We start from the raw sequence: 72,089 nt of genomic DNA on the forward strand, positions 1-72,089 counted from the left end.
GCTAACACTAACCCACGCCCTCACACTCACGCTCCCCCTAAAGCGTTGCCGTACCCTCACCTGGACCCTAAACCGTCCCCGTCCCCTAATCCTAACCCTAGCCCGAACCCTAACCCTAAACCTTCCCCGAAGCCTGACCCTCACCCGTCCCCTAATCCTAACCCGTACGCTAACACTAACCCGTGCCCTCACACGCACGCTCCCCCTAAAGCGTTGCCGTACCCTCACCTGGACCCTAAACCGTCCCCGTCCCCTAACCCTAACCCTAGCCCGAACCCTAACCCTAACCCTTCCCCGAAGCCTGACCCTCACCCGTCCCCTAATCCTAACCCGTACGCTAACACTAACCCACGCCCTCACACCCACGCTCCCCCTAAACCGTTGCCGTACCCTCACCTGGACCCTAAACCGTCCCCGTGCCCTAACCCTAACCCTAGCCCGAACCCTAACCCTAACCCTTCCCCGAAGCCTGACCCTCACCCGTCCCCTAATCCTAACCCGTACGCTAACACTAACCCACGCCCTCACAGGCACGCTCCCCCTAAAGAGTTGCCGTACCCTAACCTGGACCCTAAACCATCCCCGTCCCCTAACCCTAACCCTAGCCCGAACCCTAACCCTAACCCTTCCCCGAAGCCTGACCCTCACGCGTCCCCTAATCCTAACCCGTAGGCTAACACTAACCCACGCCCTCACACGCACGCTCCCCCTAAAGCGTTGCCGTACCCTCACCTGGACCCTAAACCGTCCCCGTCCCCTAACCCTAACCCTAGCCCGAACCCTAACACTAACACTTCCCCGAAGCCTGACCCTCACCCGTCCCCTAATCCTAACCCGTACGCTAACACTAACCCGCGCCCTCACACGCACGCTCCCCCTAAAGCGTTGCCGTACCCTCACCTGGACCCTAAACCGTCCCCGTCCCCTAACCCTAACCCTAGCCCGAACCCTAACCCTAAACCTTCCCCGAAGCCTGACCGTCACCCGTCCCCTAATCCTAACCCGTACGCTAACACTAACCCGCGCCCTCACACGCACGCTCCCCCTAAAGCGTTGCCGTACCCTCACCTGGACCCTAAACCGTCCCCGTCCCCTAACCCTAACCCTAGCCCGAACCCTAACCCTAACCCTTCCCCGAAGCCTGACCCTCACCCGTCCCCTAATCCTAACCCGTACGCTAAAACTAACCCGCGCCCTCACACGCACGCTCCCCCTAAAGTGTTGCTGTACCCTCACCTGGACCCTAAACCGTCCCCGTCCCCAAACCCTAACCCTAGCCCGAACCCTAACCCTAACCCTTCCCCGAAGCCTGACCCTCACCCGTCCCCTAATCCTAACCCGTACGCTAACACTAACCCGCGCCCTCACACGCACGCTCCCCCTAAAGCGTTGCCGTACCCTCACCTGGACCCGAAACCGTCCCCGTCCCCTAACCCTAACCTTAGCCCGAACCCTAACCCTAACCCTTCCCCGAAGCCTGACCCTCACCCGTCCCCTAATTCTAACCCGTACGCTAACACTAACCCGCGCCCTCACACGCACGCTCCCCCTAAAGCGTTGCCGTACCCTCACCTGGACCCTAATCCGTCCCCGTCCCCTAACCCTAACCCTAGCCCGAACCCTAACCCTAACCCTTCCCCGAAGCCTGAACCTCACCCATCCCCTAATCCTAACCCGTACGCTAACACTAACCCGCGCCCTCACACACACGCTCCCCCTAAAGCGTTGCCGTACCCTCACCTGGACACTAAACCGTCCCCGTCCCCTAACCCTAACCCTAGCCCGAACCCTAACCCTAACCCTTCCCCGAAGCCTGACCCTCACCCGTCACCTAATCCTAACCCGTACGCTAACACTAACCTGCGCCCTCACACCCACGCTCCCCCTAAAGCGTTGCTGTACCCTCACCTGGACCCAAAACCGTCCCCGTCCCCTAACCCTAACCCTAGCCCGAACCCTAACCCTAACCCTTCCCCGAAGCCTGACCCTCACCCGTCCCCTAATCCTAACCCGTACGCTAACACTAACCCGCGCCCTCACACGCACGCTCCCCCTAAAGCGTTGCCGTTCCCTCACCTGGACCCTAAACCGTCCCCGTCCCCTAACCCTAACCCTAGCCCGAACCCTAACCCTAACCCTTCCCCGAAGCCTGACCCTCACCCGTCCCCTAATCCTAACCCGTACGCTAACACTAACCCGCGCCCTCACACCCACGCTCCCCCTAAAGCGTTGCCGTACCCTCACCTGGACCCTAAACCGTCCCCGTCCCCTAATCCTAACCCTAGCCCAAACCCTAACCCTAACCCTTCCCCGAAGCCTGACCGTCACCCGTCCCCTAATCCTAACCCGTACGCTAACAATAACCCGCGCCCTCACACGCACGCTCCCCCTAAAGCGTTGCCGTACCCTCACCTGGACCCTAAACCGTCCCCGTCCCCTAACCCTAACCCTAGCCCGAACCCTAACCCTAACCCTTCCCCAAAGCCTGACCCTCACCCGTCCCCTAATCCTAACCCGTACGCTAACACTAACCCGCGCCCTCACACGCACGCTCCCCCTAAAGCGTTGCCGTACCCTCACCTGGACCCTAAACCGTCCCCGTCCCCTAACCCTAACCCTAGCCCGAACCCTAACCCTAACCCTACCCCGAAGCCTGACCCTCACCCGTCCCCGAATCCTAACCCGTACGCTAACACTAACCCGCACCCTCACACCCACGCACCCCCTAAACCGTTGCCGTACCCTCACCTGGACCCTAAACCGTCCCCGTCCCCTAACCCTAACCCTAGCCCGAACCCTAACCCTAACCCTTCCCCGAAGCCTGACCCTCACCCGTCCCCTAATCCTACCCCGTACGCTAACACTAACCCGCGCCCTCACACGCACGCTCCCCCTAAAGCGTTGCCGTACCCTCACCTGGACCCTAAACCGTCCCCGTCCCCTAACACTAACCCTAGCCCGAACCCTAACCTTAACCCTTCCCCGAAGCCTGACACTCACCCGTCCCCTAATCCTAACCCGTACGCTAACACTAACCCGCTCCCTCACACGCACGCTCCCCCTAAAGCGTTGCCGTACCCTCACCTGGACCCTAAACCGTCCCCGTCCCCTAACCCTAACCCTAGCCCGAACCCTAACCCTAACCCTTCCCCGAAGCCTGACCCTCACCCGTCCCCTAATCCTAACCCGCACGCTAACACTAACCCACGCCCTCACACGCACGCTCCCCCTGAAGCGTTGCCGTACCCTCACCTGGACCCTAAACCGTCCCCGTCCCCTAACCCTAACCCTAGCCCGAACCCTAACCCTAACCATTCCCCGAAGCCTGACCCTCACCCGTCCCATAATTCTAACCCGTACGCTAACACTACCCCGCGCCCTCACATGCACGCTCCCCCTAAAGCGTTGCCGTACCCTCACCTGGACCCTAAACCGTCCCCGTCCCCTAACCCTAAACCTAGCCCGAACCCTAAACCTAACCCTTCCCCGAAGCCTGACCCTCACCCGTCCCCTAATCCTAACCCGTACGCTAACACTAACCCACGCCCTCACACGCACGCTCCCCCAAAAGCGTTGCCGTACCCTCACCTGGACCCTAAACCATCCCCGTCCCCTAATCCTAACCCTAGCCCGAACCCTAACCCTAACCCTTCCCCGAAGCCTGACCCTCACCCGTCCCCTAATCCTAACCCGTACGCTAACACTAACCCGCGCCCTCACACGCACGCTCCCCCTAAAGCGTTGCCATACCCTCACCTGGACCCTAAACCGTCCCCGTCCCCTAACCCTAACCCTAGCCCGAACCCTAACCCTAACCCTTCCCCGAAGCCTGACCCTCACCCGTCCCCTAATCCTAACCCGTACACTAACACTAACCCGCGCCCTCACACCCACGCTCCCCCTAAACCGTTGCCGTACCCTCACCTGGACCCTAAACCGTCCCCGTCCCCTAACCCTAACCCTAGCCCGAACCCTAACCCTAACCCTTCCCCGAAGCCTGACTCTCACCCGTCCCATAATCCTAACCCGTACGCTAACACTAACCCGCGCCCTCACACCCACGCTCCCCCTAAAGCATTGCCGTACCCTCACCTGGACCCTAAACCGTCCCCGTCCCCTAACCCTAACCCTAGCCCGAACCCTAACCCTAACCATTCCCCAAAGCCTGACCCTCACCCGTCCCCTAATCCTAACCCGTACGCTAACACTAACCCACGCCCTCACACTCACGCTCCCCCTAAAGCGTTGCCGTACCCTCACCTGGACCCTAAACCGTCCCCGTCCCCTAATCCTAACCCTAGCCCGAACCCTAACCCTAACCCTTCCCCGAAGCCTGACCCTCACCCGTCCCCTAATCCTAACCCGTACGCTAACACTAACCCGTGCCCTCACACGCACGCTCCCCCTAAAGCGTTGCCGTACCCTCACCTGGACCCTAAACCGTCCCCGTCCCCTAACCCTAACCCTAGCCCGAACCCTAACCCTAACCCTTCCCCGAAGCCTGACCCTCACCCGTCCCCTAATCCTAACCCGTACGCTAACACTAACCCACGCCCTCACACCCACGCTCCCCCTAAACCGTTGCCGTACCCTCACCTGGACCCTAAACCGTCCCCGTGCCCTAACCCTAACCCTAGCCCGAACCCTAACCCTAACCCTTCCCCGAAGCCTGACCCTCACCCGTCCCCTAATCCTAACCCGTACGCTAACACTAACCCACGCCCTCACAGGCACGCTCCCCCTAAAGAGTTGCCGTACCCTAACCTGGACCCTAAACCATCCCCGTCCCCTAACCCTAACCCTAGCCCGAACCCTAACCCTAACCCTTCCCCGAAGCCTGACCCTCACCCGTCCCCTAATCCTAACCCGTAGGCTAACACTAACCCACGCCCTCACACGCACGCTCCCCCTAAAGCGTTGCCGTACCCTCACCTGGACCCTAAACCGTCCCCGTCCCCTAACCCTAACCCTAGCCCGAACCCTAACACTAACACTTCCCCGAAGCCTGACCCTCACCCGTCCCCTAATCCTAACCCGTACGCTAACACTAACCCGCGCCCTCACACGCACGCTCCCCCTAAAGCGTTGCCGTACCCTCACCTGGACCCTAAACCGTCCCCGTCCCCTAACCCTAACCCTAGCCCGAACCCTAACCCTAAACCTTCCCCGAAGCCTGACCGTCACCCGTCCCCTAATCCTAACCCGTACGCTAACACTAACCCGCGCCCTCACACGCACGCTCCCCCTAAAGCGTTGCCGTACCCTCACCTGGACCCTAAACCGTCCCCGTCCCCTAACCCTAACCCTAGCCCGAACCCTAACCCTAACCCTTCCCCGAAGCCTGACCCTCACCCGTCCCCTAATCCTAACCCGTACGCTAAAACTAACCCGCGCCCTCACACGCACGCTCCCCCTAAAGTGTTGCTGTACCCTCACCTGTACCCTAAACCGTCCCCGTCCCCAAACCCTAACCCTAGCCCGAACCCTAACCCTAACCCTTCCCCGAAGCCTGACCCTCACCCGTCCCCTAATCCTAACCCGTACGCTAACACTAACCCGCGCCCTCACACGCACGCTCCCCCTAAAGCGTTGCCGTACCCTCACCTGGACCCGAAACCGTCCCCGTCCCCTAACCCTAACCTTAGCCCGAACCCTAACCCTAACCCTTCCCCGAAGCCTGACCCTCACCCGTCCCCTAATTCTAACCCGTACGCTAACACTAACCCGCGCCCTCACACGCACGCTCCCCCTAAAGCGTTGCCGTACCCTCACCTGGACCCGAAACCGTCCCCGTCCCCTAACCCTAACCCTAGCCCGAACCCTAACCCTAACCCTTCCCCGAAGCCTGACCCTCAACCGTCACCTAATCCTAACCCGTACGCTAACACTAACCCGCCCCTCACACGCACGCTCCCCCTAAAGCGTTGTCGTACGCTCACCTGGACCCTAAACCGTCCCCGTCCCCTAACCCTAACCCTAGCCCGAACCCTAACCCTAACCCTTCCCCGAAGCCTGACCCACACCCGTCCCCTAATCCTAACCCGTATGCTAACACTAACCCGCGCCCTCACACGCACGGTCCCCCTAAAGCGTTGCCGTACCCTCACCTGGACCCTAAACCGTCCCCGTCCCCTAACCCTAACCCTAGCCCGAACCCTAATCCTAACCCTTCCCCGAAGCCTGACCCTCACCCGTCCCCTAATCCTAACCCGTACGCTAACACTAACCCGCGCCCTCACACGCACGCTCCCCCTAAAGCGTTGCCGTACCCTCACCTGGACCCTAAACCATCCCCGTCCCCTAACCCTAACCCTAGCCCGAACCCTAACCCTAAACCTTCCCCGAAGCCTGACCGTCACCCGTCCCCTAATCCTAACCCGTACGCTAACACTAACCCGCGCCCTCACACGCACGCTCCCCCTAAAGCGTTGCCGTACCCTCACCTGGACCCTAAACCGTCCCCGTCCCCTAACCCTAACCCTAGCCCGAACCCTAACCCTAACCCTTCCCCGAAGCCTGACCCTCACCCGTCCCCTAATCCTAACCCGTACGCTAAAACTAACCCGCGCCCTCACACGCACGCTCCCCCTAAAGTGTTGCTGTACCCTCACCTGGACCCTAAACCGTCCCCGTCCCCAAACCCTAACCCTAGCCCGAACCCTAACCCTAACCCTTCCCCGAAGCCTGACCCTCACCCGTCCCCTAATCCTAACCCGTACGCTAACACTAACCCGCGCCCTCACACGCACGCTCCCCCTAAAGCGTTGCCGTACCCTCACCTGGACCCGAAACCGTCCCCGTCCCCTAACCCTAACCTTAGCCCGAACCCTAACCCTAACCCTTCCCCGAAGCCTGACCCTCACCCGTCCCCTAATTCTAACCCGTACGCTAACACTAACCCGCGCCCTCACATGCACGCTCCCCCTAAAGCGTTGCCGTACCCTCACCTGGACCCGAAACCGTCCCCGTCCCCTAACCCTAACCCTAGCCCGAACCCTAACCCTAACCCTTCCCCGAAGCCTGACCCTCAACCGTCACCTAATCCTAACCCGTACGCTAACACTAACCCGCCCCTCACACGCACGCTCCCCCTAAAGCGTTGTCGTACGCTCACCTGGACCCTAAACCGTCCCCGTCCCCTAACCCTAACCCTAGCCCGAACCCTAACCCTAACCCTTCCCCGAAGCCTGACCCACACCCGTCCCCTAATCCTAACCCGTATGCTAACACTAACCCGCGCCCTCACACGCACGGTCCCCCTAAAGCGTTGCCGTACCCTCACCTGGACCCTAAACCGTCCCCGTCCCCTAACCCTAACCCTAGCCCGAACCCTAATCCTAACCCTTCCCCGAAGCCTGACCCTCACCCGTCCCCTAATCCTAACCCGTACGCTAACACTAACCCGCGCCCTCACACGCACGCTCCCCCTAAAGCGTTGCCGTACCCTCACCTGGACCCTAAACCGTCCCCGTCCCCTAACCCTACCCTAGCCCGAACCCTAACCCTAACCCTTCCCCGAAGCCTGACCCTCACCCGTCCCCTAATCCTAACCCGTACGCTAACACTAACCCGCGCCCTCACACGCACGCTCCCCCTAAAGCGTTGCAGTACCCTCACCTGGACCCTAAACCGTACCCGTCCCCAACCCTAGCCCGAACCCTAACCCTAATCCTTCCCCGAAGCCTGACCCTCACCCGTCCCCTAATCCTAACCCGTACGCTAACACTAACCCGCGCCCTCACACGCACGCTCCCCCTAAAGCGTTGCCATACCCTCACCTGGACCCTAAACCGTCCCCGTCCCCTAACCCTAACCCTAGCCCGAACCCTAACCCTAACCCTTCCCCGAAGCCTGACCCTCACCCGTCTCCTAATCCTAAGCCGTACGCTAACACTAACCTGCGCCCTCACACGCACGCTCCCCCTAAAGCGTTGCCGTACCCTCACCTGGACCCTAAACCGTCCCCGTCCCCTAACCCTAACCCTAGCCCGAACCCTAACCCTAACCCTTCCCCGAAGCCTGACCCTCACACGTCCCCTAATCCTAACCCGTACGCTAACACTAACCCGCGCCCTCACACGCACGCTCCCCCTAAAGCGTTGCTGTTCCCTCACCTGGACCCTAAACCGTCCCCGTCCCCTAACCCTAACCCTAGCCCGAACCCTAACCCTAACCCTTCCCCGAAGCCTGACCCTCACCCGTCCCCTAATCCTAACCCGTACGCTAACACTAACCCGCGCCCTCACACGCACGCTCCCCCTAAAGCGTTGCCGTACCCTCACCTGGACCCTAAACCGTCCCCGTCCCCTAACCCTAACCCTAGCCCGAACCCTAACCCTAACCCTTCCCCGAAGCCTGACCCTCACCCGTCCCCTAATCCTAACCCGTACGCTAACACTAACCCGCGCCCTCACACGCACGCTCCCCCTAAAGCGTTGCCGTACCCTCACCTGGACCCTAAACCGTCCCCGTCCCCTAACCCTAACCCTAGCCCGAACCCTAACCCTAACCCTTCCCCGAAGCCTGACCCTCACCCGTCCCCTAATCCTACCCCGTACGCTAACACTAACCCATGCCCTCACACGCACGCTCCCCCTAAAGCGTTGCAGTACCCTCACCTGGACCCTAAACCGTCCCCGGCCCCTAACCCTAACCCTAGCCCGAACCCTAACCCTAACCCTTCCCCGAAGCCTGACCCTCACCCGTCCCCTAATCCTAACCCGTAGGCTAACACTAACCCACGCCCTCACACGCACGCTCCCCCTAAAGCGTTGCCGTACCCTCACCTGGACCCTAAACCGTCCCCGTCCCCTAATCCTAACCCTAGCCCGAACCCTAACCCTAACACTTCCCCGAAGCCTGACCCTCTCCCGTCCCCTAATCCTAACCCGTACGCTAACACTAACCCGCGCCCTCACACGCACGCTCCCCCTAAAGCGTTGCCGTACCCTCACCTGGACCCTAATCCGTCCCCGTCCCCTAACCCTAACCCTAGCCCGAACCCTAACCCTAACCCTTCCCCGAAGCCTGACCCTCACCCGTCCCCTATTCCTAACCCGTACGCTAACACTAACCCGCGCCCTCACACACACGCTCCCCCTAAAGCGTTGCCGTACCCTCACCTGGACACTAAACCGTCCCCGTCCCCTAACCCTAACCCTAGCCCGAACCCTAACCCTAACACTTCCCCGAAGCCTGACCCTAACCCGTCCCCTAATCCTAACCCGTACGCTAACACTAACCCGCGCCCTCACACGCACGCTCCCCCTAAAGCGTTGCCGTACCCTCACCTGGACCCTAAACCGTCCCCGTCCCCTAACCCTAACCCTAGCCCGAACCCTAACCATAACCCTTCCCCGAAGCCTGACCCTCACCCGTCCCCTAATCCTAACCCGTACGCTAACACTAACCCGCGCCCTCACACCCACGCACCCCCTAAACCGTTGCCGTACCCTCACCTGGACCCTAAACCGTCCCCGTCCCCTAACCCTAACCCTAGCCCGAACCCTAACCCTAACCCTTCCCCGAAGCCTGACCCTCACCCGTCCCCTAATCCTACCCCGTACGCTAACACTAACCCGTGCCCTCACACGCACGCTCCCCCTAAAGCGTTGCAGTACCCTCACCTGGACCCTAAACCGTCCCCGGCCCCTAACCCTAACCCTAGCCCGAACCCTAACCCTAACCCTTCCCCGAAGCCTGACCCTCACCCGTCCCCTAATCCTAACCCGTAGGCTAACACTAACCCACGCCCTCACACGCACGCTCCCCCTAAAGCGTTGCCGTACCCTCACCTGGACCCTAAACCGTCCCCGTCCCCTAATCCTAACCCTAGCCCGAACCCTAACCCTAACACTTCCCCGAAGCCTGACCCTCTCCCGTCCCCTAATTCTAACCCGTACGCTAACACTAACCCGCGCCCTCACACACACGCTCCCCCTAAAGCTTTGCCGTACCCTCACCTGGACCCGAAACCGTCCCCGTCACCTAACCCTAACCCTAGCCCGAACCGTAACCCTAACCCTTGCCCGAAGCCTGACCCTCACCCGTCCCCTAATCCTAAGCCGTACGCTAACACTAACCCGCGCCCTCACACGCACGCTCCCCCTAAAGCGTTGCCGTACCCTCACCTGGACCCTAAACCGTCCCCGTCCCCTAACCCTAACCCTAGCCCGAACCCTAACCCTAACCCTTCCCCGAAGCCTGACCCTCACCCGTCACCTAATCCTAACCCGTACGCTAACACTAACCAGCGCCCTCACACCCACGCTCCCCCTAAAGCGTTGCTGTACCCTCACCTGGACCCTAAACCGTCCCCGTCCCCTAACCCTAACCCTAGCCCGAACCCTAACCCTAACCCTTCCCCGAAGCCTGACCCTCACCCGTCCCCTAATCCTAACCCGTACGCTAACACTAACCCGCGCCCTCACACGCACGCTCCCCCTAAAGCGTTGCCGTTCCCTCACCTGGACCCTAAACCGTCCCCGTCCCCTAACCCTAACCCTAGCCCGAACCCTAACCCTAACCCTTCCCCGAAGCCTGACCCTCACCCGTCCCCTAATCCTAACCCGTACGCTAACACTAACCCGCGCCCTCACACCCACGCTCCCCCTAAAGCGTTGCCGTACCCTCACCTGGACCCTAAACCGTCCCCGTCCCCTAATCCTAACCCTAGCCCGAACCCTAACCCTAACCCTTCCCCGAAGCCTGACCGTCACCCGTCCCCTAATCCTAACCCGTACGCTAACACTAACCCGCGCCCTCACACGCACGCTCCCCCTAAAGCGTTGCCGTACCCTCACCTGGACCCTAAACCGTCCCCGTCCCCTAACCCTAACCCTAGCCCGAACCCTAACCCTAACCCTTCCCCGAAGCCTGACCCTCACCCGTCCCCTAATCCTAACCCGTACGCTAACACTAACCCGCGCCCTCACACGCACGCTCCCCCTAAAGCGTTGCCGTACCCTCACCTGGACCCTAAACCGTCCCCGTCCCCTAACCCTAGCCCGAACCGTAACCCTAACCCTTCCCCGAAGCCTGACCCTCACCCGTCACCTAATCCTAACCCGTACGCTAACACTAACCAGCGCCCTCACACCCACGCTCCCCCTAAAGCGTTGCTGTACCCTCACCTGGACCCTAAACCGTCCCCGTCCCCTAACCCTAACCCTAGCCCGAACCCTAACCCTAACACTTCCCCGAAGCCTGACCCTCACCCGTCCCCTAATCCTAACCCGTACGCTAACACTAACCCACGCCCTCACACGCACGCTCCCCCAAAAGCGTTGCCGTACCCTCACCTGGACCCTAAACCGTCCCCGTCCCCTAATCCTAACCCTAGCCCGAACCCTAACCCTAACCCTTCCCCGAAGCCTGACCCTCACCCGTCCCCTAATCCTAACCCGTACGCTAACACTAACCCGCGCCCTCACACGCACGCTCCCCCTAAAGCGTTGCCATACCCTCACCTGGACCCTAAACCGTCCCCGTCCCCTAACCCTAACCCTAGCCCGAACCCTAACCCTAACTCTTCCCCGAAGCCTGACCCTCACCCGTCCCCTAATCCTAACCCGTACGCTAACACTAACCCGCGCCCTCACACCCATGCTCCCCCTAAACCGTTGCCGTACCCTCACCTGGACCCTAAACCGTCCCCGTCCCCTAACCCTAACCCTAGCCCGAACCCTAACCCTAACCCTTCCCCGAAGCCTGACCCTCACCCGTCCCATAATCCTAACCCGTACGCTAACACTAACCCGCGCCCTCACACCCACGCTCCCCCTAAAGCATTGCCGTACCCTCACCTAGACCCTAAACCGTCCCCGTCCCCTAACCCTAACCCTAGCCCGAACCCTAACCCTAACCATTCCCCGAAGCCTGACCCTCACCCGTCCCCTAATCCTAACCCGTACGCTAACACTAACCCACGCCCTCACACGCACGCTCCCCCTAAAGCGTTGCCGTACCCTCACCTGGACCCTAAACCGTCCCCGTCCCCTAATCCTAACCCTAGCCCGAACCCTAACCCTAACCCTTCCCCGAAGCCTGACCCTCACCCGTCCCCTAATCCTAACCCGTACGCTAACACTAACCCGCGCCCTCACACGCACGCTCCCCCTAAAGCGTTGCCGTACCCTCACCTGGACCCTAAACCGTCCCCGTCCCCTAACCCTAACCCTAGCCCGAACCCTAACCCTAACCCTTCCCCGAAGCCTGACCCTCACCCGTCCCCTAATCCTAACCCGTACGCTAACACTAACCCGCGCCCTCACACCCACGCTCCCCCTAAACCGTTGCTGTACCCTCACCTGGACCCTAAACCGTCCCCGTGCCCTAACCCTAACCCTAGCCCGAACCCTAACCCAACCCTTCCCCGAAGCCTGACCCTCACCCGTCCCCTAATCCTAACCCGTACGCTAACACTAACCCACGCCCTCACAGGCACACTCCCCCTAAAGAGTTGCCGTACCCTAACCTGGACCCTAAACCGTCCCCGTCCCCTAACCCTAACCCTAGCCCGAACCCTAACCCTAACCCTTCCCCGAAGCCTGACCCTCACCCGTCCCCTAATCCTAACCCGTAGGCTAACACTAACCCACGCCCTCAAACGCACGCTCCCCCCTAAAGCGTTGCCGTACCCTCACCTGGACCCTAAACCGTCCCCGTCCCCTAACCCTAACCCTAGCCCGAACCCTAAACCTAACACTTCCCCGAAGCCTGACCCTCTCCCGTCCCCTAATCCTAACCCGTACGCTAACACTAACCCGCGCCCTCACATGCACGCTCCCCCTAAAGCGTTGCCGTACCCTCACCTGGACCCTAAACCGTCCCCGTCTCCTAACCCTAACCCTAGCCCGAACCCTAACACTAACACTTCCCCGAAGCCTGACCCTCACCCGTCCCCTAATCCTAACCCGTACGCTAACACTAACCCGCGCCCTCACACGCACGCTCCCCCTAAAGCGTTGCCGTACCCTCACCTGGACCCTAAACCGTCCCCGTCCCCTAACCCTAACCCTAGCCCGAACCCTAACCCTAACCCTTCCCCGAAGCCTGACCGTCACCCGTCCCCTAATCCTAACCCGTACGCTAACACTAACCCGCGCCCTCACACGCACGCTCCACCTAAAGCGTTGCCGTACCCTCACCTGGACCCTAAACCGTCCCCGTCCCCTAACCCTAACCCTAGCCCGAACCCTAACTCTAACCCTTCCCCGAAGCCTGACCCTCACCCGTCCCCTAATCCTAACCCGTACGCTAACACTAACCCACGCGCTCACACGCACGCTCCCCCTAAAGCGTTGCCGTACCCTCACCTGGACCCTAAACCGTCCCCGTCCCCTAACCCTAACCCTAGCCCGAACCCTAACCCTAACCCTTCCCCGAAGCCTGACCCTCACCCGTCCCCTAATCCTAAACCGCACGCTAACACTAACCCACGCCCTCACACGCACGCTCCCCCTAAAACGTTGCCGTACCCTCACCTGGACCCTAAACCGTCCCCGTCCCCTAACCCTAACCCTAGCCCGAACCCTAACCCTAACCCTTCCCCGAAGCTTGACCCACACCCGTCCCCTAATCCTAACCCGTACGCTAACACTACCCCACACCCTCACATGCACGCTCCCCCTAAAGCGTTGCCGTACCCTCACCTGGACCCTAAACATTCCCCGTCCCCTAACCCTAACCCTAGCCACAACCCTAACTCTAACCCTTCCCCGAAGCCTGACCCTCACCCGTCCCCTAATCCTAACCCGTACGCTAACACTAACCCGCGCCCTCACATGCACGCTCCCACTAAAGCGTTGCCGTACCCTCACCTGGACCCTAAACCGTCCCCGTCCCCTAACCCTAACCCTAGCCCGAACCCTAACCCTAAACCTTCCCCGAAACCTGACCCTCACCCGTCCCCTAATCCTAACCCGTACGCTAACACTAACCCGCGCCCTCACACGCACGCTCCCCCTAAAGCGTTGCCGTACCCTCACCTGGACCCTAAACCGTCCCCTAACCCTAACCCTAACCCTAGCACGAACCCTAACCCTAACCCTTCCCCGAAGCCTGACCCTCACCCGTCCCCTACTCCTAACCCGTACGCTAACACTAACCCGCGACCTCACACGCACGCTCCCCCTAAAGCGCTGCCGTACCCTCACCTGGACCCTAAACCGTCCCCGTCCCCTAACCCTAACCCTAGCCCGAACCCTAACCCTAACACTTCCCCGAAGCCTGACCCTCACCCGTCCCATAATCCTAACCCGTACGCTAACACTAACCTGCGCCCTCACACGCACACTCCCCCTAAAGCGTTGCCGTACCCTCACCTGGACCCTAAACCGTCCCAGTCCCCTAACCCTAACCCTAGCCCGAACCCTAACCCTAACCCTTCCCCGAAGCCTGACCCTCACCCGTCCCCTAATCCTAACCCGTACGCTAACACTAACCCGCACCCTCACACGCTCGCTCCCCCTAAAGCGTTGGCGTAACCTCACCTGGACCCTAAATCGTCCCCGTCCCCTAACCCTAACCCTAGCCCGAACCCTAACCCTAACCCTTCCCCGAAACCTGACCCTCACCTGTCCCCTAATCCTAACCCGTACGCTAACACTAACCCGCGCCCTCACACGCATGCTCCCCCTAAAGCGTTGCCGTACCCTCACCTGGACCCTAAACCGTCCCCGTCCCCTAACCCTAACCCTAGCCCGAACCCTAACCCTAACCCTTCCCCGAAGCCTGACCCTCACCCGTCCCCTAATCCTAAGACGTACGCTAACACTAACCCGCGCCCTCACACGCACGCTCCCCCTAAAGCGTTGCCGTACCCTCACCTGGACCCTAAACCGTCCCCGTCCCCTAACCCTAGCCCGAAACCTAACCCTAATCCTTCCCCGAAGCCTGACCCTCACCCGTCCCCTAATCCTAACCCGTACGCTAACACTGACCCGCGCCCTCACACGCACGCTCCCCCTAAAGCGTTGCCGTACCCTCACCTGGACCCTAAACCGTCCCCGTCTCCTAACCGGAACCCTAGCCCGAACCCTAACCCTAACCCTTCCCCGAAGCCTGACCCTCACCCGTCCCCTAATCCTAACCCGTACGCTAACACTAACCCGCGCCCTCACACGCACGCTCCCCCTAAAGCGTTGCCATACCCTCACCTGGACCCTAAACCGTCCCCGTCCCCTAACCCTAACCCTAGCCCGAACCCTAACCCTAACCCTTCACCGAAGCCTGACCCTCACCTGTCCCCTAATCCTAACCCGTACGCTAACACTAACCCGTGCCCTCACACGCATGCTCCCCCTAAAGCGTTGCCGTACCCTCACCTGGACCCTAAACCGTCCCCGGCCCCTAACCCTAACCCTAGCCCGAACCCTAACCCTAACCCTTCCCCGAAGCCTGACCCTCACCCGTCCCCTAATCCTAACCCGTACGCTAACACTAACCCGCGCCCTCACACGCACGCTCCCCCTAAAGCGTTGCCGTACCCTCACCTGGACCCTAAACCGTCCCCGTCCCCTAACCCTAGCCCGAACCCTAACCCTAACCCTTCCCTGAAGCCTGACCCTCACCCGTCCCCTAATCCTAACCCGTACGCTAACACTAACCCGCGCCCTCACACGCACGCTCCCCCTAAAGCGTTGCCGTACCCTCACCTGGACCCTAAACCGTCCCCGTCCCCTAACCCTAACCCTAGCCCGAACCCTAACCCTAACCCTCCCCCGAAGCCTGACCCTCACCCGTCCCCTAATCCTAACCCGTACGCTAACACTAACCCGCGCCCTCACACGCACGCTCCCCCTAAAGCGTTGCCGTACCCTCACCTGGACCCTAAACCGTCCCCGTCCCCTAACCCTAACCCTAGCCCGAACCCTAACCCTAACCCTTCCCCGAAGCCTGACCCTCACCCGTCCCCTAATCCTTACCCGTACGCTAACACTAAATCTTACCCTTACATGTACGCTATCCCTAAACTGTTGTCGTACCCTAACCTGTACCCTAAACCGTCCCCGTTCCCTAACTGTAACCCTTACCCGAAGCATTACCCTAACACTTACCCTAATCCTAAACGGTACACTAACACTGACCTGTACCCTAACACTTTCGCTCACCCTAAACCATTGTCGCATCCTAAACCATACCCGTTCCCTAATGCTAACCTTAACCCTACCCTAAACCCACTTATTGCACTATAGCTCAGGAAAGTTAAAATAACAAGAAACAACCACCGCAAAGTTTAGGGCTGCTCTGTTTACAAGAGCCTCGACTACGGTACAAATTAAATATCCTTGAAAGAGAGAAATGGATAAAGAAGTTTTCGTACTTACGTACAATGGAATATCACTCAATAATGAAATCAATGTCGTCAGGCCCGTACAAGCATAATGAATGGATTTAGGTACGATGATTCAAAGGAAATAAGTCACACAGAAAAAGAAACTTATCATAAGATATCACTTATAGAGGGAATGTAAACTTGGCTACACATGAACTGAATTACAAAACAGAACAGAGTCTCACATTTAGAAAACAAACTTATGCTTTCTTAAGGGGAATGGTGAGTTGGGGTGCTGCGTAAAACCAGAGATTGAAATGAGCACAGATACTATTCCATAAGCCAAATATATAATAGACAAGATATACTCCTTGCTCAACGAATTAGACTCAACACCACCTATTCACCGCAGAGGAATATATCTGACAATAAGAATATTAAAACATATGTATCTATATGTCTCTGTAAGAGAATCAAGTGTGTGTAGAGCAGTATACACAGCCGTGAAAAATCAACTAAACCCCATTATTAAAATAAATTTCAAAAACAAAGACAGTGAAGGAGAGAAAGTTCTTAAATAATTCGTTCAGGGCTTGTGATGAAACTTGGATTTACCACATCTACACCCACAGCTGGGTGAGACATAAGGCAGGACATTTGGGGCTGAGAGGATTGGTGAGGTTCGGTGAGCAAATGCAGACCCTTTGAAGTAATACTGTATGCTACCCATTCCCTGGGTCCCAACTCTCCTGGTTTAAGGGATTCTTCCTACAGCTAAAACATGCATGGGAAACCCAGAGGATTGTACACCATGTGATCGGGCAACGTTTCTAAAACCCATCTCATTTTTTGTCCCCTGGTACATGGGTTCGCCATTCCAGACGCTTTACTAAACATCTCCCCACGTGGAGAGTCAGTGCCTTAAAACTCCTGTTTGGCACAGTTAGCAATTTCTGCGGAGGTTGAACGGGAATCGGGAGAACCAATGAGAGACTAGCTGTAGGTGTTTGGACGGTCACATTTCACTCTAATTTCCCACCAGGAAGAGGAATTAACAAAAGGCTCAGCGTGCCGTGATGAAACAAGATTAGGGCCTGAAGCAATCCTGCAGTTCTGCGGCCAGCGCACAAGAAAGCGAGTTGAAGAAAGGACCTCAGGGGCACTGTAATTCATAAACCTGCAGAGTTATAAATGACAGCTATCGTCCAAAAATATATTGAGGTAAGGCTGCGAAGAGGACTTGAAAGCATGGCACAATTGCAGGAAATATATTTCAGGAGGTAGATGGAAACTGCATTTAAAGCATATGAAAAGCGGCAGAACTTTGATAATGATGCACTTGGCCAAAAAGGGCGTATGCGTTTTTTTCCTGAATACATGCAGGAAAAAACGCATATGCTCTTTTTGTCCAAATAAGCAAGCCTGCAACGGAGATCTGCACTACAATGAAGTCTCACTTCCCACCGGTCAAAAGGGCCATCTGAAAAAAGTGTAAAAACCAGAAAGGCAGGACAGGGCATGGAGAACTGGGAGCCTTGTTATGCTGATGGGCGGGATGTAAATTGCCAACAGCCACTCTGGAGAAGTGTATGGTGTTTCCTGAAACCTCTAAAAAACAAAGCTACAGAGCCTAGGTTGCTTCCACTTATGGTCCTATAGCTTAGGAAAATTAAAATCAACAAGACACAGCCACCCCAAAGTTTAGGGCTGCTGTGTTTACAAGAACCTCAACTATGGTACAATTTAAATATCCCAGAAAGAGGAAAAGGGATAAAGAAGTTGTGGTACTTATGTACAATGAAATATCACTCAGCAATGAAATCAATATCATCAGGCCCGTAGGAGCATAATGAGTGAATTTAGGTACGATGATTCTAAGGAAATAAGTCACACAGATAAAGAAACTTATCATAAGATATCACTTATAGAGGGAATGTAAACTTGGCTACACATGAACTGAATTACAAAACAGAACAGAGTCTCACATTTAGAAAACAAACATGTTTGCTTAAGGGGAAAGGTGAGTTGGGGTGCTGCATAAATCCAGAGATTGAAATGAGCACAGATACCGTTCCATAAGCCAAATATGTAATAGACAAGACCTACTCCTTGCTCAGCGAAGTGGACTCAACACCCCCTATTCACCGCAGAGGAATATATCTGACTAGTAAGAATCTTAAAATCTATGTATTTATATGTCTCCGTAAGAGAATCAAGTGTGTGTACAGACGCATAAACACAGCAGTGAAAATTAGCTCAACCCCATTATAAAAATAAACTTCAAAAACAAAACAGAAAGACAGTGAAAGAGAGAGAAATTCTTAAATAATTCGTTCAGGCTTGTGATGAAACCTGGATTTACCACATCTACACCCACAGCTGGGTGAGACATAAGGCTGGACACTTGGGGCTGAGAGAATTGGTGAGATTCGGTGAGCAAATGCAGGCTCTTTGAAGTAGTACTGCGTGCTACCCATTCCATGGGTCCCAACTCTCCAGGTTTAAGGGATTCTTCCTACACCTAAAACATGCGTGGGAAACCCAGAGGATGGTCCACAGTGTGATCGGGCAAGGTTTCTAAAACGCATCTCATTATTCGTCCTCTGGTACTCGGGTTCGCCATTCCAGACGCTTTAGTAACAATCTCCCCACTTGGAGAGTCAGTGCTTGTAACCTCCTGTTTGGCACACTCTGCAATTTCTGCGGAGGATGAACGGGAATAGGGAGAACCAATGAGAGACTAGCTGTAGTTGTTTGGACGGGCACATTTCACTCTAATTTCCCACCAAGAAGAAGAATTAACCAAAGGCTCAGCGTGCCACGCTGGAACCAGATTAGGGCCTGAAGCAATCCGGCCGTTTTGCGTCCAGCTCACAAAAAAGCGAGTTGGAAAAAGGAGCTCAGGGTCACTGCAATTCACAAACTTGCAGAGTTATAAAGGACAACTATCGTCCAAAAATATATTGAGGTAAGGCTGTGAAGAGGACTTGAAAGCAAGGCACAATTGCAGGAAACAGATTTCAGGAGGTAGATTGGAATTGCATTTAAAGCACATGAAAAGCGGCAGAACTTCGACAATGATGCACTTGGCCAAAAAATGCATATGCGTTTTTTCCTGAATATATCCAGGAAAAAACGCATACGGCCATTTTTGCCAACCAAGGAAGCGTGCAATGGAAATCCGCACTACAATGAAGTCTCACTTCCCACCGGTTAAATGGGCCATCTGAAAAAAGTGTAAAATCCAGAAAGGCAGGACAGGCCATGGAGAACTGGGAGCCTTGTTATGCTGATGGGCGGGATGTAAATGGCCAACAGCCACTCTGGAGAAGTGTATGGTGTTTCCTGAAACATCTAAAAAACAAAGCTACAGAGACTCGGGCACTTCCACTTATGGTCCTATAGCTTAGGGAAATTAAAATAAAAAAGACACAGCCACCCCAAAGTTTAGGGCTGCTGTGTTTACAAGAACCTCGACAACGGAACAACTTAAATATCCCAGAAAGAGAAAAATGGATAAAGAAGTTGTGGTACTTACATACAATGGAATATCACTCCGCAATGAAATCAATGTCATCAGGCCCGTAGCAGCATAATGAGTGGATTTAGGTTCGATGATTCTGAGTGAAATAAGTCACACAGAAAAAGAAACTAGTCATAAGATAACACTTATAGAGGGAATGTAAACTTGGCTACACATGAACTGAATTACAAAACAGAACAGAGTCTCACATTTAGAAAACCAACTTATGCTTGCTTAAGGGGAAAGGTGAGTTGGGGTGCTGCATAAATCCAGAGATTGAAATGAGCACAGATACCGTTCCATAAGCCAGTAATAGACAAGATATACTCCTTGTTCAACGAAGTGGACTCAACACCCCCTATTCACCGCAGAGGAATATATCTGAGTAGTAAGAATCTTAAAACCTATGTATTTATATGTCTCCGTAAGAGAATCAAGTGTGCATCGAGCGGCATAAACACAGCAGTGCAAATCAGCTCAACCCCATTATAAAAATAAATTTCAAAATCAAAACACAAAGACAGTGAAAGAGAGAGAAATTCTTAAATAACTCGTTCAGGCTTGTGATGAAACCTGGATTTACCACATCTACACCCACAGCTGAGTGAGGCATAAGGCTGGACACTTGGGGCTGTGAGGATTGGTGAGGTTCGGTGAGCAAATGCAGACCCTTTGAAGTAGTACTGCGTGCTACCCATTCCATGGGTCCCAACCCTCCAGGTTTAAGGGATTCTTCCTACAGCTAAAACATGCGTGGGAAACCCAGAGGATGGTCCACAGTGTGATCGGGCAAGGTTTCTAAAACGCATCTCATTATTCGTCCTCTGGTACTCGGGTTCGCCATTCCAGACGCTTTACTAACAATCTCCCCACTTGGAGAGTCAGTGCTTGTAACCTCCTGTTTGGCACATCGTTTGGCAGCGATGCACTTGGCCAAAAAGGGTGTATACGTTTTTTCCTGAGTATATTCAGGATAAAATGCATACACACTTTTTGGCCCACCAAGCAAGCGGGAAATTCAAATCTGCACTACAAAGAAGTCTCATCCTAACACGTACACTATCCCTATCCCGCTACCATACCCTAACCTGTACCTGAGACCGTACCCGTTCCCTAACCCTAACCCTTACCCTAAGCTGTACACGAACACTAACCCGTACGCTAACATGTACCCTAACAGTAACACATAGCCATACACTAAACTTTATCCTAACCCTACCCCGTATCCTAACCCTTTCCCTAAACCATACCATAACCCGTATCCTAATCCTAACCCATCCCCTAACACTAACCCATAACCTAACCCGTACCCTAATCCTAACCCATACACTAACACGTACCCTAACCTTAACCCGTTGTCATACCCTAACCTGCAACCTAATCTGTACCCATTCCCTAACCCTAACCCTTACACTATCCCGTACCATAATCCTAACCTGTACACTAACACTAAACCGTACCCTAACACTTACCCTACTCCTAACCCGTGGTCATACCCTAAACTGTACCCCAAACCATACCCGTCCCCTAACCCTAACTCTAAACCTTACCCTAAACCGTACTCTAATCCTAACCCGTACACTAACACTAAACTGTACCCTAACACGTACCCTAACCCTAACCCTTTGTTGTTCCCTATCCTGTACCCTAAACTCTACCCCTTCCTTAACACTAAACCTAACCCTAACCCGTACCTAACACTAACCCATACACTAAACCTAACCATAACCCTGAACATAAACCGTACCTGAATCCTAACCCATACCCTAACACTAACCCATACCTTAACCCGTACCCTAACACTAAACCATAGCCATACCCTAAACTGTACCCTAACACTAACCCGTACCATAACCATAACCCTAAACCATACTCTAAGCCATACAATAATCCTAACCCATACCCTAACCCTAAATCTTACCCTAAACCCTAATCCTTACCCTTAGCTTAATTTTGTTTTTTTGTATTTAAAAAAATATTTTCTTGGGTTAAAACAAACTAGCAGAACAACAAAATAGAGGGCTTCGCTGGTGGTGCGGTGGTTAGAATCTGCCTGCTAATGCAGGGGACAGAGGTTCGAGCCCTGGTCTGGGAGGATCCCACATGCCATGGAGCAACTAGGCCCATAAGCCACAACCAGTGAGCCCTCGCATCTGGAGCCTGTGCTCTGCAACAAGAGAGGCCGCAATAGTGAGAGGCCTGCGCACCGAGATCAAGAGTGGCCCCCCACTTGCCACAACTAGAGAAAGCCCTCACACGGAAACTCAGACCCAACACAACAAAAATAAATAAATAAATAATAAACTCCTACCCCCCCCCAAAAAAAGAACAACAAAATAAAACAGAAAGTAACCTGAGTGTCCCTCAAAAAGCTAAGTCTGAAATAGTTGGTACTTCTGTTCTATGGAATGTTATGTAGCCTATAAAAAGTGTGAGAGCTAAATCTGTTTTTCTACAGTGAGAAGCATGATATTCCAGATGTATAGAACACCTGGATAAAATGAGAAATCTACACATTATGCTGGTCGTTTCAGTAAATGGGAAAGGATGGCAAGTGGTAAAATATTATCTTTTCCTTTAATTTTTTAAATTTCACTTGTTACAAAGAACTTCAATTATAATTGTACTTTAAAAAAGTAACAATGGAAATTTAAAAGAAAAAATATATATTGTGTGTTCAGTTACGTTTCATAGAATTATGAAATGCTCCACCCTCTGGCCATTACCTGAAAAAACAGCTTTAAAACCTATGCTAATTGTCACTTCATATGAACAAGTCCTGCAGGGCTGTAAAGGAAACCTGCCTTCATCATGTCTTGCGGGAGGTAAAGGCCAAAGTATTTCAAAATGTGGCACATATTTCAAGAAAACCATTTGAAGAACTAAGCTGTAATAACCGTTTGAAAAATAAAAGGACATGCCTGAAAGCTCAGTTTCAAAGGATTATGAGACACATGCAAATCCAACCACACAGAGGTATCAGCTCACACCATTCAGAATAACCATCAGGAAAGAAACTACAAACGATCAATGCTGAAGAGGTTGTGGAGAAATGCATACCCTTAATTTGAAGTGGGACGTAACCTGGTAAGAGTCACTAATGGGAACAGGGTGGAGGTGCCTTTAAAAGGTAAATATTGAGCTATTATATGATCCAGCAGGCCCACTCCTGGGCCTATAACATAAGAAGACAGAATTGGAAAGACACAGGCAGGCAAATCTGCACTGCAGCAGTATTACAATAGCCAAGACATGGAAGCAACCAAAAGTCCATCAACAGATGAGTGGACAAAGAGGAACTGTTACATGTAGAGATGGAATATTAGCTCGGGAAAAAAGTGAAACAATGCCATTTGCAGCACCATAGATGAGTCTAGAGGTAACCATGCAACTTGTAGTAAGTGAGAAAGCGAAAGACACCTAACGTATATCACTTATAGGTGTTACCTGAAAATTCATAACAATGAAGATATTTCCACAGAGAAAGGCAATCACAGATTCATTGAACAAACTTATGGTTCCCCAAATCGAAAGGTGTGAGGATTGGATACATTACGATATTGGGGTTAACATAGATATAGAAACACATGTGAAATATATAATCACCAAAGACCTACGGAATACCAAGAGAAGACTACTCAACATTGTGTCATAACCTACCTGGGAAAAGGTTCTGAAGAAGAATAGATATATGTATGTGTGTGAAAGAACCACATCTTGCACACCTAGAACAAAAAAAAAAAAACATTGTAATCAAATTTGCTGCGATAAAAAATAAAAATTAAATTAAAAATATGAACAAGAAATAATGAGACATAAACTGAAAGGAATTTTTCCTGGCACATCCCATTCTAATTTTCAACCTAGAACAGGACTTCCATTAAGGCTCTGTTGCCCTGGTAACCAGATTTGGTAAAGGAGAAATGCTGCCGCCTTGTGACTGTTTCACACAACAGCAGCTTTAAACCAAGAGGTAATGGTCACTTAATATTCAAAATATGTGCAGCACTGTAAAGGACACCGGGCCTCAAAAATGTCCTGGGGTCGTAATCGACCAGAAAATTCAAAAGACGTCAACATTTCAAGAAGACAATGTCAAGAGGCATATTTTACGCACATTTTGTCTTTTCTTTTTTTTCTCTTTAAAATAAAAGGGAATTGAAAAATGCGCAACATCAGCAATGAATAAAGCCATGCAAATCCAATTACAGAAATGTTCACCTCACAGCCGTCAGAATGTTCTTCAGCAAAAAGTCTACAAAGAATAAATGCTGAAGGGGTTTCAGAGAACTGTGTACCCTCCAGCTGCTGGGGGGGATGTAAACTGGTAACAGCCAGTAGTGAGAACATAATGGAGGTGCGTTTAAGGGTAAAAATTGAGCTACCATGTGATCTGGTAGGTCCTTTGATGTGCCTATCACCTGAGCAGAGCAGAATGGAAAAGACACAGACTGGCAATCCTGCACTGCAGGAATATTTAACATAGCCAAGACTTGGAAGAAACCAAAATGTCCATCAACAGAAAAATGCACAAAGAGGAAGTGGTCCATGTAAACAATGGAATATAAGCCATGGAAAACAATGAAACAGTGCCGTTTGCACCACCATATAAGGACCTAGAGATAATCACTCAAATTAAAGAAAGAAAGTGAAAGACAGATATCCTATGACATCACTTCTAGGTGTTACCTAAAAGTTGATACTCATGAACTTATTTCCAAGAGAAGGAAAAGCATGGATTAAGAAAAAAAAATTATGTTTAACCAATGGAAAAGTGTAAGGAATGTGTGAATTAGGATATGAGGGTTAACAGACATGTACTAATACATATGAAATATATAATCACAAAATACCTATGGAATACCAAGAGAGGTCTAGGCAACACTCTGTAATAACCTACATGGTAAAGAATGCAAAGATAAATGACAGATACATTGATATAATGAACGAGATTCTGTACACCTAGGAGAAACAAAATATTTTTATCAAGTTTGCTCTGATAATTAATAAAAATTAAATTTATAAAACAAACAAGAAGTAAGGAGATATAAGCTCTTGGGGATGTGCTCTGGCACATTCCACTCTAATTTGCAGCCTACTAACACGATTTCCAGGAAGGCTCTGCTGCCCAAAAACCCAGAGTTGGAAATGTAGAAATTCTGCTGCCTTGTGGCCGTTTTCCGCAAGAGCGGCGTTAAGCCCACAGCTAATGTTCTCTTAACATTCACAAGGACTCAGGGCTGCAAAGGACACCTGCCCTAAACAACTGTGCTGAGGTAGGGAATGGACAATAAAATTCAAAACTGGCAAATTTTTCAAGACGATAGTATGAAGAGGTAAGTTTGACTCACTCTCTTGTTTAAAAAAAGGAAAATGGGTGAAAGCTCAACCTCAGGAATTATTAGACTCATGCAAATCTAATGTACAAAAAGGTTTCAACTCACACCAGTCGACTGACCATCAGCAAAAGGTCTACAAACAATAAATTCTGAAGGGGTTTTAGAGAACTGTGTACCCTCTAGCTGCTGGTGAGATGTAACGTGGTAAGAGCCAATAATGAGAACAGAAAGGAGCTACGATTAAAAGTAAAAGTTGAGGTACCATTCGATGCAGCAGTCACACCACTGGGCCTCTCACCTGAGAAGACCAGAATCGAGAAGACGCGGGCTGCAAAAGCTGCACTGCAGCCTTATTCACAATAGCCAAGACAGTGAAGCCACCAAAATGTCCATCAACAGATGTATGGATGAAGAAGAAGTGGTCCACGTTCACAATAGAATATTAGCCATGGAAAACAATGAAACACTGCTATTTGAGGTGCCATAGATGAGCTTGGAGATAATCACAGAATATGAGGTAAGTCAGAAAGCAAAAGACCTATATCCTATGATATCACTTATAGGCGTTATCTAATAACTAACACAAATGAACATATTTCCACAGAGAAAGACACTCACAGACTTAGAAATTAAGTATGCTTATCTAAAAGGAAAGGTGGGCAGAATGGATAAATTAAGATTAACGTTACCATACGTATACAAATACATATAATAAACATATATCAAAAAGACGGACCATATAGCAAGGGAGGTCTATGGAACACTGTAATATTTTACATGGGAAGAGGATCTGAACATGAATAGACATATATATTGTACAAATGAACCAGATTGTGTACATCTGGACAAACAATATCTAATCATTACCCCGATTAAATAAATTTTAAAAACCAAGATGTAATGAGACATAAACTTATGGGCGTTCCTCCTGGCACATTCCATTCTAACTTAAAACCTAGGACCACGACTTCCAGAAAGGCTCTGCTGCCCTAGTACCCAGATTTGGGAAAGGACAAATGCTGCCTCCTTGTGGCCGTTTCCCACAACAGCAGCTTTAAACCCAGTGCTAATGGTCACTAAATATTCACCAAACTTGCAGTTCTGTAATGACATCTGCCCTCCAAAAAAAAGTCCAAACAACCAACAGGGAGGGAACCCAGCCCCATGCATTAGCAGACAAGTGGATTAAACTTTTTATTAAACTTTTATTTAATCCACAGACAAGCAGATTAAAGCTCTGCCCACCAGAACAACACCCAGCTCTACCCACCACCAGTCCCTTGCATAAGGAAGCTTGCACAAGCCTCTCAGATAGACTCAATCACTGGAGAGCAGACAGCAGAAGCAAGAAGAACTACAATTCTGCAGCCTGTGGAAGGAAAACCACATTCACAGAAAGATAGAGAAAATGAAAAGGCAGAGGACTTTATACCAGATCAAGGAACAAGATAAATCCTCAGAAAAACAACGAAATGAAGTGGGGATAGGTAACCTTCCAGTAAAAGAATTCAGAATAATGATAGTGAAGATGATCCAAAACCTTAGAAAAATAATGGAGGCAAAGATCGAGAAGATGCAAGAAATGCTTAACAAAGACCTAGAAGAATTAAGGAACAAACACCTAGAAGAATTAAAGAACAAACAAACAGAGATGAACAATACAATAACTGAAATGAAAAATACACTAGAAGGAATCAGTAGCAGAATAACTGTGACAGAAGAACGGATAAGTGACCTGGAAGACAGAAAGGTGGAAATCACTGCCATGGAACAAAATAAAGAAAAAGAATGAAAATAAATGAAGACAACCTAAGAGACTTCTGGGACAACATTAAATGCAACAACATTCGCATTATAGGGGTCCCAGATGGAGAACAGAGAGAGAAAGGACTCGAGAAAATATCTGAAGAGATTATAGTTGAAAACTTCCCTAGCATGGGAAAAGAAATAGCCACCGAAGTCCACGAAGCGCAGAGAGTCCCAGGCAGGATAAACCAAAGGAGAAAAATGCCGAGACACACAGTAATCAAATTGAAAAAATTAAAGACAAAGAAAAATTATTGAAAGCAACAAGGGAAAAATGACAACATACAACGGAATTCCCATAAGGTTAACAGCTGATTTCTCAGCAGAAAATCTACAAGCCAGAAGGGAGTGGCATGATAAATTTAACGTGATGAAAGGGAAGAACCTACCACCAAGAGTACTCCACCCAGCAAGTATCTCATTCAGATTTGATGGAGAAATCAAAAGCTTTACAGACAAGCAAAAGCTAAGAGAATTCAGCACCACGAAACCAGCTCTACAACAAATGCTAAAGGAACTTCTCTAAGTGGGAAACACAAGAGAAGAAAAGGACCCACTAAGACAAACCCATAACAATTAAGAAAATAATAATAGGAACATACATATTGATAATTACCTTAAACGTGAATGGATTAAATGCTCCAACCAAATGACACAGGCTCACTGAATGGATACAAAAACAAGATCCATATATATGCTGTCTACAAGAGACCCATTTCAGACCTAGGGACACATACAGACTGAAAGTGAGAGGATGGAAAAATATATTCCATGCAAATGAAAATCAAAAGAAAGCTGGAGTAGCAATACTCATATCAGATAAAATAGATTTTAAAATAAAGAATGTTACAAGAGACAAGGAAGGACACTACATAATGATCAAGGGATCAATCCAAGATATAACAATTATAAATATATATGTACCCAACACAGGAACACCTCAATACATAAGGCAACTGCTAACAGCTATAAAAGAGGAAATCAACAGTAACACAATAATAGCAAGGGACTTTAACACCTCACTTACACCAATGGAGATCATCCAGACAGAAAATTAATAAGGAAACACAAGCTTTAAATGACACAATAGACCAGATAGATTTAATGGATATTTATAGGACATTCCATCCAAAAACAGCAGACTACAAGTTCTTCTCAATGGCACACGGAACATTCTCCGGGATAGATCACATCTTGGGTCACAAATAAAGCCTCAGTAAATTTAAGAAAACTGAAATCATATCAAGCAGCTGTTCCAACCACAATGCTATGAGATTAGAAATCAATTACAGGGAAAGTAACGTAAAAAACAAACACATGGAGGCTGAACAATACATTTCTAAATAACCAAGAGATCACTGAGGAAATCAAAGAGGAAATCAAAAAATACCTAGAGACAAATGACAACAAAAACACGATGATCCAAAACCTATGGGATGCAGCAAAAACAGTTCTAAGAGGGAAGTTTATAGCAATAAAAGCCTACCTCAAGAAACCAGAAAAATCTCAAATAAACAATCTAACCCTACACCTAAAGGAACTAGAGAATGAAGAACAAAACCCAAAGTTAATAGAAGGAAAGAAATCATAAAGATCAGAGCAGAAATAAATGAAATAAAAACAATAGCAAAGATCAATAAAACTAAAAGCTGGTTCTTTGAGAAGATAAACAAAAATGATAAACCTTTAGCCAGACTCAAGTAAAAGAGGGAGAGGACTCAAATCAATAAAATTAGAAATGAAACAGGAGAAGTTGTAACAGACACCACAGAAATACAAAGCATCCTAAGAGACCTCTACAAGCAACTCTATGCCAATAAAATGGACAACCTGGAAGAAATGGACAAATTCTTAGAAAGGTATAACCTTCCAAGACTGAACCGGGAAGAAATAGAAAATATGAACAGACCAATCACAAGTAATGAAATTGAAAGTGTGATTAAAAATCTTCCAACAAACAAAAGTCCAGAACGAGATGGCATCAGAAGTGAATTCTATCAAACATTTAGACAAGAGCTAACACCCAATCTTCTCAAACTCTTCAGAACTTTTCAGGGGAAGGAACACTCCCAAACTCATTATATGAGGCCACAATCACCCTGATACCAAAACCAGACAAAGATACTACAGAAAAAGAAAATTAAAGACCAATATCACTGATTAATATAGATGTAAAAATCCTCAACAAAATACTAGGAAACAGAATTAAACAACACATTAAAAGGATCATGCACCATGATCAGGTGGGGTTTTTCCCAGGGATGCAAGAATTCTTCAATATACACAAATCAATCAATGTGATACACCATATTAACAAATTGTAGAATAAAAATATGATCATCCCAATAGATGCAGGAAAAGCTTTTGACAAAATTCAACACCAATTTATGATTAAAAGTCTCCAAAAAGTGGGCATAGAGGGAATCTACCTCAACATAATAAAGGCAGTATATGACAAACCCACAGCAAACATCATTCTCAATAGTGAAAAACTAAAAGCATTTCCTCTAAGATCAGGAACAAGACAAGGATGTCCACTCTCACCACTATTACTCAACATAGTTTTTGGAAGTCCTAGACACAGTAATCAGAGAAGAAAAAGAAATAAAAGGAATACAAATTGGAAAAGAAGAAGTAAAATTGTCACTGTTTGCAAATGACACGATACTACACATAGTGAATCCTAAAGATGCCACCAGAAAACTACCAGAGCTAATCAATGAATTTGGTAAAGTTGCAGGATACAAAATTAATGCACAGAAATCTCTTGCATTCCTATACACTAACAATGAAAGATCAGAAAGAGAAATTAAGGAAACAATCTCATTCACCATTGCAACAAAAAGAATAAAATACGGAGGAATGACCCTACATAAGGAGGTAAAAGACCTGTACTCAGAAAACTATAAGACACTGCTGAAAGAAATCAAAGATGATATAAACATATGGAGGTATAAACCATGTTCTTGGATTAGAAGAATCAATATTGTGAAAATGACTATAGTACCCAAAGCAAGCTACAGATTCAATGCAATCCCTATCAAATACCACTGGCATTTTCTACAGAACTAGAACAAAAAAATCTTAAAATTTGTATGGAGACACAAAAGACCCCGAATAGCCAAAGCAGTCTTGAGGGAAATTAAAAGAGCTGGAGGAATCAGACTTCCTAACTTCAGACTATACTACAAAGCTACATTAATCAAGACTATATGGTACTGGCACAAAAACAGAAATATAGATCAATTGAACAAGATAGAAAGCCCAGAGATAAACCTACGTACCTATGGCTAACTCATCTATGACAAAGGAGGCAAAGATATACAATGAAGAAAAGACAGTCTCTTCAGTAAGTGGTGCTGGGAAAACTGGACAACTACACGTGAAAGAATGAAATTAGAACACTCCATAACACCATACACAAAAATAAACTCAAAATGAATTAGAGATCTAAATGTTAGACCAGACACTATAAAATTATTAGAGGAAAACATAGGCAGAACACTCTATGACATAAATCACAGCAAGATCCTTTTTGACCCACCTCCTAGAGAAGTGGAAATAAAAACAAAAATAAACAAATGGGACCTAATGAAACTTCAAAGCTTTTGCACAGCAAAGGAAAACATAAACAAGACGAAAATACAACCCTCAGAATGGGAGAAAATGTTTTCAAATGAAGCAAATGACAAAAGATTAATCTCCAAAATTTACAAGCAGCTCGTGTAGCTCAATATCACAAAAACAAACAACACAATCCAAAAATGGGCAGAAGACCTAAATAGACATTTCTCCAAAGGAGATATACAGATTGCCAATAAACACGTGAAAGGATGCTGAACATCACTAATCATTAGAGAAATGCAAATCAAAACTACAGTGAGGTATCAACTCCCAGCAGTCAGAATGGCAATCATCAAAAAATCTACAAACAATAAATGCTGGAGAGGCATTTACTGGAGAAAAGGGAACGTTCTTGCACTGTTGCTGGGAATGTAAATTGCTATACCCACTAGGGATAACAGTATAGAGGTTCCTGAAAAAACTAAAAATAGAAGTACCATACGACCCAGCAATCCAACTACTGGGCATTTGCCCTGAGAAAACCATAATTCAAAAAGAGTTATATACAACAATGTTCATTGCAGTTCTACTTACAATAGCCAGGACATGGAAGCAACCTAAGTGTCCATCGACAGATAAATGGATAAAGAATATCTGGCACATATATAAATGGAATATTACTCAGCCATAAAAAGAAACAAAACTGAGTTATTTGTAGTGAGGGGGATGGACTTAGAGTCTGTCCTACACAGTGAAGTAAGTCAGAAAGAGAAAAATAAATACCGTGTACTAACAGAGATATATGGAATCTAAAGAAAAAAGTTTATGAAGAACCTAGGGGCAGGACAGGATTAAGGACACAGACATAGAGAAAGGACTTGAGGACACGGGGAGGGGGAAGGGTAAGCTGGGACGAAGTGAGAGAGTGCCATGGACATATATACATTACCAAATGTAACATCGATAGCTACTGGGAAGCAGCCACATAGCACAGGGAGATCAGCTCGGTGCTTTGCGACCACCTAAAGGGGTGGGATGTGGAGGGTGGGAGGGAGATGTAAGAGGGAGGGGATATGGTGATATATGTATATGTATAATTGACTCACTTTGTTATACAGCAGAAACTAACACTCCATTGTAAAGCAATTATACTCCAATAAAGGTGTAAAAGGAAAATAAAAAAGAAAGAAGCCTAGAGATAAACCTACACACCTATGGTCAACTAATCTATGACAAAGTAGGCAAGACTATACAATGGAGAAAAGACAGTGTCTTCAATCAGTGGTGCTGGGAAAAATGGACAGCTACATGTAAAAGAATGAAATTAGAACACCCCCTAACACCATACACAAAAATAAATTCAAAATGGATTAGAGACCTTAATGTAAGACCGGACAGTATAAAACTCTTAGAGGAAAACATAGGAAGAATACTCTAACATAAATCACAGCAAGATCTTTTTTGATCCACCTCCTAGAGTAATGACATAAAAAAGAAAACTAAACAAATGGGACCTAATGAAACGTAAAAGCTTTTGCAAAGCAATGGAAACTACAAACACAAAAAGACAACCCTCAGAATGGGAGAATATATTTGCAACTGAATCAATGGACAAAGGATTAATCTCCAATATATATAAACAGCTGATGCAGCTCAATATTAAAAAAACAAACAACCCAATACAAAAATGGGCAGAAGATCTAAATAGACATTTCTTCCAAAAAGATGTAGAGATGGCCAAGGAGCACATGAAAAGCTGCTCTACATCACTAATTATTAGAGAAATGCAAATCAAAACTACAATGAGGTATCACCTCACACCTGTTAGAATGGGCATCATCAGAAAATCTACAAACAACAAATGCTGGAGAGGGTGTGGAGAAAAGGAACCCTCTTCCACGATTGGTGGGAATGTAAATTGATAGTCACTATGGAGAACAGTATGGAGGTTCCTTAAAAAACTAAAAATAGAATTACCATATGATCCAGCAACCCACTACTGGGCATATACCCAGAGAAAACCATAAATCAAAAAGACACATTCACCACAATGTTCATTGCAGCACTATTTACAATAGCCAGGTAATGGAAGCAACCTAAATGCCCACAGACAGACGAATGGATAAAGATGTGGTACATATATAAAATGGACTATTAGCCATAAAAAGGAATGAAATTGTGTCATTTGTAGAGACGTCGATGGATCTAGAGACTGTCATACAGAGTGGAGTAAGTCAGAGAGAGAAAAACAAATATTGTATATTAACGCATATATGTGGAACCTAGAAAAATGGTACAGATGAACCAGTTTGAAGGGCAGAAATAGAGACACAGATGTAGAGAACAAATGTATGGACACAAAGAGGGGAAAACCATGGGGGGGGTGGCGGTGGGAGGAGTTGGGAGATTGGGATTGACATGTATACATTTATATGTATAAAATAGATAACCAATAAGAACCTGCTGTATAAAAATAAATAAAATAAAATGAAAAATAAAATTTTTTAAAAAACGGAAAAAAGTTATTCCCTTCACATACATGTATTTATATGAATGAATTATTTCCATGCTTACATCCATAAGTACAAAAAAGAGGAATAAAACCTACCTTGAAACAAAAAAGAAAAAACAAAACAGAACCCACCAGTTATACAGATGAAAACCCTATCAGGGCACTTGCTTCAGTGGTAGACAATTCTGAAGTTGGTCAGAGGTGGGGAATCATCTCGCATGCAGCCAGCAGCCCCCCCGCAAGGAGTGTCCTCATTACAAGCCTGGGGGACTGTGCCGAGGCATCTGTGAGTAAACGTGAGATGAGCCCCAGGCCAGCTGCTGCTGAACTGTTCCCAACCTTCCCAGGTAAAACACCTGAATATGTACAAGGACTTGAAAGCCTAGAGGAAGGGCCATGGAGCCACACGAGTGACAGCATGCCAGCCGACTTGGTGCCTGCAGGCCAGCCAGGATGGTACTGGCCCTGGGTGCTCTTCTGGAAGATTTCCATTTCCCTGCCTGAGATACCCGTCCTGTCCCTGCCCCCACTGCTTTTTTCCTTCCTCACCTCTGCCCAGGGAGAAATTCCAGCAGCAGGTATGGGTGACACATCCTCTTCCTTAGCAGGTGGCAGCCTGGCAACTGCTGCAGAAAGTCCAACAGAGCCCCACTCACACTGGGCCACCCACAAAGCTGTGGCCTCTCACTCCCTCCCACCAGCCCAGCCCCGAGACTGCTGACAGGGCAGAGAAAATGGCGTCAGGCACGGCTGCAGGGGCTCTTGCTGCCTGGAGTGGTATTTATATTGATCTCAACCCAGGCACACCTGGGGAGGGCTGGCCGGCACGGTAAGGCTGCCCAGGTCAGCCAATCATCACCCCTCAGGGGCTCACAGTTGCAGAAAATGGAACTTGCTGAACCGGCCAGGTCCAAGGAACAGGTGTGGGCTCCTGAGAGTCAAGATAGACAAGGGGCTGCAGCTTTGGCTTGTTTTCTAATCATTTTATCTGGCCCATGAGTGGGAGACAACTTCAAGAAAACACTCTCCTAATGAGAGGAACCCAGGAGTCAGGGAGAGGAGGGGTGGGTGGTGGTTGGAGACAGAGGCCTGGTGCCCCGGGTGCAGTGGAAGTCTCTGGAAGACCAGGTGGAGGGAGGCCGTACAGAGTGATGACCAGGGTCACAGACCTGTCGCAGCTGCTGTTTGTTAGTTCAAGTCCTGCTCTGAGGTGCTCTGTGTCAGCTCTGAGTGACAGGTGAGCTGGGGGTGCTCTGCAATGAGGGCTATGTGCATGGTTCCTGTGTGCCCAGCCCTGCCACGGTACCTGCAAGGGTAGCTCTGTATCCGGGGATTGGTCTGACCACGAGAGCCCCATGGGCTGCTGGGGACCTGGTAAAGAATGTCAGGACAGTCAGTGAAGCCACCGAGGATATACCTCCAGCTGCTCCTAATTCCTACACCCTGCTGGTCATTCTAGCAACCACCAGGACATGGTATTCTGTATTAGTCTTCAATGATGCCTTCTTTTGTATTCCATTAGTCCCAGAGTCACAAGAAATTTTGGCTTGTGAGTGGCAGGACTCAACATACAACTAAAACAATACTTCCGGGCCGTCTGGCCCCAAGGGTGCAAAAATTCCCACACCATCTTTGGGGAAAGCTTAGCTAAAGACCTAAAAGTTCTACCTCTGGAAAAGGAAACCCTCCTTCAATACGCAGATGACATTCTGATCGCCAGCCCTACTAAGGAGGCCTCTGAACTACCAAGCCAATAAAGGATAGAAGTCGTCCAAAAAGAAGCTCAAATATCACAGACTGCGGTGACCTGCCTGGGCTTCATTCTCACAGAAGGTCAGAGAAGCCCATCCCAGGAAAGGGAAGAAACCATTTTCAGCCTTACCCCTTTCTAAAACTAGAAGACAGCTTAGGGGTTCCTGGGGAGGCCAGGGTTTGCTGCTTCTGGATCCCTAACTACAGTCTACTAGCTGGGCCTCTATATGAAACACTGAAAGGAAAAGATGATGATCCTTTTGAATAGAATCCAGAAGTGGCCTTTCAAGAATGGAAAGAGCAGTCAATTCAGACCCTTGCCCTGGAACTCCCTAATTTAGCTAAACCCTTTGACCTTTACATTCCCGGTGAAAGGTGAATCGCCATTGGAGAATTAGTGCAAAAACTGGGACCACTTGAAATGGAACAATGCAAGAATGCCATCCAGGTAGGATAAACTATGGTCACCAAGGGGCTTGACCCACTGCCACATCTGGCCAAGATACTGGCGGTATCTAAAAACCTGGAAATCAGCAGCCCAAAAGGCCACCTCCCTCCTAAGGGAAAAGGACCCCACGTGGTGATCCTAACCACCAACCATGCCCTGAAGTTGCAGGGTTCGTTCCGTTGGCACACCGACCTCGAGTGAGGAGGCCTTCCAACTCCAACATCCAGAGAGATAACCGGGGGCAACAGGGCACCATGACGACTCGTGTGAACATCACTTGACCTGGAGTTTTTCTCATAAAACAACAAGAGTGTGTCCCAAAACAGTAGACTACTGCTTGCAGGACTTACTGCACCCAGAGGGGAGCTAATAATCTTGGCGGGGGAACCGTATATCACACTGTCACTATAGAAAAGCCTACAGACACCGTGATGATGGTGGCCAATAAGACTGGCTGGACTCCTGTTTACTTCAAAAGGCTGCTGACTCAGTGGCCATCATGGTCCTTGATCACCACTGACCCTGGACTGTCTGGGAGTTGAGTGGGCAGGGCTCTGACACCTGGTGCTGTTTGTACGTTAATTCAGGGGCCTAATTGAAGAAAGCACAGACTACTGGTCAGAGCATCTAGGCTGGCAGAAACAGTCAGCCAAAGGTGGCCGAACAAATGTGGGGCGAGGTGAAACCGGCCCCCACAACGTCTCTGCACATCTCTTTCCTGGACCCTTAAAGGTCATTAGAATCTATAACACTTCCAATGCTGGTGTTCAGGTGGACGAGCAAGGAGGCAGGGGGCCTGGGGAAAATCAACGTCACCTGGAGGCTGCTGGGGAGAAGTTCTGACCCTCGCCCCTGGGTACGAGGGCTCCCAACTCAGCACTCAGCAGTTACAGAAGAAGGGTCTGCACCCTCAGAACTCCAAGAATGAGGAACGGGACAAAAGGCAGAGGAGGGGTTTGTCCCCAGCAAAGCCCATTAAAAATCCCTGGGAGATAAAAATAGAATCTGTGCAATAAAGTCAAGTCTAACTTTTTTATCCTTTGTGCTTTGTCTAATTTCACGTACTCCTAGGGTCTCGCATGCAGAGGCTCCACACCCGCCACTTCAGACCAGATTTCCTAGTGCAGAATGGCTGGGTCGACACCTCAGCTCCTGGGGCCCAGTGCAGACTCCACGATATAGAGCCTGAGCTGCAGCCAACCCAGCCCTTGAAAGCTCTGTCCCCTCCCTCCCAATGACTCTGACAGGATCTCTACACAGCAGCCCAGCCCACAGCCCACGGGGTAGTGCATGCTCTCACCTCTCCATTCTCTGATCAAAATATAAAGTTTCCTTTGCTTGTGAACCAAACTCAGTCTCGATCTGTTGGCCCCAATGACACTGGGCAGGGGAACACTTGTTGGGGTCCACTCTGGAGGATCAGTAACAGAAATTGAGACTATTGTAACCTCAATGAACAGATGTGTGAGCCAAACTGTAGTTAACATAGAACAGTGTATAAGGCTCGGGTAAAATAAGATGTTTCTAACACTTCCATTTGATATTTCCATCACTTTATTATAAGCAAGTTCAGTGAAAGGGTTTGTCTTATTTGTCAGGTCAATATTAGAGAAACGAAGTGATTTCTTTCCAAGGATGTACATCTAATAATCTTGGTTAAACCTTCAATCTTGTTTTAAATGCTTTTCCATTGAAAATGATACCTCTCTTTCAGCTCCCCCATTTCTGAGAAGTATAAAATCTTATAATTTATTATTACCAAAGGGGAAAGGTGGGAGGAGGGATAAATTAACAGTTTGGGATTAACACATACACACTGCTATGTATAAAATAGATCATCAACAAGGAACTACTGTATAGCACAGGGAACTACACTCAACATTTTGCAATAACCTATAAGGGGAAATAATCTGAAAAAGAATAGATATTTTTATTGACATCATCTATCAATGACAGTTAAAGTGTAGCCTAAGGGAAGCTGGTGGTGAGTGCTTCTGACCCTGAAGACTTCAATCATCTAAAGTTTGGACTCTGCCTACTTCCCAAGGCCCTTAATGAACATATGTGTAGCCGTAGCTTAAAAAATTCCCCAGTTTGGGTTTCGGGGAGACACTGATTTTGAAAAAGCCCTGGTGTTCTCCTTACATGAATGGGACTCTTCCTACTGCTAAAACATGTCTGTCACACCCAGAGGATAGTATACCGTCTGATCGGGAAGAGTTTGGAAAAGGCATCTCATCTCCTCATCTCCTGGTGCTCGGGTTCACCCCTCCAGCGTCTTTACTAACAGTCTCCCCACTTGGAGATGTCAGCACTGTCAACATCCTGTTGCGTACAGTTTGGAATTTGTCCAGAGGATGAAGCGGAAGGATGAGGAACAATGAGAGACAAGTCCTAGGTGTTCAGACAGGCACATGTCACTCTAATTTCCAATCAGGAAGACGAATTGACCAAAGGCTAGGGTTGCCCATGGAAACAGTATAGGGCTTGAGGAAATCCTGCTGCTTTGTGGCCAGTTCCCATAAACACAAGTTGAACAATGGAACTCAGGGGCAGTAAAATTCACGAAACTGCAGAGTTGAAAATATCCATCACTGAAAAATGTCTTGAGGAAAGTCAGAGAAAAGGACTTGTAAGCAAGGGAGAATGGCAGGAAAGGGATTTGAGGAGGTAGAAAGGACTCACCATTAAGCACAAGAAAAGGAGCTGAACATTGCCAACATTGCAGTTGGCCAAAAAGGGTGTATGCGTTTTTTTCTGTATATATTCAAGAAAAGGGCATACACTTTTTTAGCCAACCAAACAGGTGGGCACTGGAAATCAATACTACAAAAGATATCACTTCGCATCAGTCACAAGAGCCATCCTCATAAAGCGTAAACAACAGAAATGCAGGACAGGGCAATGAGAAGAGGGAGCCCTGTGAGACTTATAGTGGAAATGTATATTGCCAACGGCCATTCTGGAGAAGTATATTGTGTTTACTAAAGCATCTAAAAAATGAGCTACAGAGCATAGGGCACTTGCACTCATGGGCGTATATCTTGGGAAAAACAAAAATCGAGAGGACACAGGCACCCCAATGTTTACCCCCTCTCTGTTTAAAAGATCCTCGACTAGGATATAACTTAAATGTCTCTGGAGGGAAAAAATGGATAGAGATGAGGTACTTATGTAGAGTGGAATATTACTCAGCCTGGAAATCAATGAAATATGGCCAGTTGTAACAACTCTGGAGGAGTTACGTATGATCATTCTAAGTGACAGAATTCAAAAAGAAAAAGACACATATCATAAGATATCACTTAAAGGTGGAATCCAAAATAGCTACACATGAAATAAATTACAAAACAAAAACATAGTCAAATATGTAGAAAACACGCATAAGGCTGCTAAACGGGAAAGGTGGGGAGGGGTGAGGCATCATCCAGGAGGTTGAAATTAGCAAAGATACCATTCCAAATACCAAACTGATAATCAACAAGGCCTACACGGTAGCTAAAAGAACTACACTCAGCACACTCAAGTCACCGGAAAAGAATATATACGACTGGTAAGAATCTGAAAAAGAATTTACTGATGTCTCTCTGTACGTGAATCAAGTGGATGTACAGCAGCAAGAAACAGAGCTTTGAAAATCAGCTGTAACCAATATAGTAATAAATTGAAAAAAATAAACGACAGAGAGACAGAGAAAACCTCTTACAACTTTTCCTCAGGGACGGTGATGCAACATGGATTGAACACGTCTAGACCCACAGCAGGATGAGACATAAGGCTGGAAACTGTTCGCGCTAAGAGAAATGTGAGCTTGGGTGAGGAAATGCACACCCTTTAAAGTAATACTACCTGGTGCCCATTCAATGGGTCCCAAATCTGCAGGTTCAAGGGATCTTCCTACAGCTAAAACATGCATGGAAAACCCAGAGGACTGTACACCATGTGATCGGGAGATGTGTCTAAAATGCAGCTCATTTATCCTCTCCTGGTGCTCCTGTTCACCATTCCAGCCACGTTACTTAGAATCTCCCCACTTGGAGAATCAGCACATTTCAACTTCTGTTTCACACATTTTGCAAATTGTGAGGAGGATGAACGGGAAGAGGGGGAACCAATGAGAGAATAGTTGTAGGGGTTTGGACGGGCACATATCACTCTAATTTCCCATTAAGAATAAGAATTAAAAAAAGGCTCAGCCCACCTCGCTGGAGCCAAAATAGGGCCTGAAGCAATCCTGCGGGTTTGAGGCCAGCTCACAAAAGAGCAACTTAAAAAATGGAGCTCAGGGTCACTGCAATTCACAAACCTGCAGAGTTATAAATGAAAACTAACGTCCAAAATTATGTTGAGGTAAGGCAAAGAAGAGGATCTGAATGCAAGACAGAATTGCAAGAAACAGATTTCAAGAGATAGATTGGACTCGTCTTTAAAGCACATGAAAAGCGGCAGAATTTCGACAATGATGCAGTTGGCCCAAAAGGGCGTATGCGTTTTTTCCTGATTATATCCAGGAAAAAACGCATATACACCTTATGGGCAAGGAACCAAGCAAGCAATGCAAATGTGCACAACAAAGAAGTCTCACTTCCCACCGGTCAAAAGGGCCATCCTAAAAAATTGTAAAAACCAGAAATGCAGGACAGGCCATGGAGAACAGGGAGCCTTTATACGCTGATGGGCAGTGTGTGAACTGCCGAGAGCCACTCTGGAGGAGTGTATGGTGGTTCCTAAATCATCTAAAAAACAGAGCTACAGAGCATAGGACACTTCCAATCATGGGAGTATATCTAGGGAAGTCTAAAAATCAACAAGACACAAGCACACCACAGTTTAGGGCTACTCTGTTTACAAGAACCTCAACTTCAGTACACCTTAAATATCCCAGGAAAGAGAACAATGGATAAAGAAGATGTGGTACTTATGTACAATGGAATATCTCTTCACCATGAAATCAATGTAATAAGGCTAGTAGAAGGATAAAGAGTGGATTTAGGTCCGATAATACTACTTGAAATAAGTCAAACAGAAAAAGAAACATATCATAAGATATCACTTATAGAGGGAGGGTAAATATGGCTGCACAAGAAATGAATTACAGAACAGAACAGTGTCTCACATTTAGAAAACACACTTATGTCAGCTTAAGGGGAAAGGAGAGGTGGGGTGATGCATAAAACCAGAGTTTGAAATTAGCACAGATACCGTTCAATAAACCAAATAGGTATTAGACAAGATCTACACCTTGCTCAATGAACTGGCCTCAACACACCCTATACACCGCAGAGAAATATATCTGAGTAATAAGAATCTTAAAACCCATGTATTGATATATCTCCATAAGGGAATCAAGTGTGTGCAGAGCGGCACAAACACAGCAGTGAAGATGAGCTAAACCCCATTATAGAAATAAATTTTAAAAACAAAACGCAGAAACAATGAAAGAGAGAAAAATTCTTACAAAATTCGCTCAGGGGCTGTGATGCAACCTGGATTGACCACATATAAACCCACAGCTGGATAAGACATAAGGCTGGACACTTGGGGCTGAGAGGATTGGTGAGCTTTGGTGAGCAACTGCCAAAAGTTTAATGCAATACTTCATGCTACTCATTCCAAGGGTCCCAACACTCCAGGTTGAAGGGAATCTTCCTACAGCTAAACCATGCTTGGGAAACCCAGCGACTGGTATACCATATGATCAGGAAAGGTTTCTAAAACACACCTCATTGTTCCTCTCCTGGGGCTCCGGATCGACATTCCAGCAGCTTTACTAACAACAACCTCACATGGAGAGTCAATGCCTTTAAGTCCCAGTATCGCACAGTCTGCAGATAGTGCGGAGGATGAATGGGTTAGGGGGAACCAGTGAGAAACTAATGTAGTGGTTTCAATGGGCACATGTCACTCTAATTTCACATCAGTAAGAAGAATTAACCAAAGGCACAGCAAGGTGTCCCACAAGAACAATAGGGCCTGAAGGAATCCTGCGGTTATGAGGCAAGATCACAAAAATAAGAGCTGAAAAATGGAGCTCAGGGCCACTGCAATTCAAAAACGTGCAGAGTTATAAAGGCCAACAATTTTCAAAAAGGATATTGAGGAAAGGCTATGAAGAGGCATTGAAAGAAAGGCAGAATTGCAGGAAACCGATTTCAGGAGGTAGACTGGAATTGCATTTAAAGCATAGGAAATGAGGCAGAACGTCGACAATGATGCACTTGGCCAAAAAGGGCGTATGTGTTTTTTCCTGAATATATTCAGGAAAAAACGCATATGCACTTTTTGTACAACCAAGCAAGCTTGCAAAGGAAATCTGCACTACAATGAAGTCTCACTTCCCACTGGTTAAAAGGGCCATCTGAGAAAAGTGTAAAATCCAGAAAGGCAGGACAGGCCATGGAGAACTGGGAGCCTTGTTATGCTGATGGGCTGGATGTAAATTGCCAACAGCCACTCAGGGAGAACTGTATGGTGTTTCCTGAAACATCTAAAAAACAAAGCAACAGAGCCTAGGGCACTTCCACTTATGGTCCTATAGCTTAGGGAAATTAAAATCAAAAAGACACAGCCACCCCAAAGTTTGGGACAGCTCTGTTTACAAGAACCTCATTTACGGTAAAAGTTCAATATCGCAGAAAGTGAAAAATGGATAAAGAAGTTGTGGTACTTACGTAGAATGCAATATCACTCAACAATGAAATCTATGTCATCAGGCCCGTAGCAGCATAATGAGTGGATTCAGGTATGATAATTCTAACTGAAATAAGTCACACAGAAAAAGAAACATCATAAGATATCACTAATACACGGAATGGAAACTTGGCAACACAGGAACTAGATTGCAAAACAGAACAGGGTCTCAAATTTAGAAAACCAACTTATGCTTGCTTAAGAGGAAAGGTGAGTTGGGGTGCTGCATAAAACCAGGGATTGAAATGAGCACAGATAAATTTCCTTAAGCCAAATATGGAATGGACAAGAGCTACTCCTTGCTCAACGAAATGGACTCAACACCCCATATTAAACGCCTAAGAATGTACCTGACTAGTAAGTATCTGAAAACCTATGGATTGCTATGTCTCCGAAAGAGAATCAAGCGTGTGTACAGGGGCATAAACGCAGCAGTGATAGGATTGGAGAGGTTCGGTGAGCAAATGAAGACCCTTTGAAGTCATATCGCATGGTACCCATTCCACGGGTCTCAACTCTCCAGGTTGAAGGGATTCTTCCTTCAGCAAAAACATGCATGTGGAACCCAGAGTATCATCAACCGTGTGATCGGGAGACGTGTTCAAATATGTCTCAGTTTTCGTACCCTGGTAATCGGGTGCAACATTCCAGACGCTTTACTAACACTCTCCCATCTTGGAGAGTCAGTGCCTTTAACCTCCTGTTTGGCCCAGTTTGCAATTTCTGCGGAAGATGAACAGGAATAGGGAGACCCAATGAGAGACTAGCTGGAGGTGTCTGGACGGGCAAATTTAACTCTCATTTCCCACCAGGAAGAGGAAATAAACAAAGGATCAGTGTGCCGTGCCGGAACCAGATTAGGGCCTGAAGCCATCCTGCAGTGTTGCGGCCAGCTCAAAAGAAAGCGAGTTGAAGAAAGGAGCTCAGGGGCACTGTAATTCACAAACCTTCAGAGTTATAAATGACAGCTATCGTCCAAAAATATACTGAAGTAAGGCTGCCAAGAGGACTTGAAAGCGGGGCAGAATTGCAGGAAACCGATTTCAGGAGGTAGACTGGAATTGCATTGAAAGCATAGGAAAAGAGGCAGAACGTCCACAATGATGCACTTGGCCAAAAAGGGCGTATGCGTTTTTTCCTGAATATATTCAGGAAAAAACGCATACGCCCTTTTTGGCAAACCAAGCAAGCTTGCAAAGGAAATCTGCACTACAATGAAGTCTCACTTCGCCCCAGTCAAAAGGGCCATCTGAAAAAAGTGTAAAATCCAGAAAGGCAGGACAGGCCATGGAGAACTGGGAGCCTTGTTGTGCTGATGGGCGGGATGTAAATTGCCAACAGACACTCGGGAGAAGTGTATGGTGTTTCCTGAAACATCTAAAAAACAAAGCAACAGACCCTAGAGCACTTCCACTTATGGTCCTATAGCTTAGGGAAATTAAAATCAAAAAGACACAGCCACCCCAAAGTTTAGGACGCCTATGTTTACAAGAACCTCATTTACAGTACAAGTTCAACATCGCAGAAAGTGAAAAATGGATAAAAAAGTTGTGGTATTTACTTACGAAGCAATATCACTCAGCAATGAAGTCTATGTCATCAGGCCCTTAGCAGCACAATGAGTGGATTCAGGTATGATGATTCTAACTGAAATAAGTGACACAGAAAAAGAAACATCATAAGATATCAGTAATACATGGAATGTAAACTTGGCTACACAGGAACTGAATTACAGAACAGAACAGGGTCTCAAATTTAGAAAACCAACTTATGCTTGCTTAAGGGGAAAGGTGAGTTGGGGTGCTGCATAAAACCAGAGATTGAAATGAGCACAGATAAAGTTCCTTAAGTCAAATATGGAATAGACAAGAGCTACTCCTTGCTCAACGAAATGGACTAAACACCCCATATTAAACGCCTAAGAATGTAGCTGACTAGTAAGTATCTTAAAACCTATGGATTGCTATGTCTCCGAAAGAGAATCAAGCATGTGTACAGGGGCATAAACGCAGCAGTGATAGGATTGGAGAGGTTCGGTGAGCAAATGAAGACCCTTTGAAGTCATATTGCATGGTACCCATTCCACGGGTTTCAACTACCCAGGTTTAAGGTATTCTTCCTTCAGCTAAAACATGCATGTGGAACCTAGAGTATGATCAACCATGTGATTGGGAGACGTGTTCAAATATGTCTCAGTTTTCCTCCCCTGGTACTCGGGTGCAACATTCCAGACGCTTTACTTACACTCTCCCCACTTGGAGAGTCAGCGCCTTTAACCTCCTGTTTGGCACAGTTTGCAATTTCTGCGGAAGATGAACAGGAATAGCGAGAACCAATGAGAGGCTAGCTGGAGGTGTCTGGACGGGCAAATTTAACTCTCATTTCCCACCAGGAGGAGGAAATAACCAAAGGCTCAGCGTGCCGTGCCAGAACCAGATTAGGGCCTGAAGCCATCCTGCGGTGTTGCGGCCAGGTCACAAGAAAGCGAGTTGAAGAAAGGAGCTCAGGGGCACTGTAATTCACAAACCTGCAGAGTTATAAATGACAGCTATCGTCCAAAAATAGACTGAAGTAAGGCTGCCAAGAGGACTTGAAAGCGGGGCAGAATTGCAGGAAACCGATTTCAGGAGGTAGACTGAAATTGCATTGAAAGCATAGGAAAAGAGGCAGAACGTCCACAATGATGCACTTGGCCAAAAAGGGCGTATGCGTTTTTTCCTGAATATATTCAGGAAAAAACGCATACGCCCTTTTTGGCCAACCAAGCAAGCTTGCAAAGGAAATCTGCACTACAATGAAGTCTCACTTCCCCCCGGTCAAAAGGGCAATCTGAAAAAAGTGTAAAATCCAGAAAGGCAGGACAGGCCATGGAGAACTGGGAGCCTTGTTATGCTGATGGGCGGGATGTAAATTGCCAACAGACACTCGGGAGAAGTGTATGGTGTTTCCTGAAACATCTAAAACACAAAGCAACAGAGCCTAGGGCACTGCCACTTATGGTCCTATAGCTTAGGGAAATTAAAATCAAAAAGACACAGCCACCCCAAAGTTTGGGACGCCTCTGTTTACAAGAACCTCGTTTACAGTACAAGTTCAACATCGCAGAAAGTGAAAAATGGATAAAGAAGTTGTGGTATTTACTTACAAAGCAATATCACTCAGCAATGAAATCTATGTCATCAGGCCCTTAGCAGAACAATGAGTGGATTCAGGTATGATGATTCTAACTGAAATAAGTCACACAGAAAAAGAAACATCATAAGTTATCAGTAATACACGGAATGTAAACTTGGCTACACAGGAACTGAATTACAGAACAGAACAGGGTCTCAAATTTAGAAAACCAACTTATGCTTGCTTAAGGGTAAAGGTGAGGTGGGGTGCTGCATAAAACCAGAGATTGAAATGAGCACAGATAAAGTTCCTTAAGTCAAATATGGAATAGACAAGAGCTACTCCTTGCTCAACGAAATGGACTCAACACCACATATTAAACGCCTAAGAATGTACCTGACTAGTAAGTATCGTAAAACCTATGGATTGCTATGTCTCCAAAAGAGAATCAAGCATGTGTACAGGGGCATAAACGCAGCAGTGATAGGATTGGAGAGGTTCAGTGAGCAAATGAAGACCCTTTGAAGTCATTACATTACCCATTACACGGGTCTCAACTCTCCAGGTTTAAGGTATTCTTCCTTCAGCTAAAACATGCATGTGGAACCCAAGTATGATCAACCATGTGAACGGGAGACGTGTTCAAATATGTCTCAGTTTTCCTCCCCTGGTACTCGGGTGCAACATTCCAGACGCTTTACTAACACTCTCCCCACTTGGAGAGTCAGCGCCTTTAACCTCCTGTTTGGCCCAGTTTGCAATTTCTGCGGAAGATGAACAGGAATAGCGAGAACCAATGAGAGACTAACTGGAGGTGTCTGGACGGGCAAATTTAACTCTCATTTCCCACCAGGAAGAGGAATTAACCAAAGGCTCAGCGTGCCGTGCCGGAACCAGATTAGGGCCTGAAGCCATCCTGCGGTGTTGCGGCCAGCTCACAAGAAAGCGAGTTGAAGAAAGGAGCTCAGGGTCACTGTAATTCACAAACCTGCAGAGTTATAAATGACAGCTATCGTCCAAAAATAGACTGAAGTAAGGCTGCCAAGAGGACTTGAAAGCGGGGCAGAATTGCAGGAAACCGATTTCAGGAGGTAGACTGGAATTGCATTGAAAGCATAGGAAAAGAGGCAGAACGTCCACAATGATGCACTTGGCCAAAAAGGGCGTATGCGTTTTTTCCTGAATATATTCAGGAAAAAACGCATACGCCCTTTTTGGCCAACCAAGCAAGCTTGCAAAGGAAATCTGCACTATAATGAAGTCTCACTTCCCCCCGGTCAAAAGGGCCATCTGAAAAAAGTGTAAAATCAAGAAAGGCAGAACAGGCCATGGAGAACTGGGAGCCTTGTTATGGTGATGCGTGGGATGTAAATTGCCAACAGACACTCGGGAGAAGTGTATGGTGTTTCCTGAAACATCTAAAAAACAAAGCAACAGAGCCTAGGGCACTTCCACTTATGGTCCTATAGCTTAGGGAAATTAAAATCAAAAAGACACAGCCACCCCAAAGTTTGGGACGCCTCTGTTTACAAGAACCTCGTTTACAGTACAAGTTCAACATCGCAGAAAGTGAAAAATGGATAAAGAAGTTCTGGTATTTACTTACAAAGCAATATCACTCCGCAAAGAAATCTGTGTCATCAGGCCCTTAGCAGCACAATGAGTGGATTCAGGTATGATGATTCTAACTGAAATAAGTCACACAGAAATAGAAACATCATAAGATATCAGTAATACACGGAATGTAAACTTGGCTACACAGGAACTGAATTACAGAACAGAACAGGGTCTCAAATTTCGAAAACCAACTTATGCTTGCTTAAGGGGAAAGGTGAGTTGGGGTGCTGCATAAAACCAGAGATTGAAATGAGCACAGATAAAGTTCCTTAAGCCAAATATGGAATAGACAAGAGCTACTCCTTGCTCAACGAAATGGACTCAACACCGCATATTAAACGCCTAAGAATGTACCTGACTAGTAAGTATCTTAAAACCTATGGATTGCTATGTCTCCGAAAGAGAATCAAGCATGTGTACAGGGGCATAAACGCAGCAGTGATAGGATTGGAGAGGTTCGGTGACCAAATGAAGACCCTTTGAAGTCATATTGCATGGTACCCATTCCACGGGTTTCAACTACCCAGGTTTTAGGTATTCTTCCTTCAGCTAAAACATGCATGTGGAACCCAGAGTATGATCAACCATGTGAACGGGAGACGTGTTCAAATATGTCTCAGTTTTCCTCCCCTGGTGCTCGGGTGCAACATTCCAGACGCTTTACTAACACTCTCCCCACTTGGAGAGTCAGTCCCTTTAACCTCCTGTTTGGCCCAGTTTGCAATTTCTGCGGAAGATGAACAGGAATAGCGAGAACCAATGAGAGACTAGCTGGAGGTGTCTGGACGGGAAAATTTAACTCTCATTTCCCACCAGGAAGAGGAAATAACCAAAGGCTCAGCGTGCCGTGCCGGAAACCAGATTAGGGCCTGAAGCCATCCTGCGGTGTTGCAGCCAGGTCACAAGAAAGCGAGTTGAAGAAAGGAGCTCAGGGGCACTGTAATTCACAAACCTGCAGAGTTATAAATGACAGCTATCGTCCAAAAATAGACTGAAGTAAGGCTGCCAAGAGGACTTCAAAGCGGGGCAGAATTGCAGGAAACCGATTTCAGGAGGTAGACTGGAATTGCATTGAATGCATAGGAAAAGAGGCAGAACGTCCACAATGATGCACTTGGCCAAAAAGGGCGTATGCGTTTTTTCCTGAATATATTCAGGAAAAAACGCATACGCCCTTTTTGGCCAACCAAGCAAGCTTGCAAAGGAAATCTGCACTACAATGAAGTCTCACTTCCCCCCGGTCAAAAGGGCCATCTGAAAAAAGTGTAAAATCCAGAAAGGCAGGACAGGCCATGGAGAACTGGGAGCCTTGTTATGCTGATGGGCGGGATGTAAATTGCCAACAACCACTGGGGAGAAGTGTATGGTGTTTCCTGAAACATCTAAAAAACAAAGCAACAGAGCCTAGGGCACTGCCACTTATGGTCCTATAGCTTAGGGAATTCAAAATCAAAAAGACACAGCCACCCCAAAGTTTGGAACGGCTCTGTTTACAAGAACCTCGTTTACAGTACAAGTTCAACATCGCAGAAAGTGAAAAATGGATAAAGAAGTTGTGGTATTTACTTACAAAGCAATATCACTCAGCAATGAAATCTGTGTCATCAGGTCCTTAGCAGCACAATGAGTGGATTCAGGTATGATGATTCTAACTGAAATAAGTCACACAGAAAAAGAAACATCATAAGATATCAGTAATACACGGAATGTAAACTTGGCTACACAGGAACTGAATTACAGAACAGAACAGGGTCTCAAATTTAGAAAACGAACTTATGCTTGCTTAAGGGGAAAGGTGAGTTGGGGTGCTGCATAAAACCAGAGATTGAAATGAGCACAGATAAAGTTCCTTAAGCCAAATATGGAATAGACAAGAGCTACTCCTTGCTCAACGAAATGGACTCAACACCGCATATTAAACGCCTAAGAATGTACCTGACTAGTAAGTATCTTAAAACCTATGGATTGCTATGTCTCCGAAAGAGAATCAAGCATGTGTACAGGGGCATAAATGCAGCAGTGATAGGATTGGGGAGGTTCGGTGAGCAAATGAAGACCCTTTGAAGACATATTGCATGGTACCCATTCCACGGGTCTCAACTCTCCAGGTTTAAGGTATTCTTCCTTCAGCTAAAACATGCATGTGGAACCTAGAGTATGATCAACCATGCGATCGGGAGGCGTGCTCAAATATGTCTCAGTTTTTGTACCCTGGTACTCGGGTGCAACATTCCAGACGCTTTACTAACACTCTCCCGACTTGGAGAGTCAGTCCCTTTAACCTTCTGTTTGGCCCAGTTTGCAATTTCTGCGGAAAATGAACAGGAATAGCGAGAACCAATGAGAGGCTAGCTGGAGGTGTCTGGACGGGCAAATTTAACTCTCATTTCCCACCAGGAAGAGGAATTAACCAAAGGCTCAGCGTGCCGTGCTGGAACCAGATTAGGGCCTGAAGCCATCCTGTGGTGTTGTGGCCAGCTCAAATGAAAGCGAGCTGAGGAAAGGAGCTCAGGGGCACTGTAATTCACAAACCTGCAGAGTTATAAATGACAGCTATCGTCCAAAAATAGATTGAAGTAAGGCTGCCAAGAGGACTTGAAAGCGGGGCAGAATTGCAGGAAACCGATTTCAGGAAGTAGACTGGAATTGCATTGAAAGCATAGGAAAAGAGGCAGAACGTCCACAATGATGCACTTGGCCAAAAAGGGCGTATGCGTTTTTTCCTGAATATATTCAGGAAAAAACGCATACGCCCTTTTTGGCCAACCAAGCAAGCTTGCAAAGGAAATCTGCACTACAATGAAGTCTCACTTCCCCCCGGTCAAAAGGGCCATCTGAAAAAAGTGTAAAATCCAGAAAGGCAGGACAGGCCATGGAGAACTGGGAGCCTTGTTATGCTGATGGGCGGGATGTAAATTGCCAACAGACACTCGGGAGAAGTGTATGGTGTTTCCTGAAACATCTAAAAAACAAAGCAACAGAGCCTAGGGCACTGCCACTTATGGTCCTATAGCTTAGAGAAATCAAAATCAAAAAGACACAGCCACCCCAAAGTTTGGGACGCCTCTGTTTACAAGAACCTCGTTTACAGTACAAGTTCAACATCGCAGAAAGTGAAAAATGGATAAAGAAGTTGTGGTATTTACTTACACAGCAATATCACTCAGCAATGAAATCTATGTCATCAGGCCCAAAGCAGCACAATGAGTGGATTCAGGTATGATGATTCTAACTGAAATAAGTCACACAGAAAAAGAAACATCATAAGATATCAGTAATACACGGAATGGAAACTTGGCTACACAGGAACTGAATTACAGAACAGAACAGGGTCTCAAATTTAGAAAACCAACTTATGCTTGCTTAAGGGGAAAGGTGAGTTGGGGTGCTGCATAAAACCAGAGATTGAAATGAGCACAGATAAAGTTCCTTAAGTCAAATATGGAATAGACAAGAGCTACTCCTTGCTCAACGAAATGGACTCAACACCGCATATTAAACGCCTAAGAATGTACCTGACTAGTAAGTATCTTAAAACCTATGGATTGCTATGTCTCCGAAAGAGAATCAAGCATGTGTACAGGGCCATAAACGCAGCAGTGATAGGATTGGAGAGGTTCGGTGAGCAAATGAAGACCCTTTGAAGTCATATTGCATGGTACCCATTCCACGGGTCTCAACTCTCCAGGTTTAAGGTATTCTTCCTTCAGCTAAAACATGCATGTGGAACCCAGAGTATGATCAACCATGTGAACGGGAGACGTGTTCAAATATGTCTCAGTTTTCCTCCCCTGGTACTCGGGTGCAACATTCCAGATGCTTTACTAACACTCTCCCGACTTGGAGAGTCAGTCCCTTTAACCTCCTGTTTGGCCCAGTTTGCAATTTCTGCGGAAGATGAACAGGAATAGCGAGAACCAATGAGAGGCTAGCTGGAGGTGTCTGGACGGGCAAATTTAACTCTCATTTCCCACCAGGAAGAGGAATTAACCAAAGGCTCAGCATGCCGGGCCGGAACCAGATTAGGGCCTGAAGCCATCCTGCGGTGTTGCGGCCAGGTCACAAGAAAGCGAGTTGAAGAAAGGAGCTCAGGGGCACTGTAATTCACAAACCTGCAGAGTTATAAATGACAGCTATCGTCCAAAAATAGACTGAAGTAAGGCTGCCAAGAGGACTTGAAAGCGGGGCAGAATTGCAGGAAACCGATTTCAGGAGGTAGACTGGAGTTGCATTGAAAGCATAGGAAAAGAGGCAGAACGTCCACAATGATGCACTTGGCCAAAAAGGGCGTATGCGTTTTTTCCTGAATATATTCAGGAAAAAACGCATACGCCCTTTTTGGCCAACCAAGCAAGCTTGCAAAGGAAATCTGCACTACAATGAAGTCTCACTTCCCCCCGGTCAAAAGGGCCATCTGAAAAAAGTGTAAAATCCAGAAAGGCAGGACAGGCCATGGAGAACTGGGAGCCTTGTTATGCTGATGGGCGGGATGTAAATTGCCAACAACCACTCGGGAGAAGTGTATGGTGTTTCCTGAAACATCTAAAAAACAAAGCAACAGAACCTATGGCACTTCCACTTATGGTCCTATAGCTTAGGGAAATTAAAATCAAAAAGACACAGCCACCCCAAAGTTTGGAACGGCTCTGTTTACAAGAACCTCGTTTACAGTACAAGTTCAACATCGCAGAAAGTGAAAAATGGATAAAGAAGTTGTGGTATTTACTTACAAAGCAATATCACACAGCAATGAAATCTGTGTCATCAGGCCCTTAGCAGCACAATGAGTGGATTCAGGTATGATGATTCTAACTGAAATAAGTCACACAGAAAAAGAAACATCATAAGATATCAGTAATACACGGAATGTAAACTTGGCTACACAGGAACTGAATTACAGAACAGAACAGGGTCTCAAATTTAGAAAACCAACTTATGCTTGCTTAAGGGGAAAGGTGAGTTGGGGTGCTGCATAAAACCAGAGATTGAAATGAGCACAGATAAAGTTCCTTAAGCCAAATATGGAATAGACAAGAGCTACTCCTTGCTCAACGAAATGGACTCAACACCCCATATTAAACGCCTAAGAATGTACCTGACTAGTAAGTATCTTAAAACCTATGGATTGCTATGTCTCTGAAAGAGAATCAAGCATGTGTACAGGGGCATAAACGCAGCAGTGATAGGATTGGAGAGGTTCGGTGAGCAAATGAAGACCCTTTGAAGTCATATTGCATGGTACCCATTCCACGGGTTTCAACTACCCAGGTTTAAGGTATTCTTCCTTCAGCTAAAACATGCATGTGGAACCTAGAGTATGATCAACCATGTGATCGGGAGACGTGTTCAAATATGTCTCAGTTTTCCTCCCCTGGTACTCAGGTGCAACATTCCAGACGCTTTACTAACACTCTCCCCACTTGGAGAGTCAGTCCCTTTAACCTCCTGTTTGGCCCAGTTTGCAATTTCTGCGGAAGATGAACAGGAATAGCGAGAACCAATGAGAGGCAAGCTGGAGGTGTCTGGACGGGCAAATTTAACTCTCATTTCCCACCAGGAAGAGGAAATAACCAAAGGCTCAGCGTGCCGGGCCAGAACCAGATTAGGGCCTGAAGCCATCCTGCGGTGTTGCTGCCAGGTCACAAGAAAGCGAGTTGAAGAAAGGAGCTCAGGGGCACTGTAATTCACAAACCTGCAGAGTTATAAATGACAGCTATCGTCCAAAAATAGACTGAAGTAAGGCTGCCAAGAGGACTTGAAAGCGGGGCAGAATTGCAGGAAACCGATTTCAGGAGGTAGACTGGAATTGCATTGAAAGCATAGGAAAAGAGGCAGAATGTCCACAATGATGCACTTGGCCAAAAAGGGCGTATGCGTTTTTTCCTGAATATATTCAGGAAAAAACGCATACGCCCTTTTTGGCCAACCAAGCAAGCTTGCAAAGGAAATCTGCACTACAATGAAGTCTCACTTCCCCCCGGTCAAAAGGGCCATCTGAAAAAAGTGTAAAATCCAGAAATGCAACAGGCCATTGAGAACTGGGAGCCTTGTTATGCTGATGGGCGGGATGTAAATTGCCAACAGACACTCGGGAGAAGTGTATGGTGTTTCCTGAATCATCTAAAAAACAAAGCAACAGAGCCTAGGGCACTTCCACTTATGGTCCTATAGCTTAGGGAAATTAAAATCAAAAAGACACAGCCACCCCAAAGTTTGGAACGGCTCTGTTTACAAGAACCTCGTTTACAGTACAAGTTCAACATTGCAGAAAGTGAAAAATGGATAAAGAAGTTGTGGTATTCACTTACAAAGCAATATCACTCAGCAATGAAATCTATGTCATCAGGCCCTTAGCAGCACAATGAGTGGATTCAGGTATGATGATTCTAACTGAAATAAGTCACACAGAAAAAGAAACATCATAAGATATCAGTAATACACGGAATGGAAACTTGGCTACACAGGAACTGAATTACAGAACAGAACAGGGTCTCACATTTAGAAAAACAACTTATGCTTGCTTAAGGGTAAAGGTGAGTTGGGGTGCTGCATAAAACCAGAGATTGAAATGAGCACAGATAAAGTTCCTTAAGACAAATATGGAATAGACAAGAGCTACTCCTTGCTCAACGAAATGGACTCAACACCGCATATTAAACGCCTAAGAATGTACCTGACTTGTAAGTATCTTAAAACCTATGGATTGCTATGTCTCTGAAAGAGAATCAAGCATGTGTACAGGGGCATAAACGCAGCAGTGATAGGATTGGAGAGGTTCGGTGAGCAAATGAAGACCCTTTGAAGTCATATTGCATGGTACCCATTCCACGGGTTTCAACTACCCAGGTTTAAGGTATTCTTCCTTCAGCTAAAACATGCATGTGGAACCCAAGTATGATCAACCATGTGAACGGGAGACGTGTTCAAATATGTCTCAGTTTTCCTCCCCTGGTACTCGGGTGCAACATTCCAGACGCTTTACTAACACTCTCCCCACTTGGAGAGTCAGTCCCTTTAACCTCCTGTTTGGCCCAGTTTGCAATTTCTGCGGAAGATGAACAGGAATAGCGAGAACCAATGAGAGGCTACCTGGAGGTGTCTGGACGGACAAATTTAACTCTCATTTCCCACCAGGAAGAGGAATTAACCAAAGGCTCAGCATGCCGGGCCAGAACCAGATTAGGGCCTGAAGCCATCCTGTGGTGTTGCGGCCAGGTCACAAGAAAGCGAGTTGAAGAAAGGAGCTCAGGGGCACTGTAATTCACAAACCTGCAGAGTTATAAATGACAGCTATCGTCCAAAAATAGACTGAAGTAAGGCTGCCAAGAGGACTTGAAAGCGGGGCAGAATTGCAGGAAACCGATTTCAGGAGGTAGACTGGAATTGCATTGAAAGCATAGGAAAAGAGGCAGAACGTCCACAATGATGCACTTGGCCAAAAAGGGCGTATGCGTTTTTTCCTGAATATATTCAGGAAAAAACGCATACGCCCTTTTTGGCCAACCAAGCAAGCTTGCAAAGGAAATCTGCACTACAATGAAGTCTCACTTCCCCCCGGTCAAAAGGGCCATCTGAAAAAAGTGTAAAATCCAGAAAGGCAACAGGCCATTGAGGACTGGGAGCCTTGTTATGCTGATGGGCGGGATGTAAATTGCCAACAGACACTCGGGAGAAGTGTATGGTGTTTCCTGAAACATCTAAAAAACAAAGCAACAGAGCCTAGGGCAATTCCACTTATGGTCCTATAGCTTAGGGAAATTAAAATCAAAAAGACACAGCCAACCCAAAGTTTGGGACGCCTCTGTTTACAAGAACCTCATTTACCGTACAAGTTCAATATCACAGAAAGTGAAAAATGGATAAAGAACTTGTGGTACTTACGTACAATGCAGTATCACTCAGCAATGAAATCTATGTCATCAGGCCCGTAGCAGCATAATGAGTGGATTCAGGTACGATGATTCTAACTGAAATAAGTCACACAGAAAAAGAAACATCATAAGATATCACTAATACACAGAATGTAAACTTGTCTACACAGGAACTGAATTCCAAAACAAAACAGGGTCTCAAATTTAGAAAACCAACTTATGCTTGCTTAAGGGGAAAGGTGAGTTGGTGTGCTGCATAAAACCAGAGATTGAAATGAGCACAGATAAAGTTCCTTAAGCCAAATATGGAATAGACAAGAGCTACTCCTTGCTCAACGAAATGGACTCAACACCGCATATTAAACGCCTAAGAATGTACCTGACTTGTAAGTATCTTAAAACCTATGGATTGCTATGTCTCCGAAAGAGAATCAAGCATGTGTACAGGGGCATAAACGCAGCAGTGATAGGATTGGAGAGGTTCGGTGAGCAAATGAAGACCCTTTGAAGTCATATTGCATGGTACCCATTCCACGGGTTTCAACTACCCAGGTTTTAGGTATTCTTCCTTCAGCTAAAACATGCATGTGGAACCCAGAGTATGATCAACCATGTGATCGGGAGACGTGTTCAAATATGTCTCAGTTTTCCTCCCCTGGTACTCGGGTGCAACATTCCAGACGCTTTACTAACACTCTCCCCACTTGGAGAGTCAGCGCCTTTAACCTCCGGTTTGGCACAGTTTGCAATTTCTGCGGAAGATGAACAGGAATAGCGAGAACCAATGAGAGGCTAGCTGGAGGTGTCTGGATGGGCAAATTTAACTCTCATTTCCCACCAGGAGGAGGAAATAACCAAAGGCTCAGCGTGCCGTGCCAGAACCAGATTAGGGCCTGAAGCCATCCTGCGGTGTTGCGGCCAGGTCACAGGAAAGCGAGTTGAAGAAAGGAGCTCAGGGGCACTGTAATTCACAAACCTGCAGAGTTATAAATGACAGCCATCGTCCAAAAATAGACTGAAGTAAGGCTGCCAAGAGGACTTGAAAGCGGGGCAGAATTGCAGGAAACCGATTTCAGGAGGTAGACTGGAATTGCATTGAAAGCATAGGAAAAGAGGCAGAACGTCCACAATGATGCACTTGGCCAAAAAGGGCGTATGCGTTTTTTCCTGAATATATTCAGGAAAAAACGCATACGCCCTTTTTGGCCAACCAAGCAAACTTGCAAAGGAAATCTGCACTACAATGAAGTCTCACTTCCCCCCGGTCAAAAGGGCCATCTGAAAAAAGTGTAAAATCCAGAAAGGCAGGACAGGCCATGGAGAACTGGGAGCCTTGTTATGCTGATGGGCGGGATGTAAATTGCCAACAGACACTCAGGAGAAGTGTATGGTGTTTCCTGAAACATCTAAAAAACAAAGCAACAGAGCGTAGGGCACTTCCACTTATGGTCCTATAGCTTAGGGAAATTAAAATAAAAAAGACACAGCCACCCCAAAGTTTGGGACGCCTCCGTTTACAAGAACCTCGTTTACCGTACAAGTTCAATATCACAGAAAGTGAAAAATGGATAAAGAACTTGTGGTACTTACATACAATGCAGTATCACTCAGCAATGAAATCTATGTCATCAGGCCCATAGCAGCATAATGAGTGGATTCAGGTACGATGATTCTAACTGAAATAAGTCACACAGAAAAAGAAACATCATAAGGTATCACTAATACACGGAATGTAAACTTGGCTACACAGGAACTGAATTCCAAAACAGAACAGGTTCTCAAATTTAGAAAACCAACTTATGCTTGCTTAAGAGGAAAGGTGAGTTGGTTTGCTGCATAAAACCAGAGATTGAAATGAGCACAGATAAAGTTCCTTAAGCCAAATATGGAATAGACAAGAGCTACTCCTTGCTCAACGAAATGGACTCAACACCGCATATTAAACGCCTAAGAATGTACCTGACTAGTAAGTATCTTAAAACCTATGGATTGCTATGTCTCCGAAAGAGAATCAAGCATGTGTACAGGGGCATAAACGCAGCAGTGATAGGATTGGAGAGGTTCGGTGAGCAAATGAAGACCCTTTGAAGTCATATTGCATGGTACCCATTCCACGGGTTTCAACTCTCCAGGTTTAAGGTATTCTTCCTTCAGCTAAAACATGCATGTGGAACCCAGAGTATGATCAACCATGTGATCGGGAGTCGTGTTCAAATATGTCTCAGTTTTTGTACCCTGGTACTCGGGTGTAACATTCCAGACGCTTTACTAACACTCTCCCGACTTGGAGAGTCAGTCCCTTTAACCTCCTGTTTGGCCCAGTTTGCAATTTCTGCGGAAGATGAACAAGAATAGCGAGAACCAATGAGAGGCTAGCTGGAGGTGTCTCGACGTGCAAATTTAACTCTCATTTCCCACCAGGAAGAGGAATTAACCAAAGGCTCAGCATGCCGGGCCGGAACCAGATTAGGGCCTGAAGCCATCCTGTGGTGTTGCGGCCAGGTCACAAGAAAGCGAGTTGAAGAAAGGAGCTCAGGGGCACTGTAATTCACAAACCTGCAGAGTTATAAACGACAGCTATCGTCCAAAAATAGACTGAAGTAAGGCTGCCAAGAGGACTTGAAAGCGGGGCAGAATTGCAGGAAACCGATTTCAGTAGGTAGACTGGAATTGCATTGAAAGCATAGGAAAAGAGGCAGAACGTCCCCAATGATGCACTTGGCCAAAAAGGGCGTATGCGTTTTTTCCTGAATATATTCAGGAAAAAACGCATACGCCCTTTTTGGCCAACCAAGCAAGCTTGCAAAGGAAATCTGCACTACAATGAAGTCTCACTTCCCCCCGGTCAAAAGGGCCATCTGAAAAAAGTGTAAAATCCAGAAAGGCAAGACAGGCCCTGGAGAACTGGGAGCCTTGTTATGCTGATGGGCGGGATGTAAATTGCCAACAACCACTCGGGAGAAGTGTATGGTGTTTCCTGAAACATCTAAAAAACAAAGCAACAGAGCCTAGGGCACTGCCACTTATGGTCCTATAGCTTAGGGAAATTAAAATCAAAAAGACACAGCCACCCCAAAGTTTGGGACGCCTCCGTTTACAAGAACCTCGTTTACCGTACAAGTTCAATATCACAGAAAGTGAAAAATGGATAAAGAACTTGTGGTACTTACGTACAATGCAGTATCACTCAGCAATGAAATCTATGTCATCAGGCCCGTAGCAGCATAATGAGTGGATTCAGGTACGATGATTCTAACTGAAATAAGTCACACAGAAAAAGAAATATCATAAGATATCACTAATACACGGAATGGAAACTTGGCTACACAGGAACTGAATTACAGAACAGAACAGGGTCTCAAATTGAGAAAACCAACTTATGCTTGCTTAAGGGGAAAGGTGAGTTGGGGTGCTGCATAAAACCAGAGATTGAAATAGCACAGATAAAGTTCCTTAAGTCAAATATGGAATAGACAAGAGCTACTCCTTGCTCAACGAAATGGACTCAACACCGCATATTAAACGCCTAAGAATGTACCTGACTAGTAAGTATCGTAAAACCTATGGATTGCTATGTCTAAAAAAGAGAATCAAGCATGTGTACAGGGGCATAAACGCAGCAGTGATAGGATTGGAGAGCTTCGGTGAGCAAATGAAGACCCTTTGAAGTCATATTGCATGGTACCCATTACACGGGTCTCAACTCTCCAGGTTTAAGGTATTCTTCCTTCAGCTAAAACATGCATGTGAAACCCAAGTATGATCAACCATGTGAACGGGAGACGTGTTCAAATATGTCTCAGTTTTCCTCCCCTGGTACTCGGGTGTAACATTCCAGACGCTTTACTAACACTCTCCCCATTTGGAGAGTCAGCGCCTTTAACCTCCTGTTTGGCCCAGTTTGCAATTTCTGCGGAAGATGAACAGGAATAGCGAGAACCAATGAGAGACTAGCTGGAGGTGTCTGGATGGGCAAATTTAACTCTCATTTCCCACCAGGAAGAGGAATTAACCAAAGGCTCAGCATGCCGGGCCGGAACCAGATTAGGGCCTGAAGCCATCCTGTGGTGTTGCGGCCAGGTCACAAGAAAGCGAGTTGAAGAAAGGAGCTCAGGGGCACTGTAATTCACAAACCTGCAGAGTTATAAATGACAGCTATCGTCCAAAAATAGACTGAAGTAAGGCTGCCAAGAGGACTTGAAAGCGGGGCAGAATTGCAGGAAACCGATTTCAGGAAGTAGACTGGAATTGCATTGAAAGCATAGGAAAAGAGGCAGAACGTCCACAATGATGCACTTGGCCAAAAAGGGCGTATGCGTTTTTTCCTGAATATATTCAGGAAAAAACGCATACGCCCTTTTTGGCCAACCAAGCAAGCTTGCAAAGGAAATCTGCACTACAGGGAAGTCTCACTTCCCCCCGGTCAAAAGGGCCATCTGAAAAAAGTGTAAAATCCAGAAAGGCAGGACAGGCCATGGAGAACTGGGAGCCTTGTTATGCATATGGGCGGGATGTAAATTGCCAACAACCACTCCGGAGAAGTGTATGGTGTTTCCTGAAACATCTAAAAAACAAAGCAACAGAGCCTAGGGCACTTCCACTTATGGTCCTATAGCTTAGGGAAATTAAAATCAAAAAGACACAGCCACCCCAACGTTTGGAATGGCTCTGTTTACAAGAACCTCGTTTACAGTACAAGTTCAACATCGCAGAAAGTGAAAAATGGATAAAGAAGTTGTGGTATTTACTTACAAAGCAATATCACTCAGCAATGAAATCTGTGTCATCAGGCCCTTAGCAGCACAATGAGTGGATTCAGGTATGATGATTCTAACTGAAATAAGTCACACAGAAAAAGAAACATCATAAGATATCAGTAATACACGGAATGTAAACTTGGCTACACAGGAACTGAATTACAGAACAGAACAGGGTCTCAAATTTAGATAACCATCTTATTCTTGCTTAAGGGTAAAGGTGAGTTGGGGTGCTGCATAAAACCAGAGATTGAAATGAGCACAGATAAAGTTCCTTAAGCCAAATATGGAATAGACAAGAGCTACTCCTTGCTCAACGAAATGGACTCAACACCCCATATTAAACGCCTAAGAATGTACCTGACTAGTAAGTATCTTAAAACCTATGGATTGCTATGTCTCCGAAAGAGAACCAAGCATGTGTACAGGGGCATAAACGCAGCAGTGATAGGATTGGAGAGGTTCGGTGAGCAAATGAAGACCCTTTGAAGTCATATTGCATGGTACCCATTCCACGGGTTTCAACTACCCAAGTTTAAGGTATTCTTCCTTCAGCTAAAACATGCATGTGGAACCTAGAGTATGATCAACCATGTGAACGGGAGACGTGTTCAAATATGTCTCAGTTTTCGTACCCTGGTACTCGGGTGCAAGATTCCAGACGCTTTACTAACACTCTCCCCACTTGGAGAGTCAGTCCCTTTAACCTCCTGTTTGGCCCAGTTTGCAATTTCTGCGGAAGATGAACAGGAATAGGGAGAACCAATGAGAGGCTACCTGGAGGTGTCTGGACGGGCAAATTTAACTCTCATTTCCCACCAGGAAGAGGAATTAACCAAAGGCTCAGCGTGCCGTGCCAGAACCAGATTAGGGCATGAAGCCATTCTGCGGTGTTGCGGCCAGCACAAAAGAAAGTGAGTTGAAGAAAGGAGCTCAGGGGCACTGTAATTCACAAACCTGCAGAGTTATAAATGACAGCTATCGTCCAAAAATAGACTGAAGTAAGGTTGCCAAGAGGACTTGAAAGCGGGGCAGAATTGCAGGAAACCGATTTCAGGAGGTAGACTGGAATTGCATTGAAAGCATAGGAAAAGAGGCAGAACGTCCACAATGATGCACTTGGCCAAAAAGGGCGTATGCGTTTTTTCCTGAATATATTCAGGAAAAAACGCATACGCCCTTTTTGGCCAACCAAGCAAGCTTGCAAAGGAAATCTGCACTACAATGAAGTCTCACTTCCCCCCGGTCAAAAGGGCCATCTGAAAAAAGTGTAAAATCCAGAAAGGCAGGACAGGCCATGGAGAACTGGGAGCCTTGTTATGCTGATGGGCGGGATGTAAATTGCCAACAGACACTCGGGAGAAGTGTATGGTGTTTCCTGAAACATCTAAAAAACAAAGCAACAGAGCCTAGGGCACTGCCACTTATGGTCCTATAGCTTAGGGAAATTAAAATAAAAAAGACACAGCCACCCCAAAGTTTGGGACGCCTCTGTTTACAAGAACCTCGTTTACAGTACAAGTTCAACATCGCAGAAAGTGAAAAATGGATAAAGAAGTTGTGGTATTTACTTACAAAGCAATATCACTCAGCAATGAAATCTGTGTCATCAGGCCCTTAGAAGCACAATGAGTGGTTTCAGGTATGATGATTCTAACTGAAATAAGTCACACAGAAAAAGAAACATCATAAGATATCAGTAATACACGGAATGTAAACTTGGCTACACAGGAACTGAATTACAGTACAGAACAGTGTCTCAAATTTAGAAAACCAACTTATGCTTGCTTAAGTGTAAAGGTGAGTTGTGGTGCTGCATAAAACCAGAGATTGAAATGAGCACAGATAAAGTTCCTTAAGTCAAATATGGAATAGAGAAGAGCTACTCCTTGCTCAACGAAATGGACTCAACACCGCATATTAAACGCCTAAGAATGTACCTGACTAGTAAGTATCGTAAAACCTATGGATTGCTATGTCTCCAAAAGAGAATCAAGCATGTGTACAGGGGCATAAACGTAGCAGTGATAGGATTGGAGAGGTTCGGTGAGCAAATGAAGACCCTTTGAAGTCATATTGCATGGTACCCATTACACGGGTCTCAACGCTCCAGGTTTAAGGTATTCTTCCTTCAGCTAAAACATGCATGTGGAACCCAAGTATGATCAACCATGTGAACGGGAGACGTGTTCAAATATGTCTCAGTTTTCCTCCCCTGGTACTCGGGTGCAACATTCCAGACGCTTTACTAACACTCTCCCCACTTGGAGAGTCAGCGCCTTTAACCTCCTGTTTGGCCCAGTTTGCAATTTCTGCGGAAGATGAACAGGAATAGCGAGAACCAATGAGAGACTACCTGGAGGTGTCTGGACGGGCAAATTTAACTCTCATTTCCCACCAGGAAGAGGAAATAACCAAAGGCTCAGCGTGCCGTGCCGGAACCAGATTAGGGCCTGAAGCCATCCTGCGGTGTTGCGGCCAGGTCACAAGAAAGCAAGTTGAAGAAAGGAGCTCAGGGGCACTGTAATTCACAAACCTGCAGAGTTATAAATGACAGCTATCGTCCAAAAATAGACTGAAGTAAGGCTGCCAAGAGGACTTGAAAGCAGGGCAGAACTGCAGGAAACCGATTTCAGGAGGTAGACTGGAATTGCATTGAAAGCATAGGAAAAGAGGCAGAATGTCCCCAATGATGCACTTGGCCAAAAAGGGCGTATGCGTTTTTTCCTGAATATATTCAGGAAAAAACGCATACGCCCTTTTTGGCCAACCAAGCAAGCTTGCAAAGGAAATCTGCACTACAAGGAAGTCTCACTTCCCCCCAGTCAAAAGGGCCATCTGAAAAATGTAAAATCCAGAAAGGCAGGACAGGCCATGGAGAACTGGGAGCCTTGTTATGCTGATGGGCGGGATGTAAATTGCCAACAACCACTTGGGAGAAGTGTATGGTGTTTCCTGAAACATCTAAAAAACAAAGCAACAGAACCTAGGGCACTTCCACTTATGGTCCTATAGCTTAGGGAAATTAAAATCAAAAAGACACAGCCACCCCAAAGTTTGGAACGGCTCTGTTTACAAGAACCTCGTTTACAGTACAAGTTCAACATCGCAGAAAGTGAAAAATGGATAAAGAAGTTGTGGTATTTACTTACAAAGCAATATCACTCAGCAATGAAATCTGTGTCATCAGGCCCTTAGCAGCACAATGAGTGGATTCAGGTATGATGATTCTAACTGAAATAAGTCACACAGAAAAAGAAACATCATAAGATATCAGTAATACACGGAATGTAAACTTGGCTACACAGGAACTGAATTACAGAACAGAACAGGGTCTCAAATTTAGAAAACCAACTTATGCTTGCTTAAGGGTAAAGGTGAGTTGTGGTGCTGCATAAAACCAGAGATTGAAATGAGCACAGATAAAGTTCCTTAAGCCAAATATGGAATAGACAAGAGCTACTCCTTGCTCAACGAAATGGACTCAACACCGCATATTAAACGCCTAAGAATGTACCTGACTTGTAAGTATCTTAAAACCTATGGATTGCTATGTCTCCGAAAGAGAATCAAGCATGTGTACAGGGGCATAAACGCAGCAGTGATAGGATTGGAGAGGTTCGGTGAGCAAATGAAGACCCTTTGAAGTCATATTGCATGGTACCCATTCCACGGGTTTCAACTACCCAGGTTTTAGGTATTCTTCCTTCAGCTAAAACATGCATGTGGAACCCAGAGTATGATCAACCATGTGATCGGGAGACGTGTTCAAATATGTCTCAGTTTTCCTCCCCTGGTACTCGGGTGCAACATTCCAGACGCTTTACTAACACTCTCCCGACTTGGAGAGTCAGTCCCTTTAACCTCCTGTTTGGCCCAGTTTGCAATTTCTGCGGAAGATGAACAAGAATAGCGAGAACCAATGAGAGGCTAGCTGGAGGTGTCTCGACGTGCAAATTTAACTCTCATTTCCCACCAGGAAGAGGAATTAACCAAAGGCTCAGCATGCCGGGCCGGAACCAGATTAGGGCCTGAAGCCATCCTGTGGTGTTGCGGCCAGGTCACAAGAAAGCGAGTTGAAGAAAGGAGCTCAGGGGCACTGTAATTCACAAACCTGCAGAGTTATAAACGACAGCTATCGTCCAAAAATAGACTGAAGTAAGGCTGCCAAGAGGACTTGAAAGCGGGGCAGAATTGCAGGAAACCGATTTCAGTAGGTAGACTGGAATTGCATTGAAAGCATAGGAAAAGAGGCAGAATGTCCCCAATGATGCACTTGGCCAAAAAGGGCGTATGCGTTTTTTCCTGAATATATTCAGGAAAAAACGCATACGCCCTTTTTGGCCAACCAAGCAAGCTTGCAAAGGAAATCTGCACTACAATGAAGTCTCACTTCCCCCCGGTCAAAAGGGCCATCTGAAAAAAGTGTAAAATCCAGAAAGGCAAGACAGGCCCTGGAGAACTGGGAGCCTTGTTATGCTGATGGGTGGGATGTAAATTGCCAACAACCACTCGGGAGAAGTGTATGGTGTTTCCTGAAACATCTAAAAAACAAAGCAACAGAGCCTAGGGCACTGCCACTTATGGTCCTATAGCTTAGGGAAATTAAAATCAAAAAGACACAGCCACCCCAAAGTTTGGGACGCCTCCGTTTACAAGAACCTCGTTTACCGTACAAGTTCAATATCACAGAAAGTGAAAAATGGATAAAGAACTTGTGGTACTTACGTACAATGCAGTATCACTCAGCAATGAAATCTATGTCATCAGGCCCGTAGCAGCATAATGAGTGGATTCAGGTACGATGATTCTAACTGAAATAAGTCACACAGAAAAAGAAATATCATAAGATATCACTAATACACGGAATGGAAACTTGGCTACACAGGAACTGAATTACAGAACAGAACAGGGTCTCAAATTGAGAAAACCAACTTATGCTTGCTTAAGGGGAAAGGTGAGTTGGGGTGCTGCATAAAACCAGAGATTGAAATAGCACAGATAAAGTTCCTTAAGTCAAATATGGAATAGACAAGAGCTACTCCTTGCTCAACGAAATGGACTCAACACCGCATATTAAACGCCTAAGAATGTACCTGACTAGTAAGTATCGTAAAACCTATGGATTGCTATGTCTAAAAAAGAGAATCAAGCAAGTGCACAGGGGCATAAACGTAGCAGTGATAGGATTGGAGAGCTTCGGTGAGCAAATGAAGACCCTTTGAAGTCATATTGCATGGTACCCATTACACGGGTCTCAACTCTCCAGGTTTAAGGTATTCTTCCTTCAGCTAAAACATGCATGTGAAACCCAAGTATGATCAACCATGTGAACGGGAGACGTGTTCAAATATGTCTCAGTTTTCCTCCCCTGGTACTCGGGTGTAACATTCCAGACGCTTTACTAACACTCTCCCCATTTGGAGAGTCAGCGCCTTTAACCTCCTGTTTGGCCCAGTTTGCAATTTCTGCGGAAGATGAACAGGAATAGCGAGAACCAATGAGAGACTAGCTGGAGGTGTCTGGATGGGCAAATTTAACTCTCATTTCCCACCAGGAAGAGGAATTAACCAAAGGCTCAGCATGCCGGGCCGGAACCAGATTAGGGCCTGAAGCCATCCTGTGGTGTTGCGGCCAGGTCACAAGAAAGCGAGTTGAAGAAAGGAGCTCAGGGGCACTGTAATTCACAAACCTGCAGAGTTATAAATGACAGCTATCGTCCAAAAATATACTGAAGTAAGGCTGCCAAGAGGACTTGAAAGCGGGGCAGAATTGCAGGAAACCGATTTCAGGAGGTAGACTGGAATTGCATTGAAAGCATAGGAAAAGAGGCAGAACGTCCACAATGATGCACTTGGCCAAAAAGGGAGTATGCGTTTTTTCCTGAATATATTCAGGAAAAAACGCATACGCCCTTTTTGGCCAACCAAGCAAGCTTGCAAAGGAAATCTGCACTACAGGGAAGTCTCACTTCCCCCCGGTCAAAAGGGCCATCTGAAAAAAGTGTAAAATCCAGAAAGGCAGGACAGGCCATGGAGAACTGGGAGCCTTGTTATGCATATGGGCGGGATGTAAATTGCCAACAACCACTCGGGAGAAGTGTATGGTGTTTCCTGAAACATCTAAAAAACAAAGCAACAGAGCCTAGGGCACTTCCACTTATGGTCCTATAGCTTAGGGAAATTAAAATCAAAAAGACACAGCCACCCCAACGTTTGGAATGGCTCTGTTTACAAGAACCTCGTTTACAGTACAAGTTCAACATCGCAGAAAGTGAAAAATGGATAAAGAAGTTGTGGTATTTACTTACAAAGCAATATCACTCAGCAATGAAATCTGTGTCATCAGGCCCTTAGCAGCACAATGAGTGGATTCAGGTATGATGATTCTAACTGAAATAAGTCACACAGAAAAAGAAACATCATAAGATATCAGTAATACACGGAATGTAAACTTGGCTACACAGGAACTGAATTACAGAACAGAACAGGGTCTCAAATTTAGAAAACCATCTTATTCTTGCTTAAGGGTAAAGGTGAGTTGGGGTGCTGCATAAAACCAGAGATTGAAATGAGCACAGATAAAGTTCCTTAAGCCAAATATGGAATAGACAAGAGCTACTCCTTGCTCAACGAAATGGACTCAACACCCCATATTAAACGCCTAAGAATGTACCTGACTAGTAAGTATCTTAAAACCTATGGATTGCTATGTCTCCGAAAGAGAACCAAGCATGTGTACAGGGGCATAAACGCAGCAGTGATAGGATTGGAGAGGTTCGGTGAGCAAATGAAGACCCTTTGAAGTCATATTGCATGGTACCCATTCCACGGGTTTCAACTACCCAAGTTTAAGGTATTCTTCCTTCAGCTAAAACATGCATGTGGAACCTAGAGTATGATCAACCATGTGAACGGGAGACGTGTTCAAATATGTCTCAGTTTTCGTACCCTGGTACTCGGGTGCAAGATTCCAGACGCTTTACTAACACTCTCCCCACTTGGAGAGTCAGTCCCTTTAACCTCCTGTTTGGCCCAGTTTGCAATTTCTGCGGAAGATGAACAGGAATAGGGAGAACCAATGAGAGGCTACCTGGAGGTGTCTGGACGGGCAAATTTAACTCTCATTTCCCACCAGGAAGAGGAATTAACCAAAGGCTCAGCGTGCCGTGCCAGAACCAGATTAGGGCCTGAAGCCATTCTGCGGTGTTGCGGCCAGCACAAAAGAAAGTGAGTTGAAGAAAGGAGCTCAGGGGCACTGTAATTCACAAACCTGCAGAGTTATAAATGACAGCTATCGTCCAAAAATAGACTGAAGTAAGGTTGCCAAGAGGACTTGAAAGCGGGGCAGAATTGCAGGAAACCGATTTCAGGAGGTAGACTGGAATTGCATTGAAAGCATAGGAAAAGAGGCAGAACGTCCACAATGATGCACTTGGCCAAAAAGGGCGTATGCGTTTTTTCCTGAATATATTCAGGAAAAAACGCATACGCCCTTTTTGGCCAACCAAGCAAGCTTGCAAAGGAAATCTGCACTACAATGAAGTCTCACTTCCCCCCGGTCAAAAGGGCCATCTGAAAAAAGTGTAAAATCCAGAAAGGCAGGACAGGCCATGGAGAACTGGGAGCCTTGTTATGCTGATGGGCGGGATGTAAATTGCCAACAGACACTCGGGAGAAGTGTATGGTGTTTCCTGAAACATCTAGAAAACAAAGCAACAGAGCCTAGGGCACTGTCACTTATGGTCCTATAGCTTAGGGAAATTAAAATCAAAAAGACACAGCCACCCCAAAGTTTGGGACGCCTCTGTTTACAAGAACCTTGTTTACAGTACAAGTTCAACATCGCAGAAAGTGAAAAATGGATAAAGAAGTTGTGGTATTTACTTACAAAGCAATATCACTCAGCAATGAAATCTGTGTCATCAGGCCCTTAGAAGCACAATGAGTGGTTTCAGGTATGATGATTCTAACTGAAATAAGTCACACAGAAAAAGAAACATCATAAGATATCAGTAATACACGGAATGTAAACTTGGCTACACAGGAACTGAATTACAGTACAGAACAGTGTCTCAAATTTAGAAAACCAACTTATGCTTGCTTAAGTGTAAAGGTGAGTTGTGGTGCTGCATAAAACCAGAGATTGAAATGAGCACAGATAAAGTTCCTTAAGTCAAATATGGAATAGAGAAGAGCTACTCCTTGCTCAACGAAATGGACTCAACACCGCATATTAAACGCCTAAGAATGTACCTGACTAGTAAGTATCGTAAAACCTATGGATTGCTATGTCTCCAAAAGAGAATCAAGCATGTGTACAGGGGCATAAACGTAGCAGTGATAGGATTGGAGAGGTTCGGTGAGCAAATGAAGACCCTTTGAAGTCATATTGCATGGTACCCATTACACGGGTCTCAACGCTCCAGGTTTAAGGTATTCTTCCTTCAGCTAAAACATGCATGTGGAACCCAAGTATGATCAACCATGTGAACGGGAGACGTGTTCAAATATGTCTCAGTTTTCCTCCCCTGGTACTCGGGTGCAACATTCCAGACGCTTTACTAACACTCTCCCCACTTGGAGAGTCAGCGCCTTTAACCTCCTGTTTGGCCCAGTTTGCAATTTCTGCGGAAGATGAACAGGAATAGCGAGAACCAATGAGAGACTAGCTGGAGGTGTCTGGACGGGCAAATTTAACTCTCATTTCCCACCAGGAAGAGGAAATAACCAAAGGCTCAGCGTGCCATGCCGGAACCAGATTAGGGCCTGAAGCCATCCTGCGGTGTTGCGGCCAGGTCACAAGAAAGCAAGTTGAAGAAAGGAGCTCAGGGGCACTGTAATTCACAAACCTGCAGAGTTATAAATGACAGCTATCGTCCAAAAATAGACTGAAGTAAGGCTGCCAAGAGGACTTGAAAGCAGGGCAGAACTGCAGGAAACCGATTTCAGGAGGTAGACTGGAATTGCATTGAAAGCATAGGAAAAGAGGCAGAACGTCCACAATGATGCACTTGGCCAAAAAGGGCGTATGCGTTTTTTCCTGAATATATTCAGGAAAAAACGCATACGCCCTTTTTGGCCAACCAAGCAAGCTTGCAAAGGAAATCTGCACTACAAGGAAGTCTCACTTCCCCCCAGTCAAAAGGGCCATCTGAAAAAAGTGTAAAATCCAGAAAGGCAGGACAGGCCATGGAGAACTGGGAGCCTTGTTATGCTGATGGGCGGGATGTAAATTGCCAACAACCACTCGGGAGAAGTGTATGGTGTTTCCTGAAACATCTAAAAAACAAAGCAACAGAACCTAGGGCACTTCCACTTATGGTCCTATAGCTTAGGGAAATTAAAATCAAAAAGACACAGCCACCCCAATGTTTGGAACGGCTCTGTTGACAAGAACCTCGTTTACAGTACAAGTTCAACATCGCAGAAAGTGAAAAATGGATAAAGAAGTTGTGGTATTTACTTACAAAGCAATATCACTCAGCAATGAAATCTGTGTCATCAGGCCCTTAGCAGCACAATGAGTGGATTCAGGTATGATGATTCTAACTGAAATAAGTCACACAGAAAAAGAAACATCATAAGATATCAGTAATACACGGAATGTAAACTTGGCTACACAGGAACTGAATTACAGAACAGAACAGGGTCTCAAATTTAGAAAACCAACTTATTCTTGCTTAAGGGTAAAGGTGAGTTGGGGTGCTGCATAAAACCAGAGATTGAAATGAGCACAGATAAAGTTCCTTAAGCCAAATATGGAATAGACAAGAGCTACTCCTTGCTCAACGAAATGGACTCAACACCGCATATTAAACGCCTAAGAATGTACCTGACTAGTAAGTATCGTAAAACTTATGGATTGCTATGTCTCCAAAAGAGAATCAAGCATGTGTACAGGGGCATAAACGTAGCAGTGATAGGATTGGAGAGGTTCGGTGAGCAAATGAAGACCCTTTGAAGTCATATTGCATGGTACCCATTACACGGGTCTCAACGCTCCAGGTTTAAGGTATTCTTCATTCAGCTAAAACATGCATGTGGAACCCAAGTATGATCAACCATGTGAACGGGAGACGTGTTCAAATATGTCTCAGTTTTCCTCCCCTGGTACTCGGGTGCAACATTCCAGACGCTTTACTAACACTCTCCCCACTTGGAGAGTCAGCGACTTTAACCTCCTGTTTGGCCCAGTTTGCAATTTCTGCGGAAGATGAACAGGAATAGCGAGAACCAATGGAGACTAGCTGGAGGTGTCTGGACAGGCAAATTTAACTCTCATTTCCTACCAGGAAGAGGAATTAACCAAAGGCTCAGCGTGCCATGCCAGAACCAGATTAGGGCCTGAAGCCATCCTGCGGTGTTGCGGCCATGTCACAAGAAAGCGAGATGAAGAAAGGAGCTCAGGGGCACTGTAATTCACAAACCTGCAGAGTTATAAATGACAGCTATCGTCCAAAAATAGACTGAAGTAAGGCTGCCAAGAGGACTTGAAAGCGGGGCAGAATTGCAGGAAACCGATTTCAGGAGGTAGACTGGAATTGTATTGAAAGCATAGGAAAAGAGGCAGAACGTCCACAATGATGCACTTGGCCAAAAAGGGCGTATGCGTTTTTTCCTGAATATATTCAGGAAAAAACGCATACGCCCTTTTTGGCCAACCAAGCAAGCTTGCAAAGGAAATCTGCACTACAATGAAGTCTCACTTCCCCCCGGTCAAAAGGGCCATCTGAAAAATGTGTAAAATCCAGAAAGGCAGGACAGGCCATGGAGAACTGGGAGCCTTGTTATGCTGATGGGCGGGATGTAAATTGCCAACAGACACTCGGGAGAAGTGTATGGTGTTTCCTGAAACATCTAAAAAACAAAGCAACAGAGCCTAGGGCACTTCCACTTATGGTCCTATAGCTTAGGGAAATTAAAATCAAAAAGATACAGCCACCCCAAAGTTTGGGACGCCTCTGTTTACAAGAACCTCGTTTACAGTACAATTTCAACATCGCAGAAAGTGAAAAATGGATAAAGAAGTTGTGGTATTTACTTACAAAGCAATATCACTCAGCAATGAAATCTATGTCATCAGGCCCTTAGCAGCACAATGAGTGGATTCAGGTATGATGATTCTAACTGAAATAAGTCACACAGAAAAAGAAACATCATAAGATATCAGTAATATATGGAATGTAAACTTGGCTACACAGGAACTGAATTACAGAACAGAACAGGATCTCAAATTTAGAAAACCAACTTATGCTTGCTTAAGGGGAAAGGTGAGTTGTGGTGCTGCATAAAACCAGAGATTGAAATGAGCACAGATAAAGTTCCTTAAGCCAAATATGGAATAGACAAGAGCTACTCCTTGCTCAACGAAATGGACTCAACACCGCATATTAAACGCCTAAGAATGTACCTGACTAGTAAGTATCTTAAAACCTATAGATTGCTATGTCTCCGAAAGAGAATCAAGCATGTGTACAGGGGCAAAAACGCAGCAGTGATAGGATTGGAGAGGTTCGGTGAGCAAATGAAGACCCTTTGAAGTCATATTGCATGGTACCCATTCCACGGGTTTCAACTACCCAGGTTTTAGGTATTCTTCCTTTAGCTAAAACATGCATGTGGAACCCAGAGTATGATCAACTGTGTGAACGGGAGACGTGTTCAAATATGTCTCAGTTTTTGTACCCTGGTACTCGGGTGCAACATTCCAGACGCTTTACTAACACTCTCCCGACTTGGAGAGTCAGTCCCTTTAACCTCCTGTTTGGCCCAGTTTGCAATTTCTGCGGAAGATGAACAGGAATAGCGAGAACCAATGAGAGGCTAGCTGGAGGTGTCTGGACGGGCAAATTTAACACTCACATCCCACCAGCAAGAGGAATTAACCAAAGGCTCAGCGTGCCGTGCCGGAACCAGATTAGGGCCTGAAGCCATCCTGCGGTGTTGCGGCCAGGTCACAAGAAAGCGAGTTGAAGAAAGGAGCTCAGGGGCACTGTAATTCACAAACCTGCAGAGTTATAAATGACAGCTATCGTCCAAAAATAGACTGAAGTAAGGCTGCCAAGAGGACTTGAAAGCGGGGCAGAATTGCAGGAAACCGATTTCAGGAGGTAGACTGGAATTGCATTGAAAGCATAGGAAAAGAGGCAGAACGTCCACAATGATGCACTTGGCCAAAAAGGGCGTATGCGTTTTTTCCTGAATATATTCAGGAAAAAACGCATACGCCCTTTTTGGCCAACCAAGCAAGCTTGCAAAGGAAATCTGCACTACAATGAAGTCTCACTTCCCCCCGGTCAAAAGGGCCATCTGAAAAAAGTGTAAAATCCAGAAAGGAAGGACAGGCCATGGAGAACTGGGAGCCTTGTTATGCTGATGGGCGGGATGTAAATTGCCACAGACACTCGGGAGAAGTGTATGGTGTTTCCTGAAACATCTAAAAAACAAAGCAACAGAGCCTAGGGCACTTCCACTTATGGTCCTATAGCTTAGGGAAATTAAAATCAAAAAGACACAGCCACCCCAAAGTTTGGGACGCCTCTGTTTACAAGAACCTCTTTTACCGTACAAGTTCAATATCACAGAAAGTGAAAAATGGATAAAGAACTTGTGGTACTTACGTACAATGCAGTATCACTCAGCAATGAAATCTATGTCATCAGGCCCGTAGCAGCATAATGAGTGGATTCAGGTACGATGATTCTAACTGAAATAAGTCACACAGAAAAAGAAACATCATAAGATATCACTAATACACGGAATGTAAACTTGGCTACACAGGAACTGAATTCCAAACAGAACAGGGTCTCAAATTTAGA

At 46.6% G+C, this 72,089-nt stretch overlaps 1 long non-coding RNA gene across 1 annotated transcript; it reads right to left on the bottom strand.

The window, feature by feature from the left end:
* Positions 1-19,170: 19,170 nt before the first annotated feature.
* LOC307181147 lies at positions 19,171-43,557 on the bottom strand. The gene is made up of 4 exons (XR_013826019.1): positions 43,476-43,557; positions 41,892-41,977; positions 23,460-23,524; positions 19,171-19,896 (listed from the first exon to the last, which is right to left on the bottom strand). It is a non-coding gene; the product is annotated as an uncharacterized lncRNA (long non-coding RNA).
* Positions 43,558-72,089: the final 28,532 nt, after the last annotated feature.

The sequence above is a fragment of the Stenella coeruleoalba genome (assembly GCF_951394435.1).
Source record: "Stenella coeruleoalba genome assembly, contig: scaffold_231, whole genome shotgun sequence".
Lineage (NCBI taxonomy): Eukaryota > Metazoa > Chordata > Mammalia > Artiodactyla > Delphinidae > Stenella > Stenella coeruleoalba.